The 72,089-nt window shown below is 39.8% G+C and overlaps 3 protein-coding genes across 3 annotated transcripts in view; all 3 read right to left on the bottom strand.

Moving 5' to 3' along the window:
• Positions 1-23,644: 23,644 nt before the first annotated feature.
• Positions 23,645-29,088, bottom strand: LOC130430361 (eukaryotic translation initiation factor 4 gamma 3-like). Its single transcript, XM_056759440.1, has 17 exons — positions 28,957-29,088; positions 28,649-28,776; positions 28,357-28,473; positions 28,067-28,186; positions 27,814-27,894; positions 27,490-27,639; positions 27,191-27,388; positions 26,963-27,103; positions 26,424-26,789; positions 26,134-26,253; positions 25,881-25,961; positions 25,557-25,706; positions 25,258-25,455; positions 25,013-25,144; positions 24,628-24,864; positions 24,430-24,534; positions 23,645-24,358 (listed from the first exon to the last, which is right to left on the bottom strand). Exons 2-17 carry the CDS (start codon positions 28,703-28,705, stop codon positions 24,155-24,157), a joined length of 2,457 nt encoding a protein of 818 aa, XP_056615418.1. The 5' UTR covers positions 28,706-28,776; positions 28,957-29,088; the 3' UTR covers positions 23,645-24,154.
• An 11,844-nt stretch (positions 29,089-40,932) lies between these two features.
• Positions 40,933-52,498, bottom strand: LOC130430679 (uncharacterized). Its single transcript, XM_056759824.1, has 11 exons — positions 52,303-52,498; positions 52,071-52,178; positions 51,435-51,984; positions 51,063-51,129; positions 46,439-46,611; positions 46,257-46,333; positions 41,877-41,958; positions 41,698-41,772; positions 41,445-41,604; positions 41,074-41,269; positions 40,933-40,985 (listed from the first exon to the last, which is right to left on the bottom strand). The coding sequence occupies exons 5-11, from the start codon at positions 46,528-46,530 to the stop codon at positions 40,933-40,935; spliced, it is 735 nt and encodes a 244-aa protein (XP_056615802.1). The 5' UTR covers positions 46,531-46,611; positions 51,063-51,129; positions 51,435-51,984; positions 52,071-52,178; positions 52,303-52,498.
• Positions 52,499-60,139: 7,641 nt separating this feature from the next.
• The window catches only part of LOC130430364 (GTPase IMAP family member 8-like), a 17,376-nt gene continuing 5,426 nt past the window's right edge, over positions 60,140-72,089 (bottom strand). The window contains exons 3-4 of the mRNA XM_056759452.1: positions 67,183-67,776; positions 60,140-62,130 (exon numbers count right to left, since the gene is read on the bottom strand). Of these exons, the coding sequence (XP_056615430.1) occupies positions 61,043-62,130; positions 67,183-67,776 (1,682 nt within the window). The 3' untranslated portion in view covers positions 60,140-61,042. The remainder of the gene's footprint in view (positions 62,131-67,182; positions 67,777-72,089) is intronic.

Here is a 72,089-nt window from a genome sequence, read left to right as displayed (position 1 = left end):
ACCAATATTTTTCCAAGTTCAAAAATAGAAAAAAATATTTTTCAAGATGCCAATCAAACATATCTTAGCTTTAGTTTTTATTAATAGAAATATGCTCAAATTTGTGATCAAAACAAGAATAAACCAAATTCAATTTCAACTTCTAACTCCAAGGAAATCAAAATAAAAGTTTTTCCTCTCATTAACAATAATTTAGCTTTAAGGATATACTGATATGCTCCTACGTGCTGTCAATATTCCCATTCAGAAAATAAAAGCAACCGTCTCAAAAAAACTCTAGAAATTCCATGACATCAAGCTACACTTCAGCCTCTCATCAAAGTTCTAATCCAATCAAATCCGCTTTAGAATCCGAAGTCCCGCCCCCTTCACTAGCAGAGCTGCTGAAGCGGTGCCTCATATCAGCCACTTGTTTGCCCTTTTTTGATGTCCTACATGCTGAACAGTGTTGCCACAGTTACTTTGAAAAAGTAATCTGATTACTGATTATACCTCTAGAAAGTAATTTAGTTACTGTACAGATTACTGGATTTTAAAAGTAACTAAATTAGATTACAAGTTACTTTATCAGTTACATTCAGAAGCTGCCGCCAACACCCCCGCTGCCTCAACATAAAAATGACAATGCCAACACTCACTTTATTAATTTTAACAGTAATGTCAACAATGTATCTCCTGATATTTTAAACATAATATAAAGACTGATTCTCTTGATTTCACTTTATTGTCAAATCAGTCTTTCTTGACCTGACATATTTAACTGTTAACACTTTAATAATGGCAAAACATACTACCTATAATCTACATTATTTATAAATGTAACTATTCATTTCTTTTTAACATGTTTAATGAACATTGAACATGTTGTTCGCAGCATTTGAGCAGCAAGGAGGGGTTTAACAAAACAAGTGTAAAACGCACAAACGAGAGCGAGTCAACCATGTTTAAGGGAAGCATTTCCTCTACAACATACTGCCAGATAGAGATGCGTGAATAAGCTAAAATGACGTCCACATCCACTGTTTCAAATAAATTATCCACCCGCCGCCCGCCCGCACGTATAATTCTCTCTGATATAGATATCAGTCTGTTTTGCCTCCATTTCTGCTTTTAAGAAATAGACCGTCCTCCACCGCCGCCACGCGCGGATTTCTTTTAAATTACTGCAAATTAGCGCCAGATGAAAAATGCATTTAAAACACATTCGTATCTTTTGAGAAATGTTGCTAATATTGTATATAATATCATCCACCCGCGACCCACCCGCAATTAATCTGAATATATTTTTTTATTACCCGACCCACCCGAGCCACGGATCACCTGACGCACCCGCGGATTTGACCGCCATAGCGCATCACTACTGCTCGACCAACTTCTTCAACTCTCCCCCACTTGCTGGTTTTTCAGCAAAGTCCAGCATTTGTTGTTTGGGTGGTGGGGGACCTGCTGCTCTCTGCTTCCTACCACCTGGTGGGACTTGCTCTGTAAATTGGACTGTGCAGTGCTGCGACTCCAATTGATTCTTCAAATTTGACGTAGTGTTTTTGTAGCTAGATAGCACTTTGTCACCAGCACAGAGAGTACAACGAACCTTAATATTGTCATCTGGCGGAAACAAACTCGTGACTGTATTCCCAGCTAGAAACGTGCATCTCTCTCCTCCCTCCATTGTTGTTTACGTTTGTGTCGCTGTGTGGTAGGGGCTATTACACGTGAATTGTCCTCATGCTGAAAACGTGACTTGTCACATAATGCTACGTGACTTCACTCCCTGAGACGCAAGAAGAAAGCAAAATTATATATTTTTACTAAGGAAAATCACAAAAATAGTAACGCACAGTGACTTGGATAAATAACTTTAATCTGATTAATGGTTTAGAAAAAGTAACGCGTTAGATTACTCGTTACTGGAAAATGTGGTCTGATTAGAGTAACGCATTACTAAATAACGCGTTACCGGCATCACTGATGGTGAATGACACATAATGCACTAGATTGGAGATAGGGGATGATTAACATTATACTTTACACTGACATTCAACATTACACTGGGGCTTTAATTCAATTAACTTTATTTAAATTGCATTAAAGGGATACCTCAGGGAAAACTGAACATTCTGTCATAATTTTTTTTCCCGAAGAATCTTGGTATAATCAAACAACGACGGTACCCATAGACTCTCATTGTCTGTGTCTATACAATAAAAGTTAACGGGTACCTATGTAGACATTGGAAGAGCTAAATAGTGGTAGGTTTCAGCCTTGATCGTTAAAATCAACTAATTTGTATCATACATTTCATCATTTACGACAAAAATAATCCAGCAATGTCTGAGCGCGGACTCTTGTAAGGAATGCAAGGTCAGTTTGGGGTTTTTGTGTCTGTCTGACATCCCAGTTCACAGGGTGGTAATTGAGTGTTGATGACGTATAGCTGTCCTGTAAGGCTTGGTTAACCAAACCAGACATCCATCATCTGTGAGGTCATCGCGACTCCACATCCAATTTTTCATAAACACCGAAGAGAGATTTAAAATAAGGCTGCCAGGTAGATCCTCTATCCTAGTGACGACAATTAGAATTTTATAAAATAAAGGGATAAACAATCCCTGCCAAGAACAACTTAAGTCTTCGCAATCTTTTCTTTCAACCACATTGAGAGAACGCTTTAATGGTCCTGATTTATCTCCTTACTGCCAAAAACACAGAATATCATTATTCATCCCAGGCTTACTTGTTGCTTAGCAGATGTAACAAACGCTTTAATATATGTTCGTACCAAAACAATGGTCATTGTACACTTGGAGTAGCTGTTAATGCTGACCTATTTCCACGTAAATGGGAGAATTTGTCCAGGGTGCCGGGGTTACACCTCAACTCTTATTCGAAGGACATCCTGGGATTTTTAATGAGAGAGTCAGGACCTCGGTTTAACGTCTCATTCGAAGGACAGTGCATCTTTACAGTGTAGTTTACTATACTGGGGCATTAGAACCCACACAGACTTAATGGTGAGCAACCCCTGCTGGCCTCACTAACACCTGATTCAGTACCTAGTTTTTCCCAGGAGGTCTCCCATCCAGGTGACCTTGCTCAACCCTGCTTAGCTCCAGTGGGCAACCAGTCTTGGGCTACGGGGTAATTTGACACAGTTCTTGTAAACTCAACAAAGCTGAACAATTTTAATTCCACTCAAATGACAGACTGCATTCTGGCCCATATACAGTAGAACTGGGGATTGCTGGAGTGATAATGAAAATTGTTTTAATCAAAATATGGCCATACATGGTAAAAACTGTAACCAGATATGGACGGTTTCATCAGACGAACATGCATGCCTGGCCCGAAGTTAAATGTAAAATTAAATGTAAAATAAATTCTATGAACATTTTACTGTGTTAAATTAAATTAAAACTACTCAACAGTTATTTATTCTCTGGGAGGTCTACAGAAGTCAAGTTTGGGCCGTTGTTTATGTTGTTGCAGCTAAAACTGTCTATAGGTATCAGTAGCGAACCCTTAGGGCCCTCTATAGACCTAAACTATAGTAAAAAATTATATTTAAAAACATTAAAATATTATATTTAATAAAATTTGGCCAATTTTCGCTTTTATATTTGTATATTTGACTTCCTGGATCGATGCGGATTCTATCCATGTGAGATTTTAAGGTCACACGAGAGTAATTCAAGATTACGGAGCAGTCGCAGTTCTGTGATGTCGTACGCTGTCTGCACACCCTGCGCATCCCGCAAGAAGTCGAACATGTGGTTACATAAGGAAGGCCTTCATAGTAAATCAATGAGAAAAATTACATTTGAATGACAGTAAAACGGACCACTCATATAACCTTTACTTGAATGTTATTTCCACCATCTGGGGGGGTTGTTCACAAGTAAAGCGAAAAGCCGAAAAAGCACCAGAAGATGGTTTGCCAACCGCCATAAAACTTCAAAAGAAGATGAAACGCGAAAAACGTCATTCAAAACAGCACGTGTGTGATGAACTGTTATCGAATCTCGGAAAAAAAACGAAAAGTGTACGTTTTTTGTTCTATATTAGGTCGCCGTGCCTCATTTCATTCTGGTTGCTAAAACATACAAGAAGCTGGAGCCCAAAACAAGTCTCTACTTGATCTTCACATAACTTTGCTGTCTAGGAGAAACCACCAAAATGTAACAACGTTTTTTTCTCCCAACTTGTACATTCTCCATCCAGAATTTTCCTGCCATCACAAATACACACAAGCTCATTTTTCATCACATTCATATTCACATTTTCATCACTAACACAACCCAATGAAGTAGAGGCCTTTAATTCACATTACAGGAATGAAGCTTCTAGCTTTTCGACCCTTTCCAGGATGGAATACAGTGACCAGCCAATACCCCTTAACTCATACCATTTAAAACACCAAAGCCCGAAATAAATTAAATACATACACGAAAATAAACCTAAGCTTTAACCACTAAAGATGAGCTCAAGCAGGTGCACAAAGTATCTGTGGCGACGCATATCTCTTCACATAAACTAGCTTCTCGTATGACCATGCGGCATTGAATAATGGAATATATTTTAAGTGGCAACATTTTTAATGAGCCAGAAGCTTTTCTTTCACTGTGCCGCATATACCGTGCCGCGTCCCGTAGGCCTTGACATCAAATCAAGGGACGAAATTAAAATAGAAGGACCATCCATCATCTCTCCAGTGCACAATGAAATCCCACAGATGAGCTTACAGAAGGTTTATTTGTGAAAACGGGACGCAGTCCTGATCAGAATAAATAACACTTGTTCACCTCGGTCTCCTTATGAGGCACCATGAACTGGATCTCTGTTTGAGAGGGAGATTATCCTTTGCTTAAACAGACCTTATTGAGGCAAGACAGGAGGGGAGTCCATATTGGGAGATTTTCTGTGCCAATGTAAAGACATTTCAGTTTCTGAACATGATAAAGAACACCACCGACAAAATTTGGAACCTAATCTTGCATTAACCATCATCTCTCAATCATCACGTTTTACAACAACCAAGAAAACTGAGTAAACATGCCTGTTTTTGGTTATATAAAAGCATTCTGACTCAAAAAGCAGCTTGAAAGCTTAAACAATGCACAGTTATGTGGTAAATGTCAATCCTCACTAGTCTTGAAATGCTCCAAGGTTTTTCCTCTCACTCTCTCCTTTCCACAGCAACCGGCCGTGAAATGCCATTCATCAGGCCGTGCCTCAAGCGGAGGTCCGCAGGGACAGAAGCTCAAACCAAACTAAACGTATCACTAACTGGGATGAAGCAGGAGGACGTGTCAATCACAAGGACGCCAATGGGGAGTCGGCATGTCCTCGGCAACAGCAACCAGTAATAACAAGTGTAACACTTCATCATCTCCATTATTTTTAACATTTTATGTTGATGTGTAGAACAGCTGGAGGAAAACACGCCGAGTTCAGGGAGGTCCGATTTCGAGGAATGCACAAGTTAAAGTGGATCTGGATGCGATCACCAACACTTCTGAAAACGTTTTGTTTAGTTGCTGGTCCCAATCATTGGATGCTATTATGTCCAGTCCAAGCTTAAACACAAATTCTTCATTGGTCAACCAGCTTCACCACAAAGACCATACTGGTTTCTGGTGAGCAGCAAAGCTGTGCTGGTCCACCTGTTTTATCGACTTAAGCAGGTTATAAATTGGTGCGAAACATTAAAGGTATGGTTGTCTCAAAATTTGAATTATTTTATGAATTACTAAGCATTACGTCAATCCAAACTGCAGAAAACAAAATAATATATTTTAAATAATGTTAGTAACCATTGACCTCCATTGGCTTCCATTGTATGGACACAAAACCACAGAGATATTTCTGAAAATATCTTCTGTTGCGTTCAGCAAAAGAAAAAGTCATATGACGTTGTTAAGACCTGTTGTAAGCAGTGGCTGCTAACCAATCTGCAACAGCCGCTGACTGTGACGTGACCGCCGGCATCTTGAGGGAATTTTGCTGCGCATTTAAAAGGGGTAATTTTGCACAAATAAGTGTTTTTCTGTGTCTTCGGTGTGTTATAAATTGCCAATGCAATATAAAAGACACATAAAGTGTATTTTAAGACCTGCCTGAAACGCCTCGTGTAACCACACCCCCAAAAATAACGTCAGTTCGTGGTCTGATTTGACTAAGACCACCCAAATGTATACACAAGTAAGGTGGGCGTACCTGTCAGTACAATTGCTTTGGAACCTGATGTTCCAAATATGGCAAGAGGCATCACATTTCTGTCACATGCTTGCAGTATTTGACCAATCACAGCACACCTCGCTTTTCAGAGCCATGAGCTTTGTAAAAAATCTGCACGTTTCAGAGAGGCGGACGGGTACAAACGTGCACGGTATGTGGAAAATATAATACGCGTTTACACATTGCATCACATCTAAAACAAACAATAATATTTGTTTTAGCCATGTCATATGACCCCTTTACGTGGGACTCCTATGGGATAATGAAGGCTGTTGCCTCCTTGCTGCTCCTTGTACAGAGCAAGCACTATAGACTATAGTGGAAGGTCCTGAACTTACAGTTTTTGTGCAACCACTCAAACGTTTCGACTCATATGATAAAGACTATTTCCCCAACATAAACAATTTACTTAGTGTTTTGCTCACATTGAATGTTACAAGCTGTTCTGTGAAGTGCTTGTTTTCATCTGTGCATTTTGATGTTTCGTATCAGAAACGAGTAATAGAAGCATCAAATTTGTGAAATAAAAACACTTAATTTGCAAAAAGTTTTTATGCTAGAAAAAGCTTTCCTGTAGCTCAGTGGTTAGGCTCTAGCAAAGCCAAGGTCACGGTTCGATCCCAGCGGTTGCACATACTCAGAAACAAATGTATGGTGTAATGCAATGCAAGTCTCTTTGGATAAAGGCGTCTGCCATATACATAAAAATGTAAATGTAAAAATGAAATTGGACTGTATATGCACATATACCAAAACAACAGGAGTGCTAGTTTGACCGTCGTGTTCAGAGTAACTGCTCGCTTGACGGCAGTGAAATACATGGGTTTCATGTTTCGCTACATCCAAATTTATTTGGCAAATGGCTTGAAGTTTAGTTTGACACATCAGTTTTACACCCAGTCTATTCTGTAAGGTTAGTGATACGCAGAGTCGGTTTTTATGCACATTCATCTGACAATTAATGAGGCACACCCAGTTTTTATGATGCAACCCAGAGTCTCAGTTCTGGCTACGCTATTGGTTTTTATATACTTTTATATACTTAGAGTAGTTAGCAAATGTGGTTTGCCACAACCAATAAAGTTGTTTACGCTTAAACACAAACACATAAGCAAGTATGTTCTGACAAGCATTCCAGGCCAAACCACAGTCCAAGCTTTAATTTCACAAATATCACATCACACTCTCTGGTTCTCTCTCTGCGCCCCGACAGAGGCGTGGTGGTCTCTCTAAGACACACACACACGTTTTGTCTGCAACGAGCCCACGTGAGGTCATCTTCCCTCCACGTGCCGCCAATCGCTAACAAACCTGCCACTACAGAGCGCACTTCTGGGTCAAACCTGATTCCCTGGAAAACGAGTGATTAAAATAAATATCATCTGCTTTCTTTTTGCTTTTCTATTCTACCACTCGTTCTAATATTAGCCAAGATGCTGGGTCTGTAATCGCGAGCAGAGAAAGGCATTCAAATCGCATAACGTCAAAACTTTTCCCAATGACATCTTATCACACACAACTTTTCCAACGATTTCATGTTTGGAAGCTGATATCAAACACCTTTTGCTAGGATGTACATGCATTGTTTATTCTATAACATGGAAATAGGATGAGAGCGAGAACACGGGCTGAGAGAACATGGAAAGAAAACAAAGATTGCATTTCCATATATTCCCAAACTTCTCGTGACCTACAAAGCTCAACATTTAGTTCTTTAACAGCCTCAAAATATTGGAACAACATGTTAAACAGAGTCAGACACATCCACACAGACATATAGATCTGTATATTCCTTCAAACACTAAATCTTGGGAGAAGACCTGGTTCTGAGCCCAGACCTCGGCCCCCTACTGAGCGACCAAAACAAACACTGGAATCTTTAACAAAGAGGACTGAATGACTCAGCTCTGACCCTTAATTCTCAAACATTGTTTAGCTTGACACATTCACTTCGGTTTTAACCACCTCAGACAAACCCAAAACCAGAACACCTTATAACTGGTAATGGTAATGTACCTCCCTGACTATAAACTGCATTTTTTTTACTTTACTTACTTAACCTTTGAACAAACACTAGAGAAATAACTTTTTAAAGGATAGCTCACCAAAAAAAGAAAATTCTGTCATCATTTCCTCACCCTCTTGTCATATCAAACCTGTATGACTTTCTTCTGCAGAACACAAAAGAAGACATCTTGGCAACTGAACAACAGCGGTAATTGATTTGCATTGGTTTTGTATCTATACAATAGTCTTGAAACCTCCGTTGTTCGTTTGCAGGTTTGAAAAGACATAAGAAAGGAGTAAATAATAACAGAACTATAATTTTGGGGTAAACTGTTCCTTTAGCATTTTTTGAGGTAGGTCTTCTTTGCCTCATAATCATTCACCTAAAAGCATTTGATCGTCTCATTTTATTCCTCTAGTCATTGTCTGAAACAAACTAGATGGAGAGAAATGTCACAGCATTTCAGGAAAACGCAACTTTCTCCAATGACCTTGAGAGATTATGTTAAACATATAGAACACAAGATTGCAAGTGACGAAGAAACACAATCATCTAACTTGGAGAAGCATTAGATCAATAAGACTGATGAAATAGTATTTTTAAGTAGCATTGTTTCTGTAAATTTTGTAAAGTCTGTCATTTTTCTGACATTAAAATACCTTGTCACATTCAGCAAAGACTAATGCAAGCCATTCATTGATTTACTAGTCCAAAAATGTAAACACTGTGGCTCTCTGGAATATCACAACAAGGGTCTCCTTGAGCATCCTGACATGTCCAACACAGTAACGTGGTTCAATGAATAAAAGGACATTCAATTAAACCAACCCAATGCATCTAGGGACCATTCAGGATTAAAAAGTCTAAATTGGCTGTATTTGTTAACATTAGTTAATGAAGGGGTTCTCAAACTTTTTCGTTGTGAGGCCCCCTTTGGGACCCCCCAAATAAAGACTTAAAATCTAAAACATAGAACTTTAATTAAACCAAAAACATATTCAGGTATACAACGCATTAGCTAAAAAAAATAACTAATATGAATAAAAGCTGTAGAAGTTTTGTTCTGTGTTTTTAGCTCGTGTTAATTTTAGTATTTACAAATACATTACTAAAATCAAATGTTGTAATTGTTAACATTAGTTAATGGACAATAAACTAACATAAAAAACTGTACTGGCATTTACTAACATTAACAAAGAGTGATAAATGCTGGAAAACAATATTGCTAATTTTTAGTTTATGTTAGCGAACGTATTTACTAACGTTAACAATTACAACCTTTTCGTTCGCGCTTGTCGCTGAGAAAATGAACACTACAAACATCTGTCGTAAAAATCAATTGCAAATATTCATGCACAAAACATTAGGAGTCATTTTTCTATAGAAAAAAACTGGTTTATTCAGATTGGAATAACTCAAAAGACCATCAACAAAGTCACGGTACAGAAAGGAGATCTCAGCCCTCTTATAAGTAGCTCAAATGTGCGTCAACACAAATCCCTCAGCACCATCGCAGGCCTGTGTTTTTATACGGCTGTGCATTTGACTGTTAAGTGTGACACTAACTGGTCACTTACCATCATGGATCGACATCACAGAGACACGTGATACCCAGCAATTCCCAGAACACGGTGCTGATTCAGAGACATTCCGGCTGAAAAATAGACGAAAATCTAATTACCTTAGCAGTTAAGGTGTGAATAAAACAGGCAAATTTGTGTTGTCAGCCGTTCTCGGAAACCTTTTGGCCGGTACGTACCCCAAAAGTATGTTCCATACAAATCAGCAGACCTGGATGGAGAACCCAAAGCTTTGTACTCGTATCCAGATATCCCAGGCAGTATTTACCATTAAACAACCATTTCACATAATTGGGGTTCTTAGCCAGTGGGTTCTTCAAAAACACCCTTAAAACATTTAGTCTATTAGAACCTGGATAGAAATAAAAGAATTGCTTTGAAACTCAAGAGGAAGAAAGTCTGTTCTTTTTAAATGTAATTCATAACTTTTTCAATCATCTTGTCTCTGTGTTTACCTGTTGGTCCAAACAGCACATTTATGACAAACAAATAGTTTATGAAGTTCCTTCTCAGTCAAAATGAAGATTTCTTTTGCTGTAGGCTATAAAGGAATGTTTGCGCCCTCTGGCTGCTGGTGAGATCATTACAACTTAGCAACATTGATGCAAATCTATGACAATATAACATTAGGACTAGAGGAGTGTTTCGTCAACCTAGTGGATGTGGCCCACTAGGTGATCTAAAATAAGACTAAAAGAGGGAGCTAAAACAGTTAAAAAGCAAAACTGTTGTAATAGTGTGTATTTTACAACAAAAAGACCTTCATCTATTTATGCTAAGGTCAGGAATATTATTGGGTGAAAGCTGTGTTCAAACACTATTGTGGACAATGGGGGTCAAAAAGGATGAAATGAACTGGATTAGGGGTCACAAATCCACACTAACGTGACTGAACAGGTCAAAACTACTAAGATGACCAATATTGAGGTCATGGTCTACAGCGGAAGAGAAAACGCCTCAGTCTGTGAGGACGATAAACTATAAATAGTGAATTATGAGTTAAACAGAACAGTCTCATTTAAATGTTAAACTGTAGGACAGGAGTACTGGACATGCGGCAAAAAAGTGGTCTGGCACCTGGTCCTAAACATCAGGACTTTAATAACCATGATTTTTTGTAAGAAAATTTGCATAACCCAACTATAAAATTATAAAACTTACTGTAAAATGTAAAAAAATATTTCAACATAAAATACATCCAACTAGCTTCCAATAAGGCAAGCAAGAAAGAAAGCAACATTAGAAGGAATAAAGGGATAGTTCACCCTCAAATAACAATTTTGTCTTCATTCACACACCCTCAAAATGTTGGGAATCTATATACATATCTTTGAAGTTTGGTAATAAAAATGAAAACGGACCATTGAAAGGTACAATATCGGAATATGGCATTAATGGGATAGTTTTCCCCAAAATAAAATTGTCATTCCAAACATGTACGACTTTCCTTCTGCAGAAACAAATATTTTGAAGAATGCTGGTAACCAAACTACATTGAACCCTATTGACTTCCACTGTATGGCCACAAAACCACAGAGACATTTCTCAAAATATCTTCTTTTGAGACAGAGTACATTAGCGGGTTTTGAGCAGTGTAGGTCTCGTCTATCTAAAATGATCATAGATGTTTTTTCTTGTAAATGGCTCCACCTGGTGGATATATACAACTTTTGACTTAGTTTGGGTTCAGAGATTTAACAGGAATTGAACACCACTTCTATTTAACCACACATTCAATAAAAACAATATAAAACTTTTAAAAAGTGATTACATGCCAAATGAGGTCCTCCCTGGTTCAAAAACTGCACACAGCAGCGGTCAAAACAACAAATGATTAATAAATAAACTACAAAATGAGCCTTTCATCTACAGTTCAGTCGTTGAACACATCACGTCCTATAACATACCACACCGTATGCTAATTTTTACAACTTTTATTTATAGCTAAATTTGAACAATTAAGTGGTTCTATTATGGCGTTTTACAAAGCCTTGACGTTTTTTCAATATTTATTTTTCAAATTTTCTACATTATTGAAGCACTTCTATCTGTAACAAATATAAATGAGTGATTACCCGACAAATGCAAGACTCACCTAACAGCAGATTGGCACAAAGCTAAGCCAGAGGCACTGGCGCAAACACAGACTAATGTGGGAAACACCTGGACACAATCAGGACGGGCAAACAAAGAACTACAAAGAGCAAGGACAAGGACTACAAAACTTAATTTCAAAATAAAAGACACAACACAACGCTGAACTGAACACAGAACCCTTACAACAGGGGTGTCCAATGTCGGTCCTGGAGGGCCACAGTCCTGTAGAGTTTATCTCCAACTTGGTTTAACACACCTGTTCTGAAGTTTCTAGTCTGCTTTGTGAGACCTTGATTAGCTGTTCAGGTGTGTTTGATTAGGGTTGAAGCTAAACTTTCCAGGACACAGGCCCTCCAGGACTGACTTTGGACACCCCTGCCTTACAACCACAAAAGATGTTTCAGGTATACTTCACGTATATAACCACAGCAAAGATTATATATTATTAAAATATTTAAACAAAATGCTGCCATTTATGATTTACACAACGACTCAATCCGTAAAGTTAAAAAATTAAATGATTAAAAATATGTTTTCTTCGAATGCATTTTCTTTGACTCCATGTAAAAAGATAGAAATAATCTGTGTTATGCTGTTTAGTGTAACACACCTTACTGTATTTCTATCAGTTTATGTGGAGCTAAAGGAAATCCGTTTGAGTGTTTACATCAGCACCATGGACCGCTCTGATCATATTCAACTACATACAGGAGCAGAAGAGAGCAGAACATCACAGATATGATTTTGAACATATCAGAACGAGTCTATTAATAAACTAGCGTTAATGCAATATCTCACAAGACTACAGTTTCATAAAGCCATGCTGATTGAATATCTGCAATGCTCCAGGTGCAAACAAGATGTCTTTTCAATATTCTGCCCAATGATCTCACCGTAATTGACTGAGATTAATGGCATGTTTAGATGAATTGAACACGGTTTAGTGGCCGATGGTTTGATGGAATTTCTCTAAAAGTAACTGGTCGGAACAGGTTTCTCCAAGTACTGAAACTAGAACAGTTTAAAAGGATTTATCTCACATACACAGTCTGGTCTCATCCATGCCAACCACAGCTGCCGAAGCACTGGTACTTATTGTAAATGACTCTGTTTTTACTTGTGATTCCTTTTATCCTTTGTTTAAGTTTCGGGACTTTTATTTTGACAGCTACCTGTATAAAGACGCTTCATACTTCCGTTGTCACAAGAAATGTTTGTGCATGGTTCACAAGGAATGTAGACTGCAGTGTGGATTTTCTTCCCTCTTTATTATTGTGTGTTTCTCACTGAAAAGGTTATAAGCTCTTACGGTGTTTTTAAGAATGTCAACGTATTAAACTTTTTGGAAACATCAGTTAACGAGTATTGACCATCAATTCAGTGGGGCATCTACAGTAAGAGCTTGGCCAGTTGTGAGGACGACTGAAGGCGACTGCATTAAAGACTGGAGTCCACGTTGACGGGTCTTATTCAAATCAAGAGTGTACGGGCAGCGAGTCGATCCTGGTGGTCAAATATGGTTCACTACGGAACAAAGGAGGATCAATCTACACACGAAGGACTTTAAATGACTGCGTTCCCTTTAAGGTGACACTTATCTTTCAAACACAAGTTTCATGAAGAGACATTCTATTCAATTTTACCCTGTAAAGGAGGCGAGTTGGAAACACTTTAAGCATTTTAAAGACTCCTGTGTTTGGAAAAAGGAAATTGTTTGAAGGTTAAAGTTTACTTGAATACCCAAAGCAGATTTTAAATCCTCTTAATATTGATGTTGATGTTATATTCTGTCTCTATTGTTTAGGTTTTAGAAATAATACCGTGAGTGCTTTTATAGTAGTTACTTTTTCATTTGTTTAATTTGTATTTTTTGTGTGTGTGCTCAAAAATGACAGAGTCACATTGCTCATTTGACAATATTGTGGGTGAAGGACAAGTTAATAGCCCCAAAAATGTTGTACAATCACTTAGTAAAGTTCAAAAAAACCCATCAGAAGGTGCAGTGAGGCTAGGGGCAATAGAAGTAACTGGGTATAAGAATCAAAATGAACTAAACAGTACAAATCAAGGTGCAATTGTTGAATCCCAAGACCTTAGGCATTCAGTTCGCTCACGAAATCCAACTGAAAAAATGGCTGCATTACAAAGAGAAAATGCTCAGAAGAAGGAAAGGAAGTTAACTCAAGTATATGAAAAATGGAAAATGGAAGCACGTGTGGCTAGGAATCAACTTAAGTCTGACTTAACTGAGAGTGAGCTGGCATCTCTTGTTGATTCATTGGAAGATGTCAAAGACAATGTTATGCAAATCTATAAAGAAGTTCGAGATCTTGTTACACCGTCCACGGAATTAAGACGTCGTATCGATGCATGTGAAGCAGTAACAGCAGACATACAAAAAATTGTCTATGAACGAATAGCAGGCATTGATGAATTTGATGAGGAACAGGTTAAACAGCGTTTACGAGAGCTACTTGATTGTAGTTATGCTCGATCTATTTATGGGTCCACGGTTTCCAGAATAAGCCACAAATCTGTCGATCAGCTAAGTCGTCATACCGGGTCCTCACAGGATTTATCAAGGCATGCTGAAGCAGCGGCAGAATTGTCTGTAAGAGAAGAAGAACTTAAGATTTTAATGGAGGAAAATGAACAGAAGGATAAAATTTTGGAATTACAGGAAAGGCAAAGGAAGGATTTAGATATTCAAAGACGTGAACTTGAGCGACTACAAGCCGAACGGGATCTGAGAATAGCACAAGCTCGGTTTAAAGCCTACAATCAAATGATGACGCAAGGAGTTGAAAATTCCTCACAAAATATTGTCGTCGGAGAACAGCGCTGGCCAACTCAGAGTCCTTCTAATCAGTCTATCGATAAACCATTAACATCTCAAAACGAGGTATCCTCCCATGTACAAGTGCTGCAAGACAGTATAAATCTGAATAGGCTGCCAACACCAGAGCCCTTTGTATTCAATGGTGACTCCATCCAATACGTCGAGTGGAAGGCATCATTTGTGTCATTGATTGATAGAAAGGGCATATCTCCTGTTGACAAGCTGTACTATCTAAAAAGGTATGTGGGTGGAGCAGCACGGAAAGTTCTGGATGGCACGTTTTGTAGAAGCGATGATGAAGCATATAAAGATGCCTGGAATAAATTAGATCAAAGATATGGACAGCCATTTCTGATACAACGTACATTCAGACAGAAATTGGCAAGCTGGCCGAAAGTCCAATACAAAGATGCTGTTGGACTCCGGGACCTTTCAGACTTTCTCAACTCATGTCGAGATGCTATGCCTCATGTAGAAGGTTTACAAATATTAAATGATTGTGAGGAAAACCAAAAACTAGTCCAAAAGTTACCTGAATGGGCTGCGTCACGTTGGAATCGGCAAGTTACTCAAAATTTACGAGAAAATAAGTCCTTTCCTGATTTTAAGACCTTTGTATCGTTCGTCTCATTGGAAGCGGAAGTTGCCTGTAACCCAATCACTTCCTCCTATGCCCTCAGCTTAGGATCTGTTGAAAAACGAAATTTGAGAGAAGGCAGAAGTAATAAGGTTAATGTTTTAAATACTCAGACCAATTTAGGTTCGGAAAAGCAAAGGTTTGGGAAGAAAGGTGTAAAACCTCCCTGTTTATTTTGCTGTGATTCTGGACATCAGCTGAATGATTGTCAGAAATTAACGACCAAGACCCTGGAAGAGAGAAAGACCTATGTCAAGGAAAACAACCTTTGTTATGGTTGTTTAAAACATGGTCATAGTGCAAGGGACTGTCGTTGTCGTCTTTTTTGTAGTGCATGTAAAGGAAGGCATCCTACATGTCTTCATGATGATAATTACACTAAGAGAGAAAGATCAGTCCCAGTTGCAGTTGTACCAGTACCAGTATCCGTTCAGAGGCAAGAAGAGTCTACAGCTGTTATGTCACTTAGTATAGTCAGTAAGAGACCATCCTACACATCAATGGTTGTACCAGTATGGATATCCTCAAGCACAAGCCCTAGTATAGAAAAATTAGTCTATGCTTTGCTGGATTCTCAGAGTGACACGACTTTCATTGATCAGGAAGTAAGCAATGTGTTGCATGCAGAAAAGGTTCCTGTGAAGTTAAAACTAACTACCATGACTGGAAGAGATACTATAGTGAAAAGTGAAAGAGTTCAAGGGCTCCGTGTAAGAGGCTATAGTGCTGCCCATTACATTCAACTTCCCCCTGTCTATACCAAGGAATGTATCCCAGTTAATCATGCTCATATACCTACTTGTGAAACGGCTAAATCCTGGAATCATCTTTCTGCAGTGAGCAATGAAATTCCCCCTCTGATGGACTGCGAAGCTGGACTGCTGATAGGGTACAACTGTGCTAGAGCATTAGCACCAAGACAGGTGATCTTGGGAGGTGACGACTGCCCATATGCCATTAAAACGGATTTAGGATGGAGCATTGTTGGACCCACAATACCCCTGCCTGATTCATCTGGGGAAATTAGTTTCTGTCATCGGATTTCTGTCAAAGAAATGCCCCTAATGACTCCAGCAGATGCTATACGTGTTCTCGAATCTGATTTTAAAGATATCAGTGCTGATGCTAAAACCTTTTCACAGGATGATATTAGCTTTTTGAACCAACTAAGCAATAATATTAAGAAAACTAGTTCGGGACACTTGGAAATGCCTTTGCCTTTCAAAGAGAGACCTGAATTGCCAAACAATAGACAACTTGCCCTTGTTAGGCTTAATCATTTAAAGAGGAAATTGTTAAAGGATCAAGGCTACAGGGAACACTATGTAAAATTTATGGAGGAGATCATCGAAAGAGGAGAAGCAGAAGAAATCAACAATGATGACCCTAAAGATGGAAAATGGTATGTTCCTCATCATGGGGTTTACCATCCTAAGAAATTAGATAAGCTGAGAGTTGTCTTCGACTGTTCAGCAAGATACGATGGGGTTAGTCTCAATGATTATCTTCTGCAAGGACCAGATCTGATGACTAGTTTGATTGGTATTCTTCTTAGATTTCGACAGCACCCTGTTGCTTTAATATGTGATGTCGAAAAAATGTTTCATCAGTTCCATGTGTACAAAACCGACAGAGACTTCATGCGTTTCTTGTGGTGGAGGAATGGAAATCTAACTGAAATGCCTCGAGAGTACAGAATGACAGTACATCTTTTTGGAGCCTCTTCATCCCCAGGATGTGTGAATTATGGACTGAAGTATTTAGCTGAAGGTAGTAAAGATCAGTATCCCTTGGGCTTTAAGTTTGTAATGAACGATTTTTATGTGGATGATGGCGTCACAAGCGTGCCTACAGCAAGGGAAGCAATTCAGTTAGCCCAGGAAGCTAGAGAACTTTGTGCTACTGGTGGCCTTAGGCTACACAAATTTGTGTCCAACGACAAAGACGTTTTAGAGAGTATTCCACCATCAGAACGAGCAAATGACACAGAAGAACCAAACTTGTCCTTTGGTAATTCCTTGGTAGAAAGAACATTGGGGATCCAGGGGAATATAGAACACGATTATTTTATGTTTGATAATCGTCTCAAGGAACAGCCTGTAACCCGACGAGGGATTTTATCCACAGTAGCATCATTGTATGACCCACCTGGGTTTATTCCTCCATTCACTCTTAAAGGAAAAAAAATACTACAGGAAGTGTGTAAACAGGGCACAAGTTGGGATGATGCAGTGAGCATCGAACTGCAAATGCGGTGGGAGCACTGGAGAAAGGACTTGGTCAACTTGAAGGAATTGAGTATTCCTCGTACATATGCTCCACATAGCTTTAGAAGAGTACAAGAGGCTGAGCTACATCATTTCTCAGATGCTAGTACTAAGGGTTATGGACAATGTTCATATTTGAGATTAAAAAATGAAAAGGGAGAAGTTCATGTTGCTCTGGTCATGGGAAAATCCTGTGTGTCTTCAATGAAGGTAACCACCATCCCAAGGCTAGAATTGACAGCAGCAGTCGTCTCTGTGGATGTCAGTCAAATTCTAAGAAGGGAACTTCAGTATAACGACATTAAAGAATTCTTCTGGACAGACTCTAAAGTTGTTCTAGGATATATTAACAATGATGTGCGCCGATTCCACACCTTTGTTGCCAACAGGGTACAGAAGATCCATCTAAGTACAAATCCTCAGCAATGGAAATATGTCCCAACAAAGGAAAACCCAGCAGATTATGCCTCAAGAGGCTTTACTGTTAATGAACTAATTTCTTCTGACTGGTTTGCTGGTCCAAAATTTTTGTGGAACAAGGAAATGATCCTAGACGCTAATGAGATCCCAGAGCTGCAATTAGGTGATGTGGAAGTCAGAGGTGCTTTGACACTTAGCTCACAGGCCATAGAGCAGAGAACGATTGCGGATCATCTTTTTAAGTTTTCATCTTTGTCTCAAGCTGTCAAAGCAATTGCATGTATCCAACGCTACATACATAGATTTAAAGGGATTGTTCTATCTACTGTTGAGGAAAGAGAAAGAGCAGAACGCACTATAATCAGCAATCTACAAACCCACGTGTTCCAAGAGGAATTGAAAGTGTTAAGCAAAGGAAACTCCTTGTCATCCCACAGTGAATTGTACAATCTTAATCCGTTTATTGATAGTGATGGATTACTCAAGGTGGGAGGAAGACTTGATAACATGTCATGTGAACCATTAAAACATCCTGTGATCCTTCCCAAAGACAATCACATTACAAAGTTAATCATAGCAAATTGCCATGAAAGGATCAAGCACCAAGGTAGAGGTTTTACCATTAATGAGATTCGTGCCAGGGGCTATTGGATTCTTGGCATTAATCGTGCTGTTGCATCTTATGTCCATAATTGCGTGATTTGTAGGAAACTTAGGAGATCATTAGAAGAGCAAAAAATGGCTTGTCTACCCTCAGGAAGAGTGAATCCCTCTCCACCATTCACCTATTGCGGCATGGATTGTTTTGGACCTTTCCTTACTAAACAAGGACGAAAGATGCACAAAAGATATGGCCTGATCTTCACTTGTTTCTCCTCTCGTGCTATTCACATCGAAATGCTTGAAACCCTCTCTACAGATTCCTTCATTAATGGCTTGCGTTGTTTTATTGCTATTCGTGGAGCAATTCGGCAGATTAAATCTGATCAAGGGAGTAACTTCATTGGTGCTAGGAATGAGTTTGTGGAAGCCCTTAAAGAACTGGATATCAACAGATTGAAACACTTCTTGGCTGAAAATCAGTGTGATTTTGTGATGAATGCACCCTGCGCAAGTCATGCAGGAGGTCTATGGGAGCGTCAGATTAGGACAGTGAAAAGTGTTCTTAGGTCCACATTTTTAGTTGCTTCAGAAAGAATTGATGATTCTTCTTTGAGAACGTTTTTCTATGAAGCAATGTCAATTGTAAATGGTCGTCCACTAACAGTTGACAATTTAAGTGATCTAAACAGCCTTGAGCCCTTAACACCGAACCATCTTCTGACCATGAAGTCAGTAATTGCTTTACCTCCCCCAGGCAAGTTTATCAAGGAAGATCTCTATTTACGAAAGAGATGGCGTCATGTTCAATATCTTGTTGAACAATTCTGGGGACGTTGGCGTAAAGAATATCTCTCCAACATTGCCCTTAGACAACGTTGGCATACCCCAAGAAGAACTTTGTCAGTAGGGGACATAGTAATTGTCAATAGCAGTGACTTGCCCAGATATAAATGGCCTCTGGGTAGAGTTGTAGAAACAATTATTGATTCGGATGGACTGGTAAGGAGAGTTAAGGTTCATCTTGGGAAAAGAAATATTGCAAGTAAGGAAGACTGTCCTACTAAGCCCTCCATAATTGAACGTCCAGTTCAAAAACTGGTTTTGCTATTGGAGGCTGATTGAAACCTTTCCCTTTTCTCTTTGTCTTAATGTGAAAATGTTGTATATAAGAATGCTATTTGTAATTGTGGAATCATTCATGTCTGGATTCATGATTGGTGGGAGTGTAAATGACTCTGTTTTTACTTGTGATTCCTTTTATCCTTTGTTTAAGTTTCGGGACTTTTATTTTGACAGCTACCTGTATAAAGACGCTTCATACTTCCGTTGTCACAAGAAATGTTTGTGCATGGTTCACAAGGAATGTAGACTGCAGTGTGGATTTTCTTCCCTCTTTATTATTGTGTGTTTCTCACTGAAAAGGTTATAAGCTCTTACGGTGTTTTTAAGAATGTCAACGTATTAAACTTTTTGGAAACATCAGTTAACGAGTATTGACCATCAATTCAGTGGGGCATCTACACTTCTTACCTGCGGATTACTTACCGGCTCGTCCTGATTCTCTGTTGACGTCTCCATTGCTCTTCATCTCTATATTAACCTCTGGTTCCTCCTACGAATACCAGCAAAGACATGGAAAAAGTATCACATTCAATGACTTTGCTTATGTGTGCGGCTAGTCACCTGCTTTTTCACCAGGGATACATCTATGCACGCCTCCACATTCTCATGCTGTTGATCTTTCTGTAAAACAATGATGAATGTTTTCTGCAGAACACATGCTTTTATTTAACTATCCATCCATCCATCTTCTTCCGCTTATCCGGGGCTGGGTCGTGGGGGCAGCAGTCTAAGCAGGGATGCCCAGACTTCCCTCTCCCTAGTAGTCCTGTCGCGGTTAGGAAATTTCCCTTGCGGTAAATATGGCTGGCACAATAGCGCGGTCGGCAGTATTACCGCACCCACCCACATTTTTTGAGTGATTTATCATTATTTTAGTGCATTTAAATATTTATTGATCATTTGTTACATTGAAGTATATATTTTTTTGATTTTTAAATGACAGAGAGACAGGTTATATATATTTTTTTTATTGTTAAATGGAGAACAGAACACTATGAACCATGCCTTGAATCTGAAAAACAAAAAAACTAAATTAGACTATCAAAGAAAAACAGTTTAAATCAAAATACAGCAAATAAAAAGATAATAAATAGGCTATAACTTCACTTGATCATTAACTTTATAAATGAAAGAGAGACGGGTTATAAAATGTTTTTGTCCAATGCTAAATGCCGAACACAGCAATATGCTATAACAATAAAATGCATTCTGAAAAACGAAAGAACTCGAGTATCAAATGAAAACAGTGTAAATGAAAATACAGCAAATAGATAATAAAAGCTAAATAAATATGACTTCAGTCACTTGAGCGTCAAGGAATGTGATTTAATCCTGGGTTATCTTGTCCTTGTTTCGTGCTAGAAAAAGTAACATATTAACATTATGTGGTTTCAGGGACGAACGCATAGGTGTAACAATTTATTCGGCGGCACTGAAAACTCTTTCTGATGGTATGCTGGTCGCACTAATACACATTTGCTAGCATCTGAAATCTGCCCTGGTTTTTGCGCCACCAAGGAGAGTGGATTTGCGTTAGAGTCTATTAGCACGTGAGCTCGTTATCTGCGCGAACTCTCCTAGGTACGGACACTGATGAGGAGATTGTCCGTGAGATGAGACCTCAAATTCGATGTATTGCCGCGTGTTACAGGCACCTTTCTTCTGCAAATGTTGCATATCGGCTCTCTAAATTAGCTGGCTCTCCCTTAACATTCGGTTCAAACCCAAAGTATTCCCAAACTGGCGACGTTACATTAGGTTTTGGGACCAGAGCGCCTGCTATTGCGTCCATCTTTAAAAACACCCGATACTAACAGTTGGCGGGACAATGATACACGTAACACTCTTGTATTCATCATTGACTTATTAAACATTCTTTGCAGAATGCAAAGGTGTAAAAAGAACAGCATACCCTGATGCCATACTCAAAAAAAGGTGGTTGGCGCGGTTTCTGCGGTTGCGTTCCTGGCCCTGCGGTTGGCTTGTCAGTAGCGCGGTAGTACAATACAGCGGTTACCGCGACAGCTCTACTCCCTAGACACTTCCTCCAGCTCTTCTGGGGGGACACCGAGGCGTTCCCAGGCCAGCCGGGAGACAAAGTCCCTCCAGCGTGTCCTAGGTCTTCCCCGGGGTCTTTTCCCGGTGGGACATGCCCGGAACACCTTCCCGGGAAGGCGTCCAGGGGGCATCCGGAAAAGATGCCCGAGCCACCTCAGCTGGCCCCTCTCGATGTGGAGGAGCAGCGGATCTACTCTGAGCTCCTCCCGAGTGACCGAGCTTCTCACCCTATCTCTAAGGGATCGCCCGGCCACCCTGCGGAGAAAGCTCATTTCGGCCGCCTGTATCCGGGATCTTGTCCTTTCGGTCATGACCCACAGCTCATGACCATAGGTGAGAGTAGGAACGTAGATTGACCGGTAAATCGAGAGCTTCACTGCATTACTGCCCCGATCCGTCTGTCAATCTCCCGTTCCATCCTTCCCTCACTCGTGAACAAGACCCCCAGATACTTGAACTCCTCCACTTGAGGCAGGAACTCTCCACCTACCTGAAGTGAGCAAGCCAACCTTTTCCGACTGAGAACCATGGCCTCAGATTTGGAGGTGCTGATTCTCATCCCAGCCGCTTCACACTCAGCTGCAAACCGTCCCAGTGCATGCTGGAGGTCCTGATCAGCACGATGACATCATCCGCAAAGAGCAGAGATGAAATCGTGTGGTCCCCAAACCCGACGCCCTCCGGCCCCTGGCTGTGCCTAGAAATTCTGTCCATAAAAATTATGAACAGAACCGGCGACAAAGGGCAGCCCTGCCGGAGTCCAACATGCACCAGGAACAAGTCTGACTTCTACAGTCTTATTTAACTACAGTTTTGAATATTTGTTTATCCTGCTGTTACTGTGAATACATTAAACCAATAAATACAAAAACTACAATGTGTAAAAACGATTCAAAGCTTACGTCATCTGAAGTCAGCACAGGGGTTGGAATCATCTCTCCACAGGTGTTGGGTCGTATGTAGTCTTCTTTAAGGATTCATAGAGATCCAAACTTGAGCAGGCATCATCTCAGAATACCGCCGGATTGTCACCCCGAGGTTGAAACCAAAAGCAAATGAAGAAAAGTTAGCGTAGCTGCTGTTCATAACATTTCGGAAGAAAAAACATAAAAATTTTATCTAATATAATTGAAGTATAAAATTATATTATGCATTATGTGACAATTTCTTTCCAAAGTTTAGGAGGCAAATGCAAAAAATCTCATCTCACACCCAACATTTTTGTTTTGCCATCGTAAAAGATTTTGATGGATTGTAGAAAACATAAATACACACGTGTTGTCTGTTTATTGAGGATAAAGAACAAACACCCAGTTGTCCAACAATAACCTCTAAACACACATTTAGGCCACGTTTATACGATGAAGGACTGAAAAGTTTTTCCTTTGCATTTGAAAAGTTTAACATACACATGACAGCGTTATCAAAACGGTCTGCATTCATTTACATGGATCCAGGCGGGAAAAAACGATGTAGTTTGCCCGCCAGGCCAGTGGGTTGTGACTTCTGTCTCGATATTTACATGGAAACCAAAACGGTGGCGTTTCCAAAAAGTTGCACTTTGAGATCCATTTTCGAAAGTTTGCGATTTGTTACATAATGCTTAATATAATCATTTCATTTTTTTCAATCCACCAAAACGCCGTTTCCGTCTAAACGAATGGCTAAAACGCATAAAGGGCATTGTATAAACGCCTCTTATTCAAATACAATTATTAGTTATTCAAATCTAAGAATTCTACCACTTTTACTATAATTCACAAATTTGGTAAATGAACACACAAGAACAAACATGTTGTTTCATACATTCATTTTTATTCTTTTATTAGGTCATAAGGTTTTATTGCACTCTAAAAGTTTAACTGTGATTTTATGGTGAAAATATTCTTTTTTTATAATGCACAACTATCTAAAACATGACGTCATATTTGACTTCAAACATTGATTAAAAGTATTTCTGTGAAATCCCTGGCAATTTTTCTGATGCTCAGTTTTAATACCTAATTTTTTATAATGCACAACATGGATAGCAGAAAAAACGTGTTACGTTACGTGAAACGTGTTCAAGTAATATTTTTTTTTAAATTCATGTAAAGACTACAGAGGGTAAGGTTAGGTTGGGTTTTGGGGGGGAATTGTTTTTTTTAAAACAGTTGCCTTATAAGTAATAAAAATTCAAATCTTTTTTTGGGGGTTTTAGGTTTAGGTTCTCCAGTGGGGTCTACTGTGAGGTGGGGCAGAATAGATAGGTTCCTTGGGTGGGGCAGGGGACGAAGGGGCAGATGAGTGCTAGTTGTTTGATTGGGTGTTTGGGGCGAAGAACCATGGATTCTTTGGTCTTAATGAGATGGGGCTCTCATCTTTTTTCTTCAACTCCTTGAACAGTGGAAGGCTGACCTTCTGCTGTTCCATCTCCTCTTCCCTCTTAGCCTCCTCATGGATCTGGGTGATGGTCTTGGGACCCAGATTTGCCCTTCGTGGTATCCATACATTCTAAAAAGAATATTACAGTGATTAAAATATATATTTCAATATTGGCAAAGTTAGAATCTTACACAACTTACAAGTCTGAGGTCTATGACGTCCTGCATCATGAACCGGATCCGTGTTGGTGTTTTGCGCTCCTTCACCAACGTTTCCATCTGGTGAATGTACTTGTCCATTTTAATCTAAAAAGAAACCCAAGAGTCAAAAACATCCACAAGCATCAATAAATACATCATTATGTTGTTTTGCGGACAACCAAACACATAAACCCTTACCTTTCCCTCCCCGACGTCCAGTTCTTTACCCACGGTGGTGAGTAGCTTGCAGACGGACTCAAGTGTCTCATCGTCGTGTCGTTTCAATGATTTGGTGAGAAACTCTTTTATGATGGTCTCATTCAACATTTTCTGTTTGAAGAGCTCCCCGATGAAGTTGACGTTTCCAATGGAGCGTCTTCTAGCTTTCGCCTTGGTCTCTGCAAGCTCTTGTCTAAGTATTTCCTGTTCACCAGCCTCAAGGAAAGCAAGAAATATAAATGAATTTCTACAACAATTTCATTAAAATACCTTTTAAAACCATTTGTCTAACTACGACATCCTTAGAAGGTTTCTAAACATTATATTTGAAGAAAACATATGTTTTGAGTACTGAAACACTTACTGGTGCAGCCTCCATCTCCTTCTGTTTGATGGCAAAGCTGTCCTCTTTTTCTTGGTCTTTGTCAATCTTCTCTAAGCAGAGTTGGATCAGAATTGACTTGAAGGACGACCTTGGTTTGGATGGCTCTTTCAACTACAAACACAAAAAAAATAAAAATAACATAAACTTGGATCTGAAGTTTTCAGCTGGAGCAACGTATGTATGTCAAATGCTTTTTTATGAAATAGTATAAAAAAATGACTCACGTTTGCCATATTTCTGCACATACTGCTGTACATGACAGAGAAGCTGGGCTCAGAGATGGCTTTCTCATGCACCAGCTCGGCGACAAGCCTGATACTCTCAATCGTGTTGATCTGCAGCTCATTCACCTTCACCATCAGCTGGTCAAACTTCTCGGGGGTCAACTTGTTGAGGATGCTCCTAAAGCTCCGCACAAGTTCCTACATAAAACACACATGAAACATTATTTCAAGATAGAAATTAATTTAAATAAACAAAGACTGAATGAGATGTATAATTGAGTCAAAGTGATTAAACACACCTCAGTTTTCTTGTCCCTCGAAACTTGACTGCTTGTCACCTCTTTATGGATCCTGGGCCTCCAAGCAAATGCTGACTTGTTTAGCTGGACGTCTTTATCCAGCTGAACATTGAGAATTTTGCGTGCAGGTAGTCGGTGCACTTTATTGTCCTGAGAAAAGAGACAGAATCATTTAACTCTGGATAACTTATATGCTTATATCTTAATACACATCACTTTTTTTTATAAGTTAAACGACTATAATACTGTTTTCAGTTTAAAGTAGCCATTAAAATATAAAAGAATAGATTTTAAATAGATGTTTCAAATAAGACAAAGACAAACCAGTGATCCTCTGCTTGATGGAATTTTAGGTTGGGGTCTTCTAGCGATGCTTGGACCCACTGGCAGTCTGTTTTCATTCATCTGTTAAAACAGCCAATCACAGAGCAGACAATATTGAAATCAGTTTACTATCAGGTTATTTTACATCGCAACATCTGGTAATTTTTCTAATAGTTAAATATTCAAAGTTGTCTCAAGAGAACACCTGGTTATTTGATATGTTAGAGCAGGACATGATGTAACAGAGACTGACCTTTTCCAAAATGATGGGGTACTTTGGAAGACCCGCTAGCTTCGGCAGACATGGTGGCATTTCCTTGATCAACAGGAAGTCATGACTATCCTTCCTCTGCAAAGATTTCGCTGGAAGCACCTACAGAATTTAAAACATACATGACCGGATTACTGAATGCTCTTTGTGATAATTTTCATCACTGGAGAGCCTCAAGGTGTGCAAAGACATATTTCATCTGCTAGAACAAATAGATAAAGCTAACCAATTGACGATTGAAATGTGATTCAATTCAATGTGAATAAACACACCTCTAGATTTTTGTCCTCTGGGTCCTGAAGGTTCTCCGGAGACTCTTCAGATTGGGATGAGGCTGAGGGTGGGATCTGGGACAGGGGAAGCTCTGGTATCGCTTCCCCCAAACCAGAATCCTCAGATAGGGCTGGAGATGAGATCCGGGGCAGCTCTGGTTGTTTTTCCCTCTTTATTGGTGCCGGAGAGAAGAATGATGGACTCAGTGGTCTTAATGAGAGGGGGCTTTCATCTTCTTTCTTCAACTCCTTGAACAGCGGAAGGCTGACTTTCTGCTGTTCTATCTCCTCTTCCCTCTTAGCCTCCTCATGGATCTGGTTGATGCTCTTGGGACCCAGATTTGCCCTTCGTGGTACCCATACATTCTTAAAAAATATTACTGTGATTAAGATATATTTTTCAATATCGGCAAAGTGAGAATCTTACACAACTCACATGTCTGAGGTCTATGACGTCCTGCATCAACTACAACATCTTTATAAGGTTTCTAAATATTATATTTGATGAAAACTTATTTTTTGAGTACTGAAACACTTACTGGTGCAGCCTCCATCTCCTTCTGTTTGATGGCAAAGCTGTTCTCTTTTTCTTGGTCTTTGTCAATCTGCCCTAAGCAGAATCGGAGCAGAATTGACTTGAAGGACGACCTTGGTTTGGATGGTTTTGAGGGGTTTTTTAACTACAAACACAAAAAAAATAAGTTTCAGCTGGACTTACATATGTATGTCAAAGGCTATTTTATGCATAGTATAAAAAAATGACTCACGTTTGCCATATTTCTGCACATACTGCTGTACATGACAGAGAAGCTGGGACCAGAGATGGCTTTCTCACGCACCAGCTGGGCGACATGCCTGATACGCACCATCGTGTTGATCCGCAGCTTATTCACCTTCACCATCAGCTGGTAAAACTTCTCGAGGGTCAACTTGTTGAGGATGCTCCTGAAGCTCCACACAAGTTCCTACATAAAACACACATGAAACATTATTTCAAGATACAAATTAATTAAATTAAACAAAGACGGAATGAGATGCATATTTGAGTCAAAGTGATTAAACACACCTCAGTTTTCTTGTCCTTTGAAACTTGACTGCTTGTCACCTCTTTGTTGACGCTGGGCCGCCAATCAAGAGACGACTTCTTTAGCTGGACGTCTTTATCCAGCTGAACATTGAGAATTTTGGGTGCAGGTAGTCGGTGCACTTCATTGTCCTGAGAAAAGAGACAGAATCATTTAACTCTGGGTAACTTAAACAAGAGCTTCTTAATACTTATCACTTTTGTTTATAATTTAAACGACTATAATACTGTTTTCAGTTTAAAGTAGCCATTCAAATATATAAGAATAGATTTTAAATAGATGTTTCAAATAAGACAAAGACAAACCAGTGATCCTCTGCTTGATGGAATTTTAGGCTGGGGTCTTCTAGCGATGCTTGGACCCACTTGCAGCCTGTTTTCATTCATCTGTTAAAACAGCCAATCACAGAGCAGACAATATTGAAATCAGTTTACTATCAGGTTATTTTACATCACAACATCTGGTAATTTTTCTAATAGTTAAATATTCAAAGTTGTCTCAAGAGAACACCTGGTTATTTGATATGTTAGAGCAGGACATGATGTAACAGAGACTGACCTTTTGCAAAATGATGGGGTACTTTGGAAGACCCGCTAGCTTCGGCAGACATGGTGGCATTGCCTTGATCAACAGGAAAACATGACTATCCTTCCTCTGCAAAGATTTCGCTGGAAGCACCTACAGAATTTAAAACATACATGACCGGATTACTGAATGCTCTTTGTGATAATTTTCATCACTGGAGAGCCTCAAGGTGTGCAAAGACATATTTCATCTGCTAGAACAAATAGATAAAGCTAACCAATTGACGATTGAAATGTGATTCAATTCAATGTGAATAAACACACCTCTAGATTTTTGTCCTCTGGGTCCTGAAGGTTCTCCGGAGACTCTTCAGATTGGGATGAGGCTGATGAGTCTTTATCCAGCTGAACATTGAGAATTTTGCGTGCAGGTTCATTGTCCTGAGAAAAGAGACAGAATCATTTAACTCTGGATAACTTATATGCTTATATCTTAATACACATCACTTTTGTTTATAAATTAAACGATTATTAAACTGTTTTCAGATTAAAGTAGCTATTGAAATACATAAGAATAGATTTTAAATAGATATTTTCAAATAAGACAAAGACAAACCAGTGATCCGCTGCTTGATGGTCTTCTAGACATCAAAAGACTGAACATGTGTCCCATGATGTCGACAATAAATCGCTTTGAGAAAGTGATGCAAGTAATGTAGAGTCACGTGTCACTGTACTCGCAAACTGTGAGAGACAACAAGAAAGAAAACATCGATCGATCTTGGAGATGACGGGACGGTTAAAGTGTACTTAAATATAATTATGATCTTAACCGAGGTACACTTGAAAATAAGTGTAATTGATCAAAAAACATACGTTAAATTAAACAAAATACATAAAAATTGAAGAGGTATTTCAACTTACCAAACGTTTGACCAGATACGAGTGAGTTCGTCTATGACGTGCACAGGACGCGCGAATTCAATTGTCTTTAACGTTACTTAGCAACCACCGACATTACATAACATCAATCCAGTAACTGTAAGCAATTAAACACATAGACATACATGCATATATTTGTATATTGTAATATAAAACATTCGCAGTACAATACGCTTTGACCACTGGAATAAATCACATGTTTTGTCAATTTTCTTATTTATTAAAGTCTAAAAGTGAACTGGACTTACAGATCGCGCTTCTTCACTTCCGCCTGCGGACAAGTGCCATGCATGTAAATACTTCACAGGACATCAGAAGTGAATCAAATGGGTGTAAAAAGTCAAATAAAAGGTTTAAAAACACACTTAATAATTATTCCTGTTTAATGTCTAAAGAATTAGGCCTACATTATTTAACATTATACTCGCATAAATCACCCATTTCATGGCCGCTTTCTCATTCTTTCCCGGATATTGTTGCTGTTTTAAGATGGCGACGTTAATTTTCTCAACTAAAATTGAACAATTACGCCAACAATTTTTCACATCCGTAATCCTATGATAACAATTTTACTTTAATAATAGTACTCTTCATTTCATTTGCATCTAGATTCTCTTCATTACAGCAATCACAACCACTGAATGTCTCCAGTGTAACATGACATAACTTATTCTAACATCAAAACAACACAAACATAAAATTAATACCAATTGTTATAGACAGATATCACCATTAGGCTGCAGTACATGAAATTATTTAGTTACTGTGTGTTAATCAAATGCTATCAACTGTGATTACTGTGTTAAAACCATGTTTAATAATTCTCGTAATAGTGTTTTACAACCCCAAAACAAAACCAATACAAACTCATTTACTAGTTATTATTATGGCTATATTGTTCATTTTAGATCAAACTTTGGATTCCACTTGCATGATGTTTAATAGCAACAGAAGGGAAAGACTTGCAATAATGATAAAAAAAAACATTACATTTTATCTGATACACACATAACAATAAAGAAGTGTTAATATGGTGCCAAATCACAGTATATTATGTATACAGATGTGCTTTTTCAACTACACATTTACATGAAGATTTTACTTTCAGTAACAAATCAAATACGAAATTCAAATCCGCAAACAAGTCAATTCAATTCGAGTTTATTTATATAACGCTTTTCACAATGTGCATTTTTCCAAAGCAGCTTTACAGGGGCAAACAGGAAAAGCAGAAAAGGTAAAACACAGCACAGTGCATGGTGTTTATAGAACGAGCAAGATCATTCTAATAAATAATATCTAATAAATAAAGAAATAAATGCAGTCTCCCGGTGAGCAAGCCAACACTGCCCTGCTGTGGCAAGGAACCCAAACTCCAATGATTGATTAATGGAGAAAACAAACCTTGGGAGAAACCAGGCTCAGCCGGCAGGGCCAGATCCCCTCTGACGTGTCATAGCTGCACTCAGTGACCCCTACTAAAAGCCACCGAGCAAATATCCACAAGTAAGAGGGAGAGCCCACCATCCGCAACACAGAAAGTCCCACTCGCCGAAAACCGTGCAGGTTCAACTCCGTCCCACTCCACGAACGACACCAGAAAACAGAGGAACAACCAGGGAAAATAGTAATGGCATGTTGTAACTTTATTCCTCTGTTGTCCGACACCGACCACAAAGCAAGACCAAACCGGACCCACACAGCCGCAGCAAATGAATCCCCCAAACCACAACCAATGAGCCCCCCCACTTCCCACAGACACCCACCCAGGAACCTCCAATCAGGGCCACTGAATGCATCTATAACTTCTAACTGCTGACATGTGATGTAAGTTTAGTATTAAATACCAAGTATGCAATGAAAACAAGGTGAGCATAATTCATTCACATAAAATGTCAATGTTTAAGTCCAACAGCTAAATTTCATCATTCAATTTTTTAATATAGTAAGTTCTAAGGACCTGACATCTGAAATACTTGTAAACTGTAAAAGATGACTTGCAGTCATTCAGTCCACAAGGAATGTTAAAACTTAGTTCATGTGATGTGTTCATGTGATCCAGACAAACATGTTGTATTAGTTTCATTTAGATTAAGGTAGTTCTTGTTGACCTTGAGCATCGATTGAGGTGATGTCTTTAGTAAAGGAAACTAACAGTTCTGGTGACAGTTATTGGAAGGATCTTTTCACCCACCTCAGGAGGAACAAAGTAAAGACTCCAATCATCCATTTATAAACTCCAAATCTCCTGCAAACCTGGACCTCATCCACTTTGAGAAGTATCATCCTGGAGAAAGTGTTTTTCCAATCAGAAACCAGCTGTATGGTTATGCTTGGAGCACCAGCATCACACTGTGAGAAAACAACATTACAAAAACGCAATCAGACTTCTTTAAATAATAATCATCTTGTTTAGTTCATCTGGACCTTTTTCTGTCCTTGTTAGTAACTGTAATTGAAGACTTGTTTTCTTTTTTTAACCATTGTACATGGTTCATCCCTCAAAATAACAAAGCACTAAATAGTTTCAAGAAAAACAACAGTTTATTTTGCCATTTCTTATCTTTGTCTTTATGTTGATGTCATATATCATCTTTATGTTCATTTCATATGTTTAAAATACTTTTATTTGCTTTGTACTGGCATGACGGTGTATTTTATATTTTAACAGCATTTTTTCCTAGCTGGGTCTGGACGGGAGTTTCCTCACCTATAGCTGGTGTAAACTATGAATATAATCATGTTATTCCAGTACATTAGTGCACTATATAATCTACACGAATCTAGTAGAAGTGGACAAACTATAAAACTCTAGAAGGAACATGAAGTTGAAGTTGTTAGACAAACGTAATACATGCAATACATGTTTTGAACAGCAGGAGTCACTGTGTTTACTGCAAATTAAACGTGGACATGCTAACATCTCTTAAATATAAAAAAACTCCAAAAGGAGCACAAAAGTCTATATTTGTTTATATTAAATAAACGTTTTTTTTTATTATTCGTTTTCCTTGATTTGAAAGTTGCTTGGGATGTTTTGTAAGGGTACGTTAACACCCAAAGCAAAGTTATTGCGCGCGCATTCAAACTGACAGTCGATCGACTCTTTTAAACTCAGAATAAACCTCGTAAATCATTAATCCCGAAATGACTTTAATCGAACGAACAATACCCAGATTAATTTTAACAATAAATTATAATTTCATAATTTACCTGAACGCGAGCAACACTTCTTCACGTGTCCGTTTTGTCTTTTGCTAGCAGACACTGAAGGAGACTAAATGTCCACTTAACAGGCGAACAATTTACAGTCTTTTGAACGGTGACGTTCATTGGTTTCACCACAGATGAGTGACAGTTCACTTCTATCCAATGTGCAGAAAGCCTGTCTAATGCTGCCCGTTTTGATTGGTGAACCAGCGTGAAGAGGCGTTAGAGGTGTGGAGGCCCCGCCTACAATCTCAGAGCCGTGTCCCAGACCACTAAACTCACATTTTAGCTGACAGATATCATCTTTGTGACAACATTTTAAAGTAATCTAAGAGGGATGTTGAATTTAAGTTTATTTTTCTTAACATTTACAATATGCTCAACCCACAAGGGAACACTTTTTTAGTCTATCACAAACATTTAAACAGGAAAGAAATGGTATGAAAATTACAGTCAACACCTGACACACAACCACAGTGTAGATGTATTATTACTTATTGTCCCAAGTTCGTATTCTTTGTCTTTTCCATTGTGTTTATCTTTGTAGTGTAGGGGGCTGTAATGAATTAGCAAACTCAGTCTGAATTTTTTTGAAGGGGTTTTATTTATGTTTTAACAAGAATTATTATCAAGGCACACCATAAATGAACAGATAAAATATTACTATTAAAAAATAAAACTATTGCAGAATAAAGTTTATTTTACGTAAATATTAAACATTGCAATTTTATAACCAAGGTATTCAGTAACATTACACAGCTCCTTGGAATGCTTGATTCTGATTGGCCAGTTTAGACTTTTTTTTTGACAAAATTAAATATAAAAATGTCTTTTAATAACATATATGACATTATTTTTTCAAATGACTCAACCAAATTTCCTGTTCGTGACATTTGAATATCGTTTCTTACCTAAAAACCGAAAGTATACCTCGCGGAAGGTCTGCATTCAGTAAAAATTTGCTAATAAAATATTTTAAATTCACATGTCCATTTTTTCTCATGTGCCAAGCAGCCGTGTAACAATACGGTTAAACTGGCTGTTATCTCGAAATAAGATCTTTCTTTATTCAAGATCACACTGTCGGTGTTTATTTCTGCGATAAGCGGCTGCCTGTACAGTATCCCCTACTCAGAACACACAAAACATCAGTTTACCATGGATGCAACTTTAAATAACCATTTTTTGTTTAAGGTACACAGTTAATTTAATAGACCTGTGTTATTCATTACATTGTTCCTTGATGCGGATGTGATCAGCAGTTTCAACATCCAATGATCTTGAGCTCTCTAATGAAAAACAAAAACACATTTTGATTTGTTTGCAACTCTCACAAAACAGCAGAATATCTATTATATATTCAATATATGTGTAAGAGCCATTTAGCCATTTTGTGGTTTATGGTGTGTCCAGTAGGGGTCATCATTGTTAATTGAGAGCACCATATAGGTGGGAATCTTCCCTCAGTTGATAGGTGTTGCTGGGGGGAAGGTGAACACAGTTTTTTGACTACGCTACGCTAGGATTTGTACCACTAAAAGTAAGTCTTTGGAAAAGGTGAAAGACTGGTGGATTTATTGACTGTTGTATGGATCTTGCTTGCACCAGAAATGAAGATTAGAAACAGTAAAATAAAGCTAAAACCATGAGCATTCTACAAACTTGTGTGGACATTCTATTTAAGCAAGTCAAGCGTGCGCGTACTTAAGCAAAGCACCGTCCGGCATCCCTCAACTGCCTCAAGCAAGGCTTGGCGGCTTTACAATGTCAAAAAACTATTGGTACGACCTAAAGGAACTCTGGTTCGCTCATCTACGTGGAAATTTCATCCCTCGCTGAACGAGATTAAGTGGATTATTGGAAGAAAGGCATTGACTTTGTTTCAGCTTGCATTGGAAACTAGCTGCAACGCGAGACGGGACATCGCGGAGTTCTGGATTATACCTGCACGTCTTTTCCTTTGGGTCAAGTACCATCTATCAGCACGAGAAAGGACATCGGAGCTGTATTACAAGCATCGGCATCGGAGCTTTTGTTTGAAAATGGCGCCCAAAGGGAAGAGGTACGCTAAATAGAGCCTTTATTTCAATGGCCATTTATCTTTGTGTGCACACATTTGGGTCGTAAATCCAATGCATTGGTGAGCAAAAACGATAACTTTCAAACAACTTTCATGAAATGCTTTAATTGTGCGTCTGAATATTCAGTGAATTATGGAGGTGTCTGAAACTGAGCAAAGGCAGATGGAAGTGAACAATGGTGTTCTTACTGACGTTGATGTACAAATGGACAAACATAAACGTGTTGTAAAGTTAACCCCTAAAGCTTTTGCTGAAAAGGTTGAAAGGTTGCAAAATGATAGAAAATCTGTACTAACTAAAGCTGGTTGTTTAAGAAACAAGGTACAAGGTCTAATGCAACAAAAATGTATAAAAGAGGTACAAATTGTATTTGTTGATCTTTTAAATTTATGTGATGAAGCAAAGGGTATTCATTGTTCTTTGATGGGTATGTTACCTGAAAGTGAGCAGGAAAAACATGACATATGGTTTAAAGCCAAAATTATTGTGAATAATGAGTTTATTTCTGAAGTGAGAATGTGGGTTTCATGTCAAGAAAATATTGAAATTGCTACAAATGAGGTCAGGAATGACGAGTTTGATGATGTTAATCCAGACGATAGTATTTCAAATTTGGATAGTAAACATTCAAGTAAAGCAAGTACATGCAAGAGTGTTTTTTCTGCCAGAGTCATGGCTGAGGCAAATAAAGCTGCACTGCTCGCTCGTATGGCAGCTTTAGACGAAAGACATGCCTTGGAGGAGCAAGAGCAGATGATTAGGAGGAAAAAGGAGCAGTTTGAGCTGAAAATAATGCTAGCAGAATCCACTGCTAAACTTGCAGTTCTACAGGTCCCTGAAAACTACAGTGTTTCTCAAGTCTCTCATGTTAGGACTTCTCAGTTGGGGAAGGAAGAGGAAAAAGCATCTTCCGCTACATTAAATCCAAAGGCAAAGGAGTTTGAACCTGTTGTCCGTAGCAAACTGGCAAAGCAAATACTAACTGTGAATCCTCCTTTAACATCATCTGTGCCATGCCAGGAAATTCATCAGCAGCCCTTGCAAACTTCTCAACAAACATTAGGAGCTACATCAATTCAAACAAGTGGACCTCTTGCATCTGATAGGAATTTTCAGCACATATCTATTCAAACTAGTGGACCTCTTGCATCTGATGGGAGTTCCAGGTCACAAGCTGGAAATCAGTATGGTGACATTGTCTCTATAATGCAAAAACAAAATGAAATCACAGCAGCTCTAGTCCAACAACAATGTATTTCCTTATTACCGCCAAGAAATATTCCCTTATTTGATGGGGATCCTCTTCAGTATGTGTCCTTTATCAGGGCATTTGAGAAGGGAGTGGAGGAGAAGGCAAGTCATAGTGATTGCTTGTATTACTTGGAACAGTTTACTAGGGGCCAACCAAGGGAGCTGGTACGTAGTTGTTTACACATGACTCCAGACTTTGGCTATGCTAAGGCAAAACAGTTTTTAGAGGAACATTTTGGAAACAAGTACAGAATTGCCAATGCCTATTTGGAAAAGGCTATAGCTTGGCGCCCAATAAAGGGAGAGGATGCCAATGCTTTGCAATCTTATGCACTTTTTCTACGCGGCTGTTGTAATGTTACTGAGGAATTTGAGTATCTTAAGGAGTTGGATATGCCAAGCAATTTGAGAGCCATTTTATCGAAGTTGCCTTACAAGCTTAGAGAGCGGGGGAGAACTGTAGCACATAACATTCTGGAAACTAGTAAATGTAGAGCTTCATTCAAAAATCTTGTTGAATTTACTGAAAGACAGGCTGGCATTCTGATGGATCCTGTGTTTGGTGAAATCAGGGACTTGCCTGTTTATCATCCAAAGTTACGTCAAGAGAGCAGAGTTAAAGGAAACATATTTGCCACTACTGTCGCACCTGTGGAATCTGAGGAAACCTTCAGACATTTAAGGACAGAATTGCTACCAACTAAGGCTAAAATGATACCCTCATGTGTGTATTGTGCTAAACATCATGTACTGGAGAACTGTATGGAATTTCAAGGGAAGAAGCATCGAGAAAAGATGGACTTTCTAAAAGAGAAAGAACCTTGCTTTGGTTGCCTAAGTGCTGGGCACATGAGTTGTAGCTATGGAAAGCGGTTGACTTGTAAGATATGTAGTCGGCCTCATCCTACTGTGCTTCATATTGAAAGAAATGCAGTTAGGTCAGACACACGCAAGTTCTCAGGATCTACAGAAACATGTGGTCAAACACGGGCCGGAGAAGATCGCTGTATACTTTCTATCTTACCGGTTCAAGTCAAGGCCAGTAAAGGAGATCAGATAATACAGACATATGCATTCCTGGATCCTGGCAGTTCCGCAACCTTTTGTACTGAAAGTCTTATGCAGCGACTCAATCTTTCTGGTAGAAGAACTCGATTTCTATTACAAACTATGGGACAGGAAAAAGTGGTACCAGCGTATGTACTCTCAGGTTTGGAAGTGTCTTCTCTTGATAGTAAAATCTTCTATCAGCTACCACAAATGCTCACACAAAAAATGCCTGTAAGTTCCAACAACATTGTGTCTAAAGGAGATTTGTCTAAGTGGCCTTACCTGGCAAATGTTGAAGTTCCCCATATAATGGCTAATGTTGACTTGTTGATTGGAAGCAACGCACCTAAGATGTTGGAGCCTTGGGAAGTCATAAATAGCCAGGGAAAACGGCCCTTATGCTATAAGCACAGCTTTGGGTTGGGTCATAAATGGTTCTTTGCATGCAAGCAGTCTTGAGGCTGAAGACTGTTATGCAGTTGTTAACAGGATTTCGGTGTGTAGATTGGAGGAAATGTTGTCCAAACAATACAACCATGATTTTAATGAGCAAGCTGCAGAAGAGCTGGAATGGTCTAGAGAGGATATTAGGTTCTTGGAGATTGCAGAAAGTTCTGCCACTTTTAAGGACAATCATTACACCTTGAAGTTGCCATTTAAAAGGGAAAATGTGTATCTGCCTAACAACTTCTCTGTGGCAAAACAACGAATGCTTGGATTGAAAAGGAGATTCCAAAGAGATGAGCAGTTTCATCAGGAATATGTAACATTTGTCAATGATATGATCAACAAAGGATATGCAGAGCAAGTGCCCTTTCAGCAGATGAAAGGTGAAAGTGGAAAAGTGTGGTACATTCCACACCATGGTGTACGTCATCCCAGGAAGAGGAACCTGCGGGTGGTATTTGATTGTGGTGCGGTATTCAAAGGAACATCCTTGAATCAAGTCCTTTTGCAAGGTCCCAACTTAACAAATACATTACTTGGAGTCCTCCTGAGGTGTAGGCAAGAATTGGTAGCAGTCATGGGTGACATACAAGAGATGTTTCATCAGGTCAGGGTTGCAGAAGAGGACCAGGACTTTCTCCGTTTCTTGTGGTGGCAGAACGGAGACTTTACAAAGGAAATGTCAGTGTTTCGCATGACTGTCCATCTGTTTGGTGCAGTCTCCTCTCCAAGTTGTGCTGCTTTTGCTTTGAGAAAAACAGCGGAGGACCATCAGTCTGAGTTCCGAGAGGAGGTTGTTACAACTCTCAAAGAAAAGTTCTATGTAGATGATTGCCTTAAGAGTGTGGCATCTGAAGAAAAAGCAGTTTGTTTAGTTAAAGACCTTTCCATGCTTTGTCAGCGAGGAGGTTTTACTCTGACCAAATGGATCAGTAATAGGCACACTGTTCTTCAAACATTTCCTGAGGAGTACAGAGCCAAAGAGTGGAAGGAGCTAGATCTGGATAGGGACAGCCTTCCTATAGAGAGAGCTCTTGGTTTGCTGTGGTGTGCTGAAACTGACTCATTTAAGTTTAAAATGGAGATCCAGGAAAATTCATGCACAAGACGTGGAATGTTGTCCGTGTCCAGTTCAGTATACGATCCTCTTGGATTCCTGGCTCCAGTAGTGTTACCTGCTAAGATTATGCTACAAGAGCTATGCAGGAGAAAGCTTGGATGGGATGAGAATGTGCCCAAAGACATTGCACGACATTGGTTGCAGTGGTTGAAGGAGCTGAATGAACTCTCTGAATTCAAGGTAAAGAGATGCATCAGGCCTGGAAGCTTTAATAGACATGCTCAGCTGCATCATTTCTCCGATGCGAGCTTACAGGGATATGGCACAGTCACGTACCTTAGAATTGAGAATGGCAACGGTGACATTTACGTAGCTTTCCTCATGGGCAAGGCCAGAGTAACACCTCTAAAAGCTGTCACTATTCCAAGATTAGAGTTAACCGCTGCTCTGCTTGCGGTTCGTGTAGACCTGATGTTAAAGAAAGAGCTGAGGTTCCAGTTGCAAGATTCTGTATTCTGGACTGACAGTACATCTGTGCTCCGGTATGTCATGAATGAGGAAAAGCGATTCTATACCTTTGTTGCAAACAGAGTCTCCATCATCAGGGAAGTTACAAAGACATCACAATGGCGATATGTTAGCTCAAAAGACAATCCAGCTGACGATGCATCCAGAGGAAGGAGGGCTGGAGAGTTTAGTAAGAACAACCTGTGGATAGAAGGTCCCAAGTTTCTGTGGAAACCTCGAGAGGAGTGGCCCAAGAATATTGTGCTTACTGCAGTAGGGGTTGATGACCCCGAGGTTAAGAAAGAAGCTGTGCTAAATGCACTGAATACTCAAGGCTCACTGAATGGTACAAATCGCCTGATCGCTTACTATTCAAATTGGAGGAAACTTCAAGCAGCAGTAGCCTGGTTTCTTAAATTGAAAACAATGTTGTTGAAAAGGATTCACAAGAGAATGTGGATTCAGATATTGCTGACACCAATAAGAAAAATGCCTTGATACAAGCAAACCATGTAGTTGATAATACAACTGGAGGACAATCTTTGTCTGCAGAGGATCTCATGGAAGCTGAGTTGGCTATAATCTGCTACTGTCAACAGCAAAGATTCCCTGAGGAGATTGCTGCCATGTCTTCTGGAATGGATCTAGTGAGTAAGCAGAGTGTCATTTATCGGCTGGACCCATGGCTGGATAATGGGCTTCTGAGAGTCGGAGGGCGGCTGACACGAGGCTCATTGCCAGAAGAAATGAAATATCCATTACTCCTCAGTAAAGATCAGCATGTGGCTACCCTTATACTGAAGGATTTACATGAACAGCTTTGCCATAGTGGACGTAATCATATGTTGTCGACATTAAGAAGAAGGTATTGGATAACAGGTGCCACTTCAGCTGTAAGAAAGATCATAGCAGAGTGTTGCTTCTGTAGAAAGTATAACGGAAGGAGGATGGAGCAAAAGATGGCTGACCTACCCAAGGAGAGAATTTTGCCAGACCATCCGCCGTTTACCAATACCGGTGTTGATTATTTTGGACCAATAGAGGTGAAGAGGGGAAGAGGTACAGTGAAACGTTATGGTGTCATTTTCACCTGCTTGGCCAGCAGAGCAGTTCATCTTGAGCTGGCCAACTCCCTTGACACAGATGCCTGTATAAATGCTCTGCGCCGATTTATCAGTAGAAGAGGGCAAGTGGAACATCTTCTATCAGATAATGGGACAAATTTCATAGGGGCAGAGAGAGAATTAAGGGAGGCACTTGCAACACTAAACCAAACTAAGATTCGAGCAGTTTTATGTCAGAAGGGCATTAAGTGGACTTTCAATCCTCCAGCTGCATCCCATTTTGGTGGGGTTTGGGAGCGACTCATTCGTATGTTGAGAAAAATACTCACTGCAGTTCTTCAACAGCAGAAACTTGATGACGACGGTTTCCATACAGTTCTGTGTGAAGCTGAGGCAATCTTAAATGATTGACCAATCACCAAATTATCTGATGATCCAATGGATCTGGAAGTGCTCACTCCTAATCATATCCTTTTGCTGAAAGGAAAACCATGCTTGTCTCCTGGATTGTTTGAGGAGCATGACTTGTACATTAAAAGAAGGTGGAAACAGGTTCAATACATTTCAGACCTCTTTTGGAAACGATGGGTGAAAGAGTACCTACCTTTACTGCAGGAGAGGCAGAAATGGAATACAATCAAAAATAGTCTCAAGCCTGGAGATGTTGTGGTAATTATGGATCAAACGGCACCTCAAGGCTCCTGGCCACTTGGAAGAGTCTTGGAAACCTTCCCTGATAAAAAAGGGCTGGTACGCTTTGTGCGTTTACAGACTAAGACCAGTATTATGGATAGGCCCGTAGCAAAGCTTTGTCTTTTACATCAATCTGTGGGCTAAGGTGTTTGTTATAACCATTATATGCATTTATATTACTCACTATTTGTATGTACTTCATGGCTCTTTTGTAAAGTGTTGGGAATTGGCATGTTTGATTCACCCCAATTAGGGGCCAGTGTGTAAGTGCCATTTAGCCATTTTGTGGTTTATGGTGTGTCCAGTAGGGGTCATCATTGTTAATTGAGAGCACCATATAGGTGGGAACCTTCCCTCAGGTGATAGGTGTTGCTGGGGGGGAAGGTGAACACAGTTTTTTGACCGCTACGCTAGGATTTGTACCACTAAAAGTAAGTCTTTGGAAAAGGTGAAAGACTGGTGGATTTATTGACTGTTGTATGGATCTTGCTTGCACCAAAAATGAAGATTAGAAACAGTAAAATAAAGCTAAAACCATGAGCATTCTACAAACTTGTGTGGACATTCTATTTAAGCAAGTCAAGCGTGCGCGTACTTAAGCAAAGCACCGTCCGGCATCCTTCAGCTGCCTCAAGCAAGGCTTGGCGGCTTTACAATATGTGATACATTAACATAAATATAAAATAATTTATGTCCAGTACATGTCCGGTTTAAAATAACTGTTTACAGTATTTACCTTTGATGACATGGGGTGGTCTGACAGGGTCAGGATTTGAGGGTGTGTAGGTTTCTGTGCTTTCCGGTAACTTAACCTTCCATAGAAAGAAGTTTCTTCTGTGAAGGCCAATGTGTAGTGCATTCACAGGATTCAGAAGAGCTGGATTTGACTTTAAGATAGATCTTAGTGTAAATAATACGAATATCTGTATGCCCTTTGAGATTGGAAAGAAAATATGTAATGAATATAGAAGCCACATATTTACAATCCATGAATTAAGCGATATGACTTGAATTCAGCAACACAACTCTATTTTTAATAACAGGCTGGCTGATGGGCCTATAGGGGTGCAACACATAAAGCAAGCGGTTGGTAAATACTTCTCACACCTGTGTTGTGTTGCAGAGACAGAAAACTATGCTCAGGATGAGGTTGAGAGTTTTGTCATGGGTGATGAGCAAAATGCAGACGATGACCCAGGTCAGACCAAGCATCACAGCCAGAGAAAAGCTGTTCAAAAGCTTCTTCCTCAGAGGAGTCTGTCGTGATCTAGACGACAAGAGCACTTAAGCCTTTTTGGGTGACACCAACAAAATTGCTCAAGTATGAATGAATTAATCTGAAGAGAATTGGTTTAGATACCTTAAAGCAGGGTTGGTTTTAGAGATGTTGTGAGAGAAATGCACCAACATTGCGGTGAAAGAAGCCAGCCAGCAACTTTGGAAAGAAGGGTTACAAGTGAACTTCTAACAAGTGAAAGTACTGAGAACTTACATTAAAGAATAGCATATTATGTTAATAACCCTATATTTAGTACTTACAACTCTTCTTGTCGATAACCTAAAGGCTCATCACTTCTGTTAGTGGAACCCAACGAGATACCAACAATAATAGCTGGAAACCCTGAGACAAGAACATTTATATGGACAGGTGTAATACACAGAAGCCTACATGAACATTCCGGCAGTATTCTTCTGAATGCTAAATAGTTTCTTTATTGATTCACCCTCATGTCATTCCAAACCTGTTTGACTTACTTTCTTCTGCAGAACATAAAAGAAGATATATGTTGGTAACCAGACAGCATTGGCCCCCATTGACTTCCATTTTATGGACACAAAACCCCTGAGACTTAATATCTTCTTTTGTTTCCACAGAAAAAAGAGTGACGCAGGTTTTGAAGGACAAGAGGGTGAATAAATGATGACAATTTTTTGTTTCCTGTTATAAAAACATCCCTTTACATGTTTACTTACAATAAAAATTATAGCATTAGCTAACAATATTTGGCTATATCTCAAATATATGTTGTTTCAAATAAATTCAGGTTATATTAACTTTTAATCTCTCCGACCCCGGCCAAATGCTACGGACACCTTAAGAAACCATGGAGGTGGTCCAGATATAGTTGCTTTGAAGAGGTAGAACACATGAATCCCATACAGAAAATTCCAAGTGAATGTGGCCAACAAAAAGTAATGAATCAAGGCTGTAAATATGGTGCAGGGACCCTCGTCTGAGTACTTCTTGTGATCTGACTCAGGAACTTCATTTTCTGCTAAAGAAATTGCCTATTTTGCATGTTTGACAGGATTGTTTATGCCAAACATGAAGAGAAGGTAGAAAACCGTCATGCTCAAGCAGATGTTCACCGAAAGCAGGGTAGGGCTGCACCCTCGTGACTTCCTGTGCCGGAGAACATATGAATTTATAAACTCAGTTTGTCTTAGTGACAGGGATGAGAAGTATAACAGCTCTGATTGTCCGTGTGTAAAACATTGTTTTACCTGGTCCCAATTTGATAAACCACTGTGACAGCCAGACCCACTAAGGACAAAGAACAGCCGGTAGTGCTGATCCAATGTAATGCTTCTGAATATTGATAGTTTGTGTTGTAAGTCTGCAAAAGGACACTTTTTAAAACATTTTATTTTATTTAAGGCTTTATACCATAAATCACTGCACCACTACATAAATAATATACTTTATAGATGATTTATTATAATAGCTTCTAAACGCGTTTTGTTGCCATTTGACCATTTTTTCTTGTTTTTCTTGTCGTTCTTGTTCTTTTTTCTTGTTTCAACTTAAAATATTAAAGCAACCAGGTAACTTATTTTTTTGAGTTCCCTTTCTGTCGGCCTCTCTCTTTCATCTATTACTGCATTGCCGGATCTACGACATGTAGCAGCGGATCAATGTCGGTGTCATCACGTCTGGTGTCATCACGACACGCATTGAAACTTGCCCAAGGGGGACCCCCATCCGCGGCAACATCATTGAAGACCAAGGGGTTGAGGGGCATCGGCAGAGAGGCGTGATAACCATACACCTGCTGCCGGTGTGCCACGCTTTCCATGGAACTTGACTCTGTAGCCAGTGCTGGAGCGGTCTCATGTCCATCAACCCGAGGGGGATGACCGCCGCCGAGGAAGCCATGTGCCCCAGGAGCCTCTGAAATAGTTTCAGGGGGACCACTGACTGCCGCTTGAAAAGGTTCAAGCAGTTCTGTACTGACTGTGCAGTCTCAGCTGTCATGGAGACAGAGTCGAGTTCCATACCTATAAAAAAAAGGTGCTCTGCACAGGGAGAGCTTGCTCTTTTCTCGGTTGACATGTAGTCCCAATCGATCTAGGTGCCGGAGCACCAGGTCCCTTTGCGTACACAACAGATCTTGCGAGTGTCCCAGTCGTCAGGATAGTTCAGTACCCGCACACCTTCCTCCCCTCAGGGAGAAAGGGCGGCTTCCACGATCTTCGTGAAGACCCGTGGGGACAGACCGAAAGGTAGGACTTGCCCTGCCTGCCCCTCGAACATGAACCGTAGGAACGGCCGTTGTTGAGGGAGGATCGAAACATGAAAGTAAGCGTCCTTCAGGTCGATTGCCACGAACTAATCCTGACACCCGATGGAGGTCAGGATGCGCCTCTGCATGATCCTCCTGAATGGCAGCTTGTTAGGGTGCTTGTTAAGGGTACGCAGATCTAGAATGGGGTGCGACCCCCCGTCTCTCTTTGGAACAATGAAGTACGGGCTGTTAAACCCACTGAACATCTTGGCTTGAGGGACGAACTTGATGCCCGTTTCGCCAGAAGGGTGGCGACCTCTGCCCGAAGTACGGAGGCTTCCCTGCCTCCGACAGAGGTGGAGAGGATGCCCCAAACTTGGGAGGGTTTCTGGCGAACTGGATTGAGTAGCCAAGACGGACCTTCCTCAGAAGCCACAGAGTTAGTGTGGGCAGCTCTCAAGCTCCCAAGCAATGCACCGCAACCGCACGTTCCACCTGGGGGATCTCGACGTAACCTTTGGCTGCCCCACCATCGAGGGAAGGGAGGGAGCTAGAACTGGTTTGACTGGAGCGAGCCGTGAGTGGAGCGCTCCAAGTCTTGCACAGCTCTCCATGCACCTCCGGGAAGAATGGCACGGGGATGGGCACGGTTTGGCACGGTTTGGCACTGCGCGCCGTCACCAGGAACCACGTATCCAGCCGCGAGCGTTGGGGAATGGTGTGCACTGCAACCCAATACTCGTGGCTGCCGAGTAAGCATGGTTGACATCTCAACCTCTGCTTCCTCCTGAGCTCGACCCCTCTCGAGGGGGAGCTCGGAGTCTTCAGCGTAGGATGCCAACAAGTCTCCCTCCGATGCTGCGAGTGACATCTCATCATCGTCATACATCGTTTCTGAATACATGACTGAGGATCCGGACAGTTTGCCACCGTCGGTATGGGGAACGGTCAGATGAGCGAGGCAGGGTGCAAGTGGCCCGTGAGCGCTTGGCTGGCGGGTTTACTCTCGCAGTGGTCCCCATATCACCAACGCTGATAGCCCTATTTGACATAGGGGCCTTAGCCACCAATGTCACAGTCTGGGTAGCAGACAAAGTGGTGGCTGGTTCCCGGAGTAAGACAGCCACCCGTGACTGCAACTTCTGCATGATCATAAGCCCGCAGTCTACGAAAGCTACCTCAGCGTGCTGGACGCCCAGACATTTAATGCAGCTATCGTGTCCATCCCCCACCTCGATGAGGGTGCCGCACCCAAGAGAACAGCGGGACATGCTGTGCTGTAGAAATGCTATATATTTCCATATAACATGGAAATAGGATGAGGGCAAAAACACGGGCTGAGAGAACATGGAAAGAAAACAACAAAGATTGCCTTTCCATATATTCCCAAGCTTCTCGTGACCTACAAAGCTCAATACAATAGACGTGAATAGGTACCTCCGTTGTTCGATTGCAAACATTCTTTGAAAGAGCATCTTTTGTGTTCTAAAAAAGAAAGAAAGTCATGCAGGTTTGAAAAGACATAAGAAAGGGGTAAATAATAACAGAACTATAATTTTGGGGTAAACTGTTCCTTTAAGCATTTTTTGGGGTAGCTCTTCTTTGCCTCATAATCATTCACCTAAAAGCATTTGATCGTCTCATTTTATTCCTCTAGTCATTGTCTGAAACAAACTAGAGAGAGATGGAGAGAAATGTCACAGCATTTCAGGAAAATGCAACTTTCTCCAATGACCTTGAGAGATTATGTTAAACATATAGAACACAAGATTGCAAGTGACGAAGAAACACAATCATCTAACTTGGAGAAGCTTTAGATCAATAAGACTGATGAAATAGTATTTTAAGTAGCATTGTTTTTGAAAATTTGGTTAAGTCTGTCATTTTCCTGACAGTTTTGTTCGGTGTTAGCTCGTGTTCATTTTAGTATTTACAAATACATTGCTAAAATCAAATGTTGTAATTGTAAACGTTAGTTAATGGACAATAAACTAACATAAAAAACTATACTGGCATTTACTAACATTAACAAAGATTGATAAATGCTGGAAAACAATATTGCTAATTTTTAGTTTATGTTAGCGAACGTATTTACTAACGTTAACAATTACAACCTATTGGTTCGCGCTTGTTGCTGAGAAAATGAACACTACAAACATCTGTCGTAAAAATCAATTGCAAATATTCATGCACAAAACATTAGGAGTCATTTTTCTATAGAAAAAAACTGGTTTATTCAGATTGGAATAACTCAAAAGACCATCAACAAAGTCACGGTACAGAAAGGAAATCTCAGCCCTCTTATAAGTAGCTCAAATGTGCGTCAACACAAATCCCTCAGCACCATCGCAGGCCTGTGATTTTATACGGCTGTGCATTTGACTGTTAAGTGTGACACTAACTGGTCACTTACCATCATGGATCGACATCACAGAGACACGTGATACCCAGGAATTCCCAGAACACGGTGCTGATTCAGAGACATTCCGGCTGAAAAATAGACGAAAATCTAATTACCTTAGCAGTTAAGGTGTGAATAAAACAGGCAAATATGTGTTGTCAGCCGTTCTCGGAAACCTTTTGGCCGGTACGTACCCCAAAAGTATGTTCCATGCAAATCGCCCGGCCTGGATGGAGAACCTGAAGCTTTGTACTCGTATCCAGATATCCCAGGCAGTGTTTACCATTAAACAACCATTTCACATAATTGGGCTTTTAAGCCAGTGGGTTCTTCAAAAACACCCTTAAAACATTTAGGCTATAAAAACCTGGATAGAAATAAAAGAATTGCTTTGAAACTCAAGAGGAAGAAAGTCTGTTCTTTGTAAATGTAATTCATAACTTTTTCAATCATCTTGTCTCTGTGTTTACCTGTTGGTCCAAACAGCACATTTATGACAAACATATAGTTTATGAAGTTCCTTCTCAGTCAAAATGAAGATTTCATTTGCTGTAGGCTATAAAGGAATGTTTGCGCCCTCTGGCTGCAGGTAGATCATTACAATTTAGCAACATTGATGCAAATAAATGACAATATAACATTAGGACTAGAGGAGTGTTTCTCAACCTAGTGGATGTGGCCCACTAGGTGATCTAAAATAAGACTAAAAGAGGGAGCTAAAACTGCTAAAAACCAAAACTGTTGTAATAGTGTGTATTTACAACAAAAAGACCTTCATCTATTTGTGCTAAGGTCGGGAATATTATTGGGTGAAGGTGTGCGTGGGGTCTTCAAACACTATTGTGGACAATGGGGGTCAAAAAGGATGAAATGAACTGGATTAGGGGTCACAAATCCACACACACGTGACAGAACAGGTCAAAACTACTAAGATGACCAATATTGAGGTCATGGTCTACAGCGGAAGAGAAAACGCCTCAGTCTGTGAGGACGATAAACTATAAATAGTGAATTATGAGTTAAACAGAAGAGTCTTATTTAACGGTTAAACTGTAGGACAGGAGTACTGGACATGCGGCAAAAAAGTGGTCTGGCACCTGGTCCGAAACGTCAGGACTTTAATAACCATGATTTTTTGTAAGAAAATTTGCATTACCCAACTATAAAATTATAAATCTTACTGTAAACTGTAAAAAAATATTTCAACATAAAATACATCCAACTAGCTTCCAATAAGGCAAGCAAGAAAGAAAGCAACATAAGAAGGAATAAAGGGATAGTTCACCCTCAAATAACAATTTTGTCTTCATTTACACACCCTCAAAATGTTGGGAATCTATATACATATCTTTGAAGTTTGGTAATAAAAATGAAAACGGACCATTGAAAGGTACAATATCGGAATATGGCATTAATGGGATAGTTTTCCCCAAAATAAAATTGTCATTCCAAACATGTACGACTTTCCTTCTGCAGAAACAAATATGTTGAAGAATGCTGGTAACCAAACTACATTGAACCCTATTGACATCCACTGTATGGCCACAAAACCACAGAGACATTTCTCAAAATATCTTCTTTTGAGACAGAGTACATTAGCGGGTTTTGATGGTGGTCTATCTAACATGTTTTTTCTTGTAAATGGCTCCCCCTGGTGGATATATACAACTTTTGACTTAGTTTGGGTTCAGAGATTTAACAGCAATTAAACACCACTTCTATTTAACCACACATTCAATAAAAACAATATAAAACATTAAAATGTTATTTCATGCCAAATGAGGTCCTCCCTGGTTCAAAAACTGCACACAGCAGCGGTCAAAACAACAAATGATTAATAAATACACCACAAAATGAGCCTTTCATCTAAAGTTCAGTCGTTGAACACATCACGTCCTATAACATACCACACCGTATGCTAATTTTTACAACTTTTATTTATAGCTAAATTTGAACAATTAATTGGTTCTATTATGGCGTTTTACAAAGCCTTGATGTTTTTTCAATATTTATTTTTCAAATTTTCTACATTATTGAAGCACTTCTCCATCTGTAACAAATATACAGTTGTGTTCAAAATTATTCAACCCCCACTGAAATTGAGTGTTTTGGTCGGTTTGACATTGATTATGATCATTCAGTCATCCTTTTTACAATTAAATCAAAGAGGCACGTGTAGGTCAGACAAATATAACATAACATTTATAATGAAATAACCACAAATGTCTTTTCTGAGCTCACATCATTATCAGTTTTATTCAACCCCCAAGTGACATTCAATCTTAGTACTTAGTACAACATCCTTTTACAGTTATAACACCTTTTAAACGTGAAGCATAGCTTGACACAAGTGTCTTGCAGCGATCTACGGGTATCTTCGCCCATTCATCATGGGCAAAATCCTCCAGTTCAGTCACATTCTTAGGCTTGCGCACTGCAACTGCTTTCTTTAAGTCCCACCAGAGGTTCTCAATCAGATTTAAGTCTGGTGACTGTGATGGCCACTTCAAAATGTTCCAGCCTTTAATCTGCAACCATGCACTAGTGGACTTGGAGGTATACTTGCGATCATTGTCCTGTTGAAAGGTCCAACGTCTTCCAAGCCTCAGGTTTGTGACGGACTGCATCACATTGTCATCCAATATCTCCTGGTACTGAAGAGAATTCATGGTACCTTGCACACGCTGAAGCTTCCCAGTACCTGCAGAAGCAAAACAGCCCCAAAGCATGATTGACCCCCCGCCATGCTTCACAGTAGGCAAGGTGTTCTTTTCTTCACAGGCCTCCTCCAAACATAGCGTTGATCCATGGGCCCAAACAGTTCTAATTTTGTTTCATGAGTCCACAGAACACTATCTCAAAACTTCTGTGGTTTGTCCACATGACTTTTGGCATACTGCAGTCGACTCTTCTTATTCTTTGGGGACAGCAAGGGGGTGCGCCTGGAAGTTCTGGCACGGAGGCCTTCATTACGCAGGGTGCGCCGTATTGTCTGAGCAGAAACTTCAGTACCCACATCTGACAAATCTTTTCTCAGTTCCTCAGCAGTCACACGGGGACTTTTCTACACTCTACGCTTCAGGTAGCGCACAGCAGTCGAAGTCAGCATCTTCTTTCTGCCACGACCAGGTAGCGTTTCAACAGTGCCCTTTGTCTTGAATTTGCGAATGATGCTTCCTATGGTGTCTCTTGGTATATTTAACATCTCTGCAATCTTCTTATAGCCATTGCCCTTCCTGTGAAGAGTAATCACCTGTTCTCTTGTCTTCCTGGACCATTCTCTTGACCTCACCATGTTTGTAACCACACCAGTAAATGTCTAGAAGGGGCTGAGTATCACAGTCATTTTAAAGCTGCCTAATTGGTGCTTATTAGGCTTTTTTGCTGCTCCCTGATATCCACAGGTGTTTTCAATACCTGATTGAAAACACTTCATTGAACCTCTGTTCTTCAGAGTGGTAGTCTTTAAGGGGTTGAATAATTATGTCAATGAAGAATTCACAAAAGAAACATTTACTACTGTATTACAAAACTAATTGATGTCATTTTAGTTGCATATGGTTCTTTAAGAAGTCCTTGTAGGATTTCATTCTGAATACAATTACAAATGTACACTAAATTCCCTTAAACCATTTACAGCATTGGGGGTTGAATAATTTTGAACACAACTGTAAATGAGTGATTACCCGACAAACGTATGACTCACCTAACAGCAGATTGACACAAAGCTAAGCCAGAGGCACTGGCGCAAACACAGACTAATGTGGAAAACACCTGGACACAATCAGGATGGGCAAACAAAGAACTACAAAGAGCACGGACAAGGACTACAAATCTTAACGTCAAAATAAAAGACACAACACTGAACTGAACACAGAACCCTTACAACAGGGGTGTCCAATGTCGGTCCTAGAGGGCCACAGTCCTGTAGAGTTTATCTTTAGCTTGGTTTAACACACCTGTTCTGAAGTTTCTAGTCTGCTTTGTGAGACCTTGATTAGCTGTTCAGGTGTGTTTGATTAGGGTTGAAGCTAAACTTTCCAGGACACAGGCCCTCCAGGACTGACTTTGGACACCCCTGCCTTACAACCACAAAAAGATGTTTCAGGTATACTTCACGTATATTAACACAGCAAAAAGTATATATTATTAAAATATTTAATCAAAATGCTGCCATTTATGATTTACACAACGACTCTATCCGTAAAGTTAAAAAATTAAATGATTAAAAATATGTTTTCTTCTAATGCATTTTCTTTGACTCCATGTAAAAAGATAGAAATAATCTGTGTTATGCAGTTTAGTGTAACACACCTTACTGTATTTCTATCAGTTTATATTGATATAAAGGAAATCTGTATGAGTGTTTACATCAGCACCATGGACAGCTCTGATCATATTCAACTACATACAGGAGCAGAAGAGAGCAGAACATCACAGATATGATTTTGAACATATCAGAAGGAGTCTATTAATAAACTAGCGTAAATGCAATATCTCACAAGACTACAGTTTCATAAAGCCATGCTGATTGAATATCTGCAATGCTCCAGGTGCAAACAAGATATCTTTTCAATATTCTGCCCAATGAACTCACCGTAATTTACTGAGATTAATGGCATGTTTAGATGAATTGAACACGGTTTAGTGGCCGATGGTTTGATGGAATTTCTCTAAAAGTAACTGGTCGGAACAGGTTTCTCCAAGTACTGAAACTAGTACAGTTTAAAAGGATTTATCTCACATACACAGTCTGGTCTCATCCATGCCAACCACAGCTGCCGAAGCACTAGTACTTATTACCTGTGGATTACTTACCGGCTCGTCCTGATTCTCTGTTGACGTCTCCATTGCTTTTCATCTCTATATTAACCTCTGGTTCCTCCTGCGAAGACCAGCAAAGACATGGACATGGAATTCAATGACTTTGTTTATGTGTGTGGTTAGTCACCTGCTTATTCACCAGCGATACATCTATGCATGCCTCCCCTATGCATGCCAACAACATTCTCATGCTGTTGATCTTTCTGTAAAACAATGATAAGGACTGTTTTCTGCAGAACACATGCTTTTATTTAACTACAGTTTTGAATATTTTTTTTTATCCTGCTGTTACTGTGAAAGATCCAGTGAATACATTAAAGTAATAAATACAAAAACTACAATGTGTAAAAACGATTCAAAGCTTACGTCATCTGAAGTCAGCACAGGGGTTGGAATCATCTCTCCACATGTGTTGGGTCGTCTGTAGTCTTCTTTAAGAATTCATAGAGATCCAAACTTGAGCAGGCATTATCTCAGAATACCGCCGGAAAAACATGGATAGCAGAAAAAACGTGTTACGTTACGTGAAACATGTTCAAGTAATATTTTTTTTTAAATTCATGTAAAGATTACAGAGGGTAAGGTTAGGTTGGGTTTTTGGGGGGAATCGTTTTTTTAAAACAGTTGCCTTATAAGTAATAAAAAGACATTAAAATCTTTTTTTGGGGGGGTTCTAGGTTTAGGTTCTCCAGTGGGGTCTACTGTGAGGTGGGGCAGAATAGATAGGTTCCTTGGGTGGGGCAGGGGACGAAGGGGCAGATGAGTGCTAGTTGTTTGAATGGGTGTTTGGGGCGGATACCTTCACCAGAGTGAGGACGACGCCAATCTTTGAGGTCTTAATATGATTGACTGATCAGCTGTTATCAGCAGTTCACAAAACATTCTGCTGTTTGGTTTCCTGAGGCACCCAATCATTCTGAAAGAAAAAGAGAAAAAAGTTATAATACTGTGATAAAAACACATTTTAATATCCACAAACATCTAAAATCTCACACAACTCACCATTCTCAGGACCAGGACGTCCTTCATCATATTACGGATTCTCTTAGATCCCCTTTTTTGCTCCTTCACCAGGTTCTTCAGTTGGGTGAAGTGTGCGTCAATTTTAGACTAAAAGTGAAAAACAGGATTTTTGATTAATATCCACTGGCATCATTAACACACTCTTCAATATACTGTGATGCTATTCTGCTGACAAACAAAAACATAAACCATGAAGTGATCTGTCGCTTACCTTTGCTTCCCCAACATCCATCTCATTACCCACGCTGGTGAGGAGGTGACATAGGCACTCGAGTGTCTTGCCTTCTTGTTGTTTTAGCAATTTGACAACACACTCTTGCATAAAGGCCTCTGTCAGTAGCTTCTGTTTGAAGAGCTCAATGAAGAACTTGATGCTGTTAACTAAGCATTTTACGTCCTGGTCCGTTGAAAATCTGCTTCCAACAGAACTGGAGCAGGAGAGATTTGAAGCCCACATCTATATAGAGCTTATTCTTCATAGGAACTCTCACCTATAAACACAAAAAAGATAATCAGAGCGGGATCTGACGTTTTTCTACAGAAAAACAGTCTAAAGCGGCATAAAATTTCAAAAGCAGTTTTAGAAAATGTTTAGCAGTCCACTGACACACTGAACATATATACCCAAAGTCTGTAGGCTAATCCATGAAATCATTATACATCATCATAAAGAAATGACTAACCGTGGCTAAACTTCTGCACATACTGGCATTTGAGACAGATAAGCTGGGTTCAGAGGTGGCTTTTTTATACACCATCTCTACGACGCAGTTGAGTTGTTCCTCTGTGTCAATGTGCATAGTCCTGACATCCCGTAGAAGTCCCTGTATAAACACACAAACATCTTAATGAACGATGTTCAAGATATTGGAGTATAGAATTCCAGTGATATATATTTCCAGTCAGTTTTCCAGGAAATAATAGATTTAGAAACTGTTCCATTATAGGAGAAAAAACATATTTCATCTGCTAGAAAAAATAAATAAAGCTAACCAAATGCTGAATGAAGTGTGTATGTGTTCAAGTCAATGTAAATAAACACACCTCTGGATTTCTGTCATCTGGTATTTGAAGGTTCTCCGGAGACTCTTCAGATTGGGATGAGGCTGAGGCTGGGATATGGGACAGGGGAAACTCTGATATCGCTTCGCTCAAACCAGAATCCTCAGATAGGGCTTGAGATGAGATCCGGGACAGCTCTGGTTGCTTTTCCCTCTTTTTTGGTGCCGGAGAGAAGAACGATGGACTCTGTGGTATTAATGAGATGGGGCTTTCATCTTCTTTCTTCAACTCCTTGAACAGCGGAAGGCTGACTTTCTGCTGTTCTATCTCCTCTTCCCTCTTAGCCTCCTCATGGATCTGGTTGATGGTGTTGGGAACCAGATTTGCCCTTCGTGTACCCATTCATTCTAAAAATTTATATATATTATTTATATAATTTAAATAAATATTGCCAAAATGAGAATCTTACACAACTCACAAGTCTGAGGTCGACGTCCTGCATCATGAAACAGATCCGCGTAGATGTTTTGCGCTCCTTCACCAAAGTTTCCATCTGGTGAATGTACTCGTCCATTTTAATCTCAAAAGAAATCCAAGAGTCAAAAACATCCACAAGCAACAATAAATCATCATTATGTTGTTTTGCGGACACACAACCAAACACATAGACTTACCTTTCCTTCCCCGACATCCAGTTCTTTACCCACGGTGGTGAGCAGCTTGGAATGCAAGAAATATAAAATGAATTTCAACAATAATTTCATTAAAATACCTTGTAAAACCATTTGTCTAATACCTACGACATCTTTAGAAGGTTTCTAAATATTATATTTGATGAAAAAATATTTTTTGAGTACTGAAACACTTACTGGTGCAGCCTCCATCTCCTTCTGTTTGATGGCAAAGCTGTCCTCTTTTTCTTGGTCTTTGGCAATCTGCTCTAAGCAGAATCGGAGCAGAATTGACTTGAAGGACGACCTTGGTTTGGATGGTTTTGAGGGGTCTTTCAACTACAAAAACAAAAGAATTAAATAAATAACATAAACTTGGATCTGAAGTTTTCAGCTGGACCTACATATGTATGTCAAAGGCTATTTTATGAAATAGTATAAAAAATGACTAACTTTTGCCATATTTCTGCACATACTGCTGTACATGACAGAGAAGCTGGGCCCAGAGATGGCATTCTCACGCACCAGCTCGGCGACATGCCTGATACGCACCATCGTGTTGATCCGCAGCTTATTCACCTTCACCATCAGCTGGTAAAATTTCTCGAGGGTCAACTTGTTGAGGATGCTCCTGAAGCTCCAAAAAAGTTCCTACATAAAACACACATGAAACATTATTTCAAGATAGAAATTAATTAAATTAAACAAAGACTGAATGAGATGCATATTTGAGTCAAAGTGATTTAACACACCTCAGTTTCCTTGTCCTTCGAAGCTTGACTGCTTGTCACCTCTTTGTTGACGCTGGGCCTCCTAGCAATAGCTGACTTGTTTTGCTGGACGTCTTTATCCAGCTGAACTTTGAGAATTTAGCGTGAAGGTAGTCGGAGCACTTCATTGTCCTGAAAAAAGAGACAGAATCATTTAACTCTGGGTAACTTAAACAAGAGCTTCTTAACACTCATCGCTTTTGTTTATAAGTTAAACGACTATAATACTGTTTTCAGTTTAAAGTAGCCATTAAAATATATAAGAATAGATTTTAAATAGATGTTTCAAATAAGACAAAGACAAACCAGTGATCCGCTGCTTGATGGAATTTTAGGCTGCGGTCTTCTGGTGATGCTTGGTCCCACTGGCAGCCCGTTTTCATTCATCTGTTAAAACAGCCAATCACAGAGCAGACACATATTGAAATCAGTTTACTATCAGGCTGTATTACATCACAACATCTGGTAACTTTCTAATAGTTAGATATTCAAAGTTGTCCCAAGAGAACACCTGGTTATTCGATCTGTTAGAGAAGAACTTGATGTAACAGAGACTGACCTTTTCCAAAATGATGGGGTACAGACATGGTGGCATTTCCTGCAAACTCAAAAAGGAATTTTTAGATTAGATTCAACTTTATTGTCATTACACATATACAAGTACAGTGTAACGAAATGTAATTTAGGTCTAACCAGAAGTGCAATTAGCAAGTGCAGATATACAGTGTGAATAAATACAGAATACAATATTAGGAAAATACTATACAAATGTTCTGTGACAATATGACAGTCGGTATGTATTATGTACAATATATACAGAAGGATATATACTGTGAACATTAATGTACAGGTGGTTATGAACAGATAACAATTTAGACTATACAATAGTGCAAGTGACTTAAGTGTGCATTAATTACAGACATTAGCTATTAAAGTTACAGTGCAGTAGATGAGTTGATGCGGTTATTAAAGGTACAGTGCAGTACATGAATTAATGCAGTTATTGAAGTTATAGTGCAATACATGAGTAGATAAAGTTATACAGTTACAGTGCAGTAGATGAGTTAATGAAGTTATTAAGGTTACATTTAGTCATTTGGCAGACGCTTTTATCCAAAGCGACTTACAGTGCACTTATTACAGGGACAATCCCCCTGGAGCAACATGGAGTAAAGTGTCTTGCTCAAGGACACACTGGTGGTGGCTGCTGGGATCGAACCAGCAACCTTTGATTTACCAGTTCAGTGGTTTAACCCACTAGACCACCACTAGCAATTATTAAGGTAACAGTGCAGTCGATGAGTTAATGCAGTTACTGAAGTTATGGTGCGATAGATGAGTAGATACCGTTAATAAAGTTACAGTGCAGTAGATGAGTTGGAAACAGGAAAGCAAACAACCAAAACTACAAACTTAAAGTCCAAAAGACAGGGGAACACAGACTTAATCGTGACAACTCGCAACCTGTGAGAGACAACAAGAAGGAAAACATCGATCGATCTTGGAGATAAGGAAACGGTTAAAGCCGACTTAATTAATAATATAACCTTAACCGACAGTTTTTTTTTTGTCCAAAGTGTAGTTGATCAAATTATATATGTTATACACGCATAATCAAAATAATTAAGAAATTGAAGCGTTACTTACCAATAGTTTGATCAGATACGAGTGAGTGTTTCTATGGCCTGAACGGAGGTTAGTAGCGCGTGGAGGTTAAACGTTATATAGTTAATAACGTCACATCATCGCAACCACCAAATTTACATAACATCAAACCATTAACTGGAAGCAATAAAACACATAGAGATAAAAATCCCTATTGGCGTATTAAAGTTAATCCAAAAATGAAAATTCTGTCATTTACTCATAGTCTTGTCATTTTTTAACAGTATGACTTTCTTTCTTCTGCAGAACACAAATGAAGATATTTTGAAGAATGTTAGAATCTATCAGCACTCCCTTCCGGGACCAGGTGTTGAACCTCCACGCGCTTCCCTCTGGGTAGAAAGACCCAGTCTCCAACGTGCTGTGTCCAGCGCACTTAGCCTCACACAGAGCCATAGAAGCTCTGAGGAGCTCTTGTCTGTTTCGGAAGACAGCTCCAGGGAAGGGCTGTCTCCAAACAGATGCTGCCACATTGGATTGTGGACGCCATTCCTTGGCTTACCAATCCCAAATTCCCCTGTGCCCACTGGCCGTGAGAGACCACTCCACCTGGAGAATGGCCTCCTCGTGGGCACTGGAAAAAGGCGCCTCTCTGGCAGACATATGCAATGCTGCGGGTTGGGCTACGCCCAGCACTATTGCAAGGTTTTACAACCTTCGAGTGGAACCAGTGTCAGCCCATGTCTTACACCCTCCCGTTTAGGACAGGCATCTGGCCTGGGCGTATGCCTGCAAAAGCGCCTTCTCCCCTCTTCAGGTGAGTACAGTGCCTCCTTATATAGCCTCCCTACTTTCCCCCATTGGGTGAAGTATAGGCATTCCATCCATCACTAAGCACTGGCATTCTGAGTATGACAGAGAATTAGCATTTGGACTTAAAACAATGACCTCAGTCTTATCTTTATTCAAGAAGAGAAGTTTTGGGCCAGCCTAGATTTAACCTCATCTAAGCATTGGAGAAGACAGGTAATCGCAGTGGGGGGTTTTTTTCTAGGAGAAAAAAGGCCACTGAATTTACAGAGTCAGTAGCGAGGTAAATATCGTTTAGTACCACTCTCAATAGGGCAGACTCAGTGCTATGGGCAGACTTAAAACCAGATTGAAAAACCTCAGAAATACAGTTATTAGACAGAAAACATTGAAGTTGGTTTAACACAATTTTCTCCAACACTTTAGAGATAAAAGGCAAAACAGAGATTGGTCGAAAATTTTGAAAAACAGACGGATCAAGTGAAGGCTTCTTTACCAAGGGGGTGATTAAAACCACCAGATCATTGGGAACAGAGGCTGTCCAATACTATAAGCAATAAATCTGGGCCGATCAAGGGTTCTTGTCACAGTTGTTGTATGTTTTGTTTGTTTTTTCCTCCCCTGGTTTATTTCATTATTAGTTAATTAGTTTTCACACGTGTCTAACCTGTTAACCCTCGTTATATGTTGTATTTAAGTTCTCCCCTAGAGTGTATTCGTTGTCTGCTATTGTTTGGGTTATGGTGTGTTGTGTTTCTGATTCCATGTGTCTCCTTTTGGTTTTGTAATTAAAGTACCTTATTTTGATTTATCTGTTGGACTACGCTACTTTCCTACACTAACACGTGACAGTTCTAGGGTGAATGATATCGCTAATTGTTAATGCTGCACACACATGCATGTGCGCTCACACACACACAAAATCTTTTACATGTATGTGAAATAGTAAAAGTGATGTTGTAATAAGTGAAGCAGGTAATTTGTTTGCGGAGTTGTTTAAATCCAGATGACTCCGTTCATATGACTGAATCAAGCTGTGTGAACAAACCTTTTTCAATGCATTAGTGTGGGTTAGATCTTGGGCAAATTTTGCGAAAGTGTGTGGACTCAAAAGGAAGAACCAGTGCGTAATTCCCTTCATAAATCCCAGTCAGGGAAAGAGTGTGTGTACATGTATGTCAACCCCATCTCCTCCCCAAAATAACCATATATGGAGGTTACAACAGCTAGTTCAACTAGACTCTAAAAACACTTGTGTTAAAAACAACAACATAAATGTGTTGTCCTTAAGTGTTCAGTAAAGGATGACACATAAATTATGTTTAGCACAACTTGTGTTGTCCCTTCAATTTATTTGACACAATTATTCAACAAAACGTGTTAAAAATAACACAAACAGTGTGTTTTTATTACCACATCCTTTTAAATAGTGTATTCATAATGTCATCTTCATATCATTTCACACGCAGATATGAGCGAATGGACTGTTCTACCACTGGATCCAGCCGTGTCCACCATAATATCAAGATACGCATCGTTGAGCATTGTTCTTGCTAAAAATGTTTTCTTATGATTTCAATATTTTCTTAGTACACAAGTTGGAATTTAGTTTGGCACAGTCCTCACCAACATTAAACCGTTAACACAAAACATGATGTCACAGGAAAGTGTTCAAAAGTAGTGTATGCACTAGAAATGTATCTGTATTTTTTTTATTTCAGTACTTAACTGTATTAATGAGAATGGTATATTTAATCAAATGTGTAAATAAAAGTGGAAACAAAGTTTTAAATCATTCTTGTTACCTTCTTCACTCACACCAGTAAAAGAGGGCGTACAGATGATCTAAAATGTCTGTACAGTGTGCAATAATGTAGGTTTCATTTTTATAATGTATAAATATTTGTATTTATCCTGCATACAGTATTTGCATGGAAAATTGTGTGTGGATATTTCTATTTTGTGTGCATGCAATGTTTATTAATAAGGCCCCTGGGCCTGGCACCCAGCCATTATCAGTGTTGGGTGTAACTACTTACTAAGTCATTATTTATTGTAATGTAATTACATTTCCCTTGAAAAAGTAAAATAAGGGATTACTCAAATTCTCTCTGTAATTTAATTACAGTTACCTCTGATGATACTGTGTGTAGTATACAGTTTGTATGTGCAATGGTGGTATTGACATAAAATTTCAGTCTAAATTTAAAATTTGTGCTTAAATGTATTATTCTCACATTTGTAGTAGCCTACTTTGGTCAGTTAATAATACTACTTTATTTAGTTTTTTATTATTTATATGAATAAATTAAAAGAGCTGTGTCATGTCTATCCTTCAATCACCTATGTCATGATTCTGCCATCATGTCATGCTTATTCTTGGTATTATGGTGGAGTTATGGCATAGCCTTAGGTTTCATGTGGAGAGAGACGTTTTTGTCCCTTTTGGTCTTCCACTCTCTCTCCGGGTCTCATCTGTTTCCTGCCCTTCCGTCTCATTATTGATTGTTACTTAGTTCATGCCCAGCACCTGTCCCTGTTTGATTTCTTCCCCTTTAAATAGTCCTCCTGTTTCATTGTCTTGTGTTCGGTCATTGTGAGTGTATGTTTTCAGTGTGGCACTAATGTTCTACCCCTGATGTTTACCGTTATTGCCTGTTCCTGTTCTTGTTTTTGTAGTTTCATGAGTATTACTAGTTGTTAATTTTAGTGATAGTTAGTCTAGTTCCTGCTTGCTTGTTCCCATTATTTCTATCTTGTCTTGTTTTACCCCCCTGCGGGACTTCGATTTGTATTTTTATAAATAAATTATTCTGTTAAAAAACCCTTCACCAACCGCTGCCTGCAGTTGGGTTCTTTCCCCCAGTATTACATGACAACTTCACTAATAAAGGTTGATATAGAAAGTAATAAGAAATTAAGTACTTTTTGGAGAGAGTAATTTCTACAGAAATTTAATTACACTACTGAATATGTAATAAGCAACTAGTTATTAATTACCTTTTCATAGTAATTTACACGACTCTGCCAGTACTTAGCCAGAAACATGTTGTAGCCCACAAGAGAGTCATAAAAACATTGCTACTTTGGAGTTTTTTTATTAAACCTACTGGATGATAGTAATGCAAGTGAACATTTAAATAAGCAGTTCTCATGATGAGCATTCACCTTTATTTCATAAACAGCTGTTCACAAGTCCAACAAAAAGTCACAATGCTTTGGAAAAATGAATCATGACAACATTGAGAAGTTTATTTAATGTGTTAATAGATTATTGATTTGAAACATAGGAACAGCTTTGCCTACAGATCAAATGCTGACACAGAACCCAGGTCCACACATCAATCCAGACCGCCACCTTGAAGGAAATGTTCACCATAAATTGAAATTACACCCCAAATGTATTAACTCTCATGGCATCCTTGATGTACATGTCATCCTTGCTTCCGATGAATACAGTAAGAATTAATAATCAGAATGCTGGCTCTTCCAAACGTATAATGAATTGAATAGTGAAACACAGAAGAACTCATTAAACCATCATCAAAGTAATCCACAAGACTTCATGTCTTAAAAAGCAAAATAAAATTTTTTCGAGTAAAAGCAGTAAATATTTTGAGGATCAAACACTTATTGAATATTTATTCAGCATTAAATATGTATTCAATGACAATCCCCTGTATTAGTAACCAGCAATTTTCTTATTATTCAGCAATGCGCAATTATATTTGTACTTGGTTTTTGTTGTTAAAATAAATGTGTCTTACAAACACTCAATTAAAACAGTTTTAGAGGGCAGAAAACAAAAATAAAAACTTTTGATCTGAAAGAGTATGCTTAAATGTCTGAAATTTGTTTAGCAGTCAAAAATATAATTTTGCAAAAAAACATGTTTTTTCAAGACAAAACTAACATTTTATCTAATTATCCTATTGTTATCTTAAATGGATAACTTATATATGAATATATGTTTTACATTTAGTAACAATTAAGCAACAAAGTATAATATCGATAAAATACTTTACTAATGTTACTGTAACTTTTACAGAGCATAAACCAAAGTTCAGAGATTATTCTCTATTAGATAATTTTTTTAATCAATTTTTTCACCAATAAAGGCACCAACAGCTGCACCAATAGTTGCACCAATAGTTGCACCAATAATGACACCGCCAGGGCCACCAACAACTCCAAGAAGTCCACCAACAGCACATCCTATCATTCCAAAAGCAAATGAAGTCGAGTGACCAAGTAAAAAAGCAGAAAAACTGAACCTACTCTGATAGTGACTATAAAATTTCTCAAATCCAGGGTCACTCTGTGCTACTGAAGTCAGTTTCACAGTCTCCTCTAGTTTACTCTTCTCTTCGTTTATTTTTGCCTTGATTTCATCTAGCTCGGATTTCCTGTCCTTAAGCTCTTCTAACATTTTCTTCATCTTTCCCATTGTGTTATGTTCCTCTTGTTGTTTTCTCTCATCTTCCTCTCTCTGTTTAATCTTGTCTTGCTCTTGTTTAAATTTTAAAGCATCTTCATACATCTCATTACTGTAGTAACCTCCTCCATTCTCCTCTATCATTCTGTCAATCATCTGCAGTAGATCATTGACCTGCTTTTTGTTATTTTGATCTTCGTTGTTGAAGACATAATATCTGTTTCCACACTGCTGAACTAGGTGTCTTAATCTACTGCTCTTCTTAATGATTTCATCTATGGGGTGTTTTAGCAGATCTCCATAAGTGAACAGAATGATGGAGTATTTTGACACATCCTCACCAAACAACATTTCAATAAGTTGAATGATCTGCTTTTCCTGATCAGTGAACCTAATATTCACAGGAAACACAATGAGAAAAGCATGTGGTCCAGGACTGGAAATATAAATACTCTTCGCTATCTCCTTCATTAAATCTTCACCTTTTATCTCTGTGTCAAAAACTCCAGGAGTATCAATTACAGACACTTTCCTGTCTAAAATTATGCCCTTTTTCTCTATGCATTCAGTAGTTACTGATACTGAGCTAAACTCAGATTCGAACTCATTCTGTCCCAGTATTGTGTTTCCAGTTGCACTCTTTCCAGAACCAGTTTTACCTAGCAGCACAATCCTTCTAGATAAAACACTGTCAGTGCTTGCTGTGATTTCAGGAATCCGTCTGACAAGCCTTCCTCCTTCGGATGCTAAAAAACAACACATATATTTATTGAGAATGTTGTTAAAGGCTACATGACATGACATGAGTTGCATTATGGAAATGGTTATATATATTTTACAAAATGTTTTTATGGTACTTTAGTTATAGCCCTTTAATCAATAATAATTGCTTGTTTGCAAATACAAAGGTATGACGTAGCATCTCAAATGTTTGGTTTTTATTTCAAAGTACCAAGTCTAAACTCCCTAAATTCTTGAAAGTGTGTGTTGAACATATGTTTCCTTTCTGTCGGTCTCTCGACGTTGTGTCGAGAACGATAGATGGGGTTCGCCCTTGAGAAACAATCAACTCTGACTACTATAGAAAAGGCCAATGAAATTTGGTGAATGAAATTTGGTGAATGAAATTTGGTGAATGAAATTTGGTGAATGGTTACTCGATCCAGATCGCAAGAGACTCTCACAAGTTTCAGAGCATCATCTCTCCCTCTGTCAGAGGCAGGGACGCCTCCGTACTTCGGGTAGAGGTCACCCCCCTTCTGGCAAAACTGGCATCGAGTTCGTCCCTCAAACCAAGATGTTCAGTGGGTCACGACCCACACTTCATCATTCCCAAGAAAGACGCCGGGTTGCGCCGCATAGGTCTGCGTACCCTGAACAATTACCTTCACAAGCTGCCATTCAGATGCTCATGCAGAGGTGCATCCTGACATCTATCAGGTGTCAGGATTGGTTCGTGGCAATCGACCTGAAGGACGCTTACTTTCATGTCTCGATCTCCTCGACACCGGCCGTTCCCACGGTTCGCGTTCGAGGGGTGGGCATATCAGTACAGAGTCCTCCCTTTCGGTCTGTCCCTGTCTCCACACGTCTTCACGAAGATCGTGGAAGCCGCCCTTTCTCCCCTTCGGAAAAATGGTGTGCGGGTACTAAACTATCTCGACGACTGGCTTATCCTGGCACACTCGTGAGATCTGTTGTGTACACAGAGGACCTGGTGCTCCGGCATCTAGATCGATTGGGATTTCAGGTCAACCGAGAAAAGAGCAAACTCTCCCCAGTGCAGAACATCCTCTTTCTTGGTATGGAACTAAACTCTGTCACCATGACGGCGCAGCTGTCCGCGCCCAGTCACTGTTGAACTGTGTAGTAGAGTAGGCGGGGCGAGACCGTGGTTCGAGTCACGTAGGAGATTGGGAGCATATAAAAGGAACGAGCGACCGGACCGTCGAAGAGAGAGGACCGGGCCCGGACACATGTTAAGTTTATATTAATATTCTTGTGTTTTGTATTATTGTTTTGTTCGCCGGCGGTCGTCCGTGAGGGGCTGTTATTATTTGTATTAAATCTGTTTAAATGTTTGCCGGTTCCCGACTCCTTCCTTCCCTTTTATGGAGATTTATTACAAACTGTCTGGAACACTTCAGGCAGTCGGCGGTCCCCCTGAAACAATTTCAGAGGCTATTGGGACACATGACGTCCTCCGCGGGGGTGATACCCTTGGATTGATGAACATGAGACCGCTTCAACACTGGCTACAGAGTTGAGTTCCGAGGATAGCGTGGCACACCGGCAGTAGGCGCATGGTGATGACGCCCTGCTGCCGACGCGCCCTAACCTCTTGTTCTTCCATGACCTTCCTCCGGGCGGGGGTTCCCCTCGGGCATGTTACTAGGCACGTCGTGGTAACGACGGACGCCTCGCTGCAGGGGTGGGGTGCAGTGTGCAACGGGCACGCAGTAGCGGGGCGCTGGACGGGCCTCCGTCTGCGCTGGCATGCAATTGCCTTGAGTTGTGGGCTGTGCTGTTCGCGCTGAGAAGGCTCCGGCCTCTAGTGCAGGGCCAGCACGTGTTGGTCCTCCGGGACACCACGACAGCCATAGCGTACATGGCCAGGGTGGCGTACGCTCACGGCAGCTAACACAACTTGCCCGACGCCTACTCCTGTGGAGTTAGCAGGTGATCCGCTCCCTGCGGGCCACACAAATCCCAGGCAAACTGAACCAGACAGCCGACGCGCTCTCTCATCAGTATACGCCTTGCGGAGAGTGGCGACTCCATCCCCGGTCCAGCTCATTTGGGGGCTGTTCGGATAGGCACAGATAGACCTCTTTGCTCCCGCGACACCAACTATTGTCTGCTTTGGTACTCCCTGACCGAGGCCCCCCTCAGCACGGATGACCTGGCGCACAGCTGACCACGGGACCGGCGGAAGCACACCTTCCCCCCACAGAACTGTGCAAGGTCAAGGAAGAGGAGCACTGGTTTAACCACACTTGGCTTCAGAGCTGATGCTCTGGACAGCGACTCCCCTTGAACCCTTGATTAAGAGTTGCACTCACCCGGTGTAAACCCGAGCCGGACGGCCTCTCGCCAGTAGAGAGCTAATGCCCTGTCCGTGAAAGTTTACCGGTCAGGGCTGTACACATCTTTCTCCAAGAAAGCTCTAGGACCCCCCGACCACCACACTGGAAGGTTACAGTTTCACGAAGCTTCGAGCTGACACGCCCAGGCATGTTACCGTCGCTTCGCTAAAGATTGTGACGATACAGCGTTGTGCCATTTTCCATAGATAACCCAATCTGTCGTTCTCGACACAACGTCGAGAGACCGACAGAAAGGGAACGTCTTGGTTACATATGTAACCTCAGTTCCCTGATGGAGGGAACGAGACGTTGTGTCCCTTATGCCACAAACACGTATCGTATTCTGCTGCAGTCGTGAGAGGCTCTCAGGCTCTTCAGAACAAGAGGTAAATGAATGCTGCACGCCGGCTTCATTTTATACCGGATATCCGGGGGCGGAGCCCGGCATGCAAATTTAATTTGCCTAATTTCATTGGCCTTTTCTATAGTAGTCAGAGTTGATTGGTTCTCAAGGGCGAACCCCATCTGTCGTTCTCGACACAACGTCTCGTTCCCTCCATCAGGGAACTGAGGTTACATACGTAACCAAGACGTTCTCATTTCATCAGGGTCATAAACTTCATGTGGGATATGTTGACATACTTAATTTAATCCACTTTTGCAAGTGTGCACATTTTGTTTGTCTCTGCTATTTAACACACCCATATCATATCAGGGGCATCATTTATAAACACTGTGTATGCACAAAAGAGGCATAGAAATATCTGAATTGGGATTTATAAACACAAACGTGTGAACCCACGGACATTATAGCAATCTGTACGCACCCTTTTACTGGTGTGAGTGAAGTAATAATACAGTCAGAATGATTTTATCTCTGTTCTCCCTTTTATACCCACATTTAACAAAAAAATCCACTCTTTTATAAATGGAGTTAACTCTCAAATTACATCTAAAAGTAAAACAAAAAGTGCAAATATACTATACAGTATTTTTTTTATAGTGCTTGCTGTCAGTGTTCTGCCTCATCTTGTCGTATGTTTCATGGTCTTGTGGCAGAACCAGAACAGGATTCCCTTGTTTCTTCTAGAGAGAGAGGTTTTTGGGCCTCTTTTTACACCATACTCTCTCTCTGAGTCTGGTCTGTGTTTCCCGCCCTTTTGTTGCGTTATTGCCTGTTAATTAGTTATGCCCCACACCTGTCCCCTGTTGATTATTCTCCCTATTTATTGACCTTGTGTTTCTTGTCCTGTGCTGGTTCATTGTCTATTGTTCATTGTCATTTACACTCATTGCTTGTGTCTTGTGGGTGAGTTCCTGTCATGTTAGTAAGTTTAGTCTTCTGTAGTATGTAAAATGATTTTAGTGTAGTCCTGTTAGTTTATTTAGTCTTCGTCACGTTGCTGTAAGTACCCTCTATGTAACATTGTTTTACCCCATCGTGGGTTTTTGTTTCCTGTTTTGTATTCATTATTAAATGTCTTGCTCCCGTTGTCTGTGTCTGGGACCTTTGTCCTCACCTCACCCTGAACCTTGACAGCATACACTGCTTTTGAACACGTTCCTGTGGCATGTTGCGTTTTAATGTTTTAATGACAGCGAGGTGTTCGAGGTGCATTATAATTCCTCTTAAACTAAATTTAGCACCTGTTCTTTTAAAATATTTAAAGTATATGAAACCGTTCTATTGAGAACATTGATCAACGATCACATTTTGATATTATAATGGACACTGCTGATTTAGTTTTTATACAGTCCATTGGCTCACATCTTCCAAATGTCTCATACCGTGGATGGGAATATGCATATGGAAATGATATGCAGATGACATTATGCATAGTAAAACTAGGCGTTGAAAGCATCATATATGCAGTGTTGGGTAAGTTACTCTGAAAAAGTAATTAATTACTAGTTACTCATTACATATTCAATAGTGTAATTAGATTACTGTCCAAATTACTCTGTCCAAAAAGTATTTAGTTACTCATTACTAATTACTTTCTATATCCTACATCAACCTTGATTAGTTAAGTGATTCAAGGATAGACATGAAATAATATAATAATTAATAATAAATAATATTATTAACTGATCAAAGTATGACAAAGGTGAGAAAATTATACATTAAATCACAGATTTTAAAGTAAGACTTTGAATTTTGATGTCAATTACACCATTGCACACGCATATATTTCACAAAGTATTTAGTTTAATTACACCAAAAGTAACTGTAATTAAATTACAGAAAACATACGAGTAATCCCTTACTTTACTTTTTCAAGGGGAAAGTAATTAAATTACAGTAACTAATTACTTAGTAACTAATTACACCCAACACTGCATATATGGTTATTTAGGAAGGAGATGGGGGGGAGAGAAATGTACAGAAACTCTTCCCTGACTAGGATCTATAACAGGAATCAGGGTGGTTTTGGTGTAAAATCTTAATATAAGGATGAAATCTACACAAAGTTTTACAATTTGAGCCCCATCTCATAAGGGAAAATCCATGAACTGAGTGTTTCAGAGACACTAAATATGCAGAGCAGTGGGTCCTCAGGTGGAACAGATTGTCTAAGGAACATAACTTTACTGGCTGGGGAGCTTGGTGTAAATAACTTATTCGGATAAAACCTTATAAAAAACATAATTGTAGTAATTATATGATACACAAATAAAAAAAATGAAAAAACATTGAACTTTAAGGCTTACCCTTTAACCCCAATGATCTCTGAAGAACTTTTGCGAGCAGAAATTTAACTTGGTCACATGGTTCTGTTTTCTTGTTGTCAAACACGTGGTATCTCAGATCATATTTCTGAATGATTTTCTCCAGAATCTCATTTTCATCAAGGAAATCTTTTATTGTCTTGTTTTCTTTGTTCAGTTCATCTTCTCTGGTGATGAGTATCCAGGTTTTATTTAAGTGGTTTTTCCCCAAGAGCTTCTCAATCTTCTTCACAGTTTCCTCCTCATCAGCTGTGAATTTGTTAGCTTTGATGACCAGGAAAAACACATACAGACCTGATTCACATTTCTGGAGAACCTTTTCCTTTATCATCTGCTGAATCTCATCTTCTTTCTTCTCTGGGTCACAGAATCCTGGTGTGTCATAAATAATGACCTGCTGTCCGTTAACCGTCCCAGATTGAATTACCACATCTTGTGTGCCTGATTTGTCATTATTCGTGAGTTTAAAAGCTTGTCGTCCCAGTATTTTGTTTCCTGATGCACTTTTCCCGACTCCTTTTTCCCCCAGTAACACCAAGTTTAACCCTGAGTTCCTTTTTGTTGTGTGACCTGAAACTAAATCATAACAGTGAAAACTGTATTAATAAGAAACTATAAGACTTCACAGAATAATTTACACATTATATTCCTTTTAATATTTTTACTTTATCAGCACCAATATCAAATTGGCTGTGTGAACATCTTACACAACTGCTCATGGTGCTTTCCAGACTTCTATTACTCTCTCAGCCAAAAAGATGCCAGGACTGTACGTAAACTTTTTTGCACAAAGCACTGGTGCAACAGAGGTTTAAAGTTTTGTAGAACAGGCCAAATTGGACAAGTCTAAAATTAATAAAATCACATGAATAGGCAGGTAACTGACAAAGTACATTTATTTATGTACACTTATTGTGTAGCTTCCTCACACAGGATACTGAAGGTTTTGTGAGTTTTGGTCACAAGTCACCTCAAGTGTTTGTGTGTGTGTGTGTGTGTGTGTGTGTGTGTGTGAACTGGTGTTCATCACGGTGTGAGGAATAAATATCCCCACAACGATAGTAATACCAGTAGATTTTCACATTGTGGGGTCCCCATTCTTATAAATCATGCATACATTAAAATGTAAAAATACTGAACGGTTTGTGAGAGGGTTAGGATTAGGGGATATAATATAATCATAAGCTTGATATCAAAGGAGGTCTATGGAAACATGCAACCAGTGTTTGTTTGTGTGTTTCTTTGAGCGTGTGTCAGATGACCACTTGGAGCACCACCTAAGGCAGTGGTTCCCTAACTTTTTTCGCTGGGCTCCCTTTTCTGCAGTAGTAAATGTTTTTGAGCCCCACAGGATTCCCACCACCTATACACCCAGAGGCATAGCCGTGGGAAGTAGAGGTGCTGCATTGCCCCCTGTTGTCAAGCAAAATAAAAATTTAAACAGTATCAAAAACTAATAAGAATGTTTTATCAAAAAAAAAAATCCCTAATATTCATTGAAAATATGAATGACTTTACTATAGATGGTAAGCCACATGACCAAGTGAGGCACTTGCAAGTGAAGCACAGTTTATTTACAAAATTGGTGATAGAAGTTTAGACAACGGAATAGAAGGTCAAGCAGGTCAGTAGATCTCAGATGCATGGACATTTCGAGACAGTGAACCAGTCGAACCACCGAAGAGATATCCAGCGGCAGCTTGGTATTCCTAGCAAGGTAAGTAATTCCAGGCAGATCCGAAACAGGCTCAACAGATACGCTAGAGGAACGACAAACATGAGCAAACAAAGATCTGACAACAGGCACAGCAATTGTGAGACCGATAGCAGAAAATGCACAACAGGTGCGCACACGCTGATTAGCTTGTCAGCATCTAGGTTTCCAAGGGCAATGCTATCAAGCATGTCCGAGCTACGATCGCTAGTGTAGCGTCTCTTGCTTATTGGACTTGTTATGATGCAGCGCATACAGTGACACACGCAGGCATGTCACATCACAAGTCAGGGCATCAAAAACGGAAAGAAAAGAAGGAAAGAGAAGACAGAGAACGCCAAAGTCGACAGTATGTCACACAGTTTTTCAAAAAGAAAGGTAGCTTGCCCTATTCCTGTCTCCCAAAACTTATTTCTGCTGTCTCCGGGACGTTATCATGTCTCGTAGACACAGATTCAGCCGCTGCTGCACACCCACGTCCTCCTTCCTCCCACGTCCCCCGTCTCAGCCGAACAAAGTGAGCATGAGCGCTAAACTTCGCGAAGATTGAAGCCTCTAAACACGTCTTATCTACTGTGTTCGCCACATGATGATAACTTTGCAAAACCATAAGTAATCTACACGCTTCAAAAAGGAAAAGTGTTCTGTGTAGTGACAGTGATGCTGCTACGATCGATGCTGTGAATTTGAAGATGAAGTCAGACACCTCAACTCTATATATAGGGCCACTTTCCCAGGGTGTCTGTCACCAATTAATCTGCTCAACAGCATTTACAAGATGCAGCTGCAGATTATTTTTGGGCAGGTCTGCATAGTTTTGCAAATATTTTGCACACTGCCTGTGACCATTGCTGGTGGGGAGAGAGGATTCCGTATGCTGAAACTGATAAAAAATTATCTGAGGGCTGCTATGTTGCAGGATAGACTTTGTCACCTTGCCATACTATCCATTGAAAGCAAACTGGCAAGAAAGCTGAACTTTGATGATTTGATACATGATTTTGCCAGCAGAAAGGCACAACGCTGGGCCATTATAAAGTGATGTTAAACATAACTTTGTTAGACCTGGATAACAAACAGTTGATGTCTGGTTCAGTACTTGTTTAGTCCTGGACTGGTTTAGGCCTGGCATTACTCCTGGTGGGTCTTGATTTTGAGCCCTTTTGGCCTAGCTAGTTTTATTCCTGGACTGATTTTATTACGGGTTAGTTCTACTGTAAGTGATGTTTCCTGATTGAGCAGTTTGACCCAGCTAAAGCTCGTCATGTAAAGTATTTGTCCATATGTGGACATAATGTTCTGTTGTGCTTAAAATTGCAATTGAGATAATAAATGACATATATATTCTATATTTTTTTCTTGTTGTTGTAGGCCTTGTACTCATCTTTAGACATCTTAACTATGCAATGTGCTAAGTATCTTTTTTTAAGTATACAGGGCATGTTTAGTAGGTTAAATTTTATCTGTAAAAAATGTAGGGGCCCAGAAATTTGGGTTTCCATAGGGCCCAGAATTTCTGGCGGCACCTCTGACTCTAGGCATACATATAACATTTATTTCTGTGTTTGTTTTGTATGCTTTGTTATTCGCACCGCAAATAAACTCACAACTCAAGTTCAGAGTTTACTTATGAAATAGTATTGGTGAACTTTTACCATTTTTATTTTGTATTGCTTGAAAAAAATGTGGCCTTTGAATATACAAACATGCATCAGCTTATTGATAAGCAAAGTGAAATAACTACCTGTTGGTTAAACAGTATAACTTGTCTTCACTTCCCCCTAGAGAAATACCTTACTTTGATTGAGATCCATTACTTTCACAACTGCATCAACTCATCTGCTGCACTGTAACTTTCATAACTGCATTACCTCATCTACTGCACTGTAACTTCAATAACTGCACTAATTTATCACACTGTATATCCTGCACTTGCTAATTGCACTTCTGGTTAGACCTAGACTACATTTCGTTACACTGTACTTGTATATGTGTAATGACAATAAAGTTGAATATAATCTAATCTAATCACGCTTGTATTAGTTCCTTCACTCAATTAATGATGTAGAGGAAAAAAGAGCAGACAGCCCAGGAGATAGCTTGCATTTCTGGGAGCAATATACAAGAAGGCAGCCAAAAGAACTTGTTTGAAGTTGCCGACACTTGACTCCATTACAAGGCTATCTAAAGGGCAAGACTTTGCTCAAGGAGAATTTTGGCGATGAGGTGAAGATTGTCATGAAAAAGTCTTGGTTACGTATGTAACCTCAGTCCCCTGATGGAGGGAACGAGACGTTGTGTCGAGAACGACAGATGGGGTTCGCCCTTGAGAACCAATCAACTCTGACTACTATAGAAAAGGCCAATGAAATTTGGCGAATGAAATTTGCATGCCGGGCTCCGCCCTCGGACATCCGGTATAAAAGGAAGCCGGCGTGCAGCATTCACTTACCTTTTGTTCTGAAGAGCCTGAGAGCCTCTCACGACTGCAGCAGAATACGATACGTGTTTGTGGCATAAGGGACACAACGTCTCGTTCCCTCCATCAGGGAACTGAGGTTACATAAGTAACCAAGACGTTCCCTTTCTGTCGGTCTCTCGACGTTGTGTCGAGAATGACAGATGGGGTTGCCTATGGAAAACGCCACAACGCTGTATCGCGTCACAATCTCTAGCGAAGCGATGGTAACAAGCCTGGGCGTGTCAGCTCGATGCTTTTGCGAAACTGTAACCTTCCAGTGTGGTGGTCGTGGGGTTCCAGAGCTTTCTAGGAGAAAGATGGGTACAGCCCTGACCGGTAACCTTTCACGGACGGGGCCTTAGCTCTCTACTGGCGAGAGGCCGTCCGGCTCGGGTTTACACCGGGTAAGCACCACTTCCTTAATCAGGAATGCGCTGCAGAGGCCACCTCCTACCCGTGGGGAGGAATATGGTGGATATAGGTATGGTCTCGTCCTTGGAGGAGAACGCATGGAACGTGCGGACTGAGTAGTTAACCGCGAGGTGGAGGCCCACCTGGGGAAAGCTCATGGGTTACCAGGAGTGGGAACCATTCTCATGAGGATACATCAGACGGAACAGCCCACGGAGGGGGTGTTACAGACGTCCGGTAGCACTAGGTCCGGTTAGAGCTATCTGTGATAGCTCACATGGTATCCCGGCCTAAGGGGGAAGG

This window comes from Triplophysa dalaica, chromosome 10, assembly GCF_015846415.1.
Source record: "Triplophysa dalaica isolate WHDGS20190420 chromosome 10, ASM1584641v1, whole genome shotgun sequence".
Lineage (NCBI taxonomy): Eukaryota > Metazoa > Chordata > Actinopteri > Cypriniformes > Nemacheilidae > Triplophysa > Triplophysa dalaica.
The sequence above is the reverse complement of the archived record's forward strand: the minus strand, read 5'-3'. Positions and strand labels throughout refer to the sequence as shown.

Coding starts and splice junctions, on each gene's coding strand:
- LOC130430679 (XM_056759824.1), bottom strand. CDS start 46,530: ATGGTAAACACTGCCTGGGATATCTGGATACGAGTACAAAGCTTCAGG. Junction 41,270..41,444: donor GTCTCTGCAACACAACACAG/GTGTGAGAAGTA, acceptor CCAATCTCAAAG/GGCATACAGATATTCGTATT. Junction 40,986..41,073: donor ACCACCCCATGTCATCAAAG/GTAAATACTGTA, acceptor CATATTGTAAAG/CCGCCAAGCCTTGCTTGAGG.
- LOC130430361 (XM_056759440.1), bottom strand. CDS start 28,705: ATGGGACACATGTTCAGTCTTTTGATGTCTAGAAGACCATCAAGCAGC. Junction 26,254..26,423: donor CAGAGGACAAAAATCTAGAG/GTGTGTTTATTC, acceptor TAAATTCTGTAG/GTGCTTCCAGCGAAATCTTT. Junction 24,535..24,627: donor TGGACGTCGGGGAGGGAAAG/GTAAGGGTTTAT, acceptor GTTTCTTTTTAG/ATTAAAATGGACAAGTACAT.